The following is a 52,254-nucleotide window of genomic DNA, read 5'->3' on the forward strand; positions in this document are numbered from 1 at the left end:
TGCAGACATACTGTGTTAATTATTCTAATTGTCTTCTCACCATGAACACTGATTAAAAAATAGACTATTCACTAGAGTTTTAGATTGGAAGTCCATACTTATTTTGGGTTGTGTAGGACTCAGTTATAATTAATTGCCTTGGTCTGTGAAAAAACATGAAAATTGATTTTTCGCTGCCTCCTTAACAGCATGTGGGTTTACCCAGTGCTGAAGATGGAGTGTTCTGTTCAATCAATCTCATACCAATTTTGAAAAAAATACAGATTACTTATAAATAGATGTCAGAAAGAGACTTTGGAAAGCCATTAGTGGTGAAAGGACAATAGATTAATTTTTTTAGTTCATGCACCTCTCAACACTAATGAGTATTTATCCTGAAACTGGCGTTAAGGAGGAACATTTATTGTTATGTATGTTTCTAAGTCCTTATTTCATAGTGTTTCAAAGTTCTAAGCAGTATTTTTTAAGTTTTGTTAAAACTGATGCTGAAGAGATGGTTCTTCATGGGTCTGGAGGTTAATATTCACAAGATTTATAGGGTCAGGACGTTACACTTCCTGCTCCTTCAGTTCCTCAGAGCGGAAGGACCTGCGGAGGTCAGGAGTTTAAACTGAGGATGCCAAATTCTTTAATTCGTCTGGGAAAGGCTTGTCTAAAAGCAAATAGTGGCATGTTGTGAAACACGGCGTGAGTGTTCTTGCAGTATCTCTCAGGTACTTTGCAGTTTTCCCAGAACTGGGAAGTGCTTTTAGACCTGTCAGGGTACCCAGTGTTAGAAACATATCACTCACTCTTATAAATGCAGTGCTTAAAAGAGTATTTTGTAAATACCATTCCTTTGAGTCCGCTTATGTGAAAGGAAGCAAAATTATGCTGGTGTTGTATTCTTAATAATATTTTTAGTATTTGGAGTAGTAGCAAAGAACTTGTACGTTTGTTAACTGTATCTTCTAGGATTATCTTGTTTTGAAAACCTACTTTAAACACTCTCATATCCAGCCTGTAAAACTGGGAAATAGCTCAGAGATCTGAAGTCTATAAATACACCTATTTACTTTACCCAGAACGTCATTTTCCTGGACAGATTCCCATTTTTATTTAATCTTGTAACTTAATATAATTTATGTTTTTCCCAGCTGGGTGTTTTAAAATATCCCTGGACCATCCACAACATGTACAAGTCTATTTTCTTTATTTTCCTTTTGGGAGGAGTGAGAAGAGTAGTTCAATATTTTTAATAATTTTTAGCAATGCATCTTTGTGAAATACTAGAAAAAAAGATGAGAAGCAATTTGAAAACACAAACCATCAGTGAAGTAATATAATGAGCAGTGAGTTTGCCATTTTAATGTAAAAGAGATGCAAAGGCGATGATTCTGGTCTCACTGATACCATCTTTAGTTCTGACACATGTAATTCTGTTTAAGAGTGTTACTCTTGGAATGGAATTAAACTTGATGTGCTCCTATCAGTGAGATCAGAACCATGCGGGGTTTCTAAGTGCAGAAGTGTTATTTTGTCATTAAGATTGTTTTGACTGTTCTCTTCAATTTAATGAGCACTTTTTCCATCCTTGGTACACCAAGAATAGTTAAGCACAATGGTGGCAAAAGTCCCAACAGAAACAATACCTATCATGAAAGAGGTCCAAGAGGTGAGCTTGGAACGAGCTGCTGTTGTGGTGTGCTCAAGGTGACACACCCAGGGCTTGCGCTTAGGACTGGAGTTTTGATAGGAAGAGATCCAGTTGTGCTTTTGGGACACTAGATGATCTGTTACAGTGACACCAGAAGCCTCTAAAAAAATCACGTTGCTGTATCAGAGAGAAGCTTGTGTATCTTCAGGATACAAAGTAATTGTTCCTTGCAGTCTTGTTTCACCCCTTTTTCCTGTTTGTATCCGTTGCGTTTTCTCAATCCTTACTGCATGCAAAGTTCTCTAATGGAAGGGTTCTTTTTCTGTAAGAATTTTTTAAATTCGAGTTTTATGACTGACTACAGGGAAAGGACAGCAAGTGCTACTTCACATGAATAAAAAATAGCTGACAGCAGCAACCTTCTTGATTATGATTTACTCAAATTTCCTTTGAATGCTGCAGTCTGACTGCAAAACTACATTAAAATCCAGTTGGCGCAGAATGGGCTATATAAGTAAGACCAACCTGACACGGCATCTGGTCCAACTATGTCATCTGTAAAATCTCTAAAAATGGCAACAGAAATCCTTACTCCATCAAAATAGAGAAAATATTTCCTCTAGGTGAAATAAAAATGTGTGCAATTTGTGGTTTAAAAATCTACAGGGCAAGATCTGTTCTGATTTTAAGAATGTTTTTTTTTGTTGGAATGTTTGTCCATTTAACATTTCATCCATCTCTGTGAATTATTAACATTAGCTTTGAACATTAGTAGTGTGTTTTCAAATACTAAACTAGTTTCACAATGGGAAAGATTTTCAAAGGGGCCATTGTACACACGTAGTATCACCTGTAACGCTGTTCTGTGCTGCTAAACCAACAGCAGTTTGGGGGGGTGTTAGCATGACTGATGGAGGAAAGGCTGCTTTAAGATTTGATCCTGCTTTGATCTACTCAACAGGATTTTTTCCATTGATTTCAAGGTCAAACCTGTACGTGAAAAATGGCCTCTATATAGTTGTGTTATTTTCCATGGTGCAATGGTTAAGTTTCTTTTTTTCCAAGTAAACTTCCTCACATTAACCTGGATAATATAAACATTATGGAGGAAAACAAAGGCATTTAAGAAAAGTTTGGGCTGGAATCTTTGTTTCCCACAATTTGAATAGCTCTGTGATTACATTCAAAATTAGCCTAGGGTAAATAAAAAGGGCTGCCAGACTTTAGCAGTTAGGACAGGCATAACATAGGATGTAAGTTTTGAACCGTGACATATCTCATCCCTTGTGCTGACAACAGGAGTCAGTTTGGGCAGGAGCATTAAAATCCTGGATTTTTTTAATGTTTTGAATGTAAACTTACCGGGGAGCAAAGCATACCCTTCTTTTGTCTCTGGAAATATAAATAAGACATTAATTGTAAATTCTGTTCTGTTTGACTTAGAAGTTATTTTGAAAGAAAGGCCATATAAAAGTTAAAATTTTGCTACTGTAGTGCTGCTAATTCACCAAAGAATTAACCAGGGCTTGGGAATTTGCCAGAGCTTGTTGCTTTTGGCTCATTTCCAGTCAAGCCTTTAAGAAAGCCACCAACATGTTATTGCTGTTAATGCCTTTGTGATCAAGCACCGCAGCCTGCAGAAAACATTAGAGCTATGCTAATTTATTCCCATAGCTTTATCTGGTCAAAAACTGGGAATAAAGATTGCATCAAAACATTTCAAGGAAAATGCCACAGTTTTTCATAAAGCTATGGATTATGAAGTTTTCTATAAAATATGGTCGGCCAAATGTAAATCTGTTGCATTTAAGGATGCTGTGTTATATTGTAGTTCTAATCCCAGTTCATGAACCATCTGTCAACCAGGAGAGGGAAGCTGTTCTGGTCTTTTTAGGTTCACATACTCAGGTTCATAGCCATACCTTGTTGTTCCACACAGGCAAGTTTATTTTCATATGTGGTACTCAAAGATTATGGATTTAAAAACAGCTATATCGCACTGGAGGAATTACTGTTGGTGGACCACCAACCACCGCAGCTCCGCAAAGCTGACAAAGCAGCCTCACTTTTTGTATTAGTTATAACAGTTTTCACAACACTATCATATATTTCTTTCTATCACTCATCTTGTAGAACCAGTTCTGTAGTGTAAATGCAGGCAGGGTTGATAGATCGGGTAGGGGTCAGGTAATTATGTGAGAAAACTGCAGCCATGAGGCAACAGTGTAGGGATTGCCCATTCACCTGAATGTACGTTTCAGTTACTTTGTCCTGTTTCGTAGGCTGCTGGTGGTCGCATCATGGTCAGCCTCTCTGGTGCTGATAGCTGTGATGCTGTGCTCTCTGATACAAGTTTATTAGACAGCCCGCAATTTTGTAGACTTGCTGAAGGACAAGTGCCTCTGTAAAAACAGGAGTGTTTTCACATTGCATTTACCATTTTGTATAAGCTTGCAGCAGCATTTCCACATCACGTGTAGCCTTAAGACTGATCAGATATTTCAGAGAGAACGTCTTTTGGAAGTTCTCACTGCTGTCGGATTACTAAGGGAGGCAGAAGGGCTTCAGAAGCTGCAGACCCAGCTCACTGGAGGCAGGGGAGAGGCTTCAGCTGACTTCACTGAACCTCCTATCCTGTCTTCAGTCACTCTGCCTGGCTACACGCTGTTCTCTATGCACACCAACTTCTGTGACCCAGTGATGAAGCAGACAGGGGGATCCACCCAGCAGAAATAAGCCAGAGGAACAAGTATCTAAGTGAATTATATTTCAGCCCAACACCTAGCTAAATGATTGGGATGTACCAGCACAACAGGACATAGAGGTATGGAGAAGGAATTGTCCTGGAGAGGAAAAAAAAGTTCAGGAATATAATAATTTTTGAGCACAGGCTTTAAAAAAGCAGTTTATCTTTTGACACAAGTTTAGATCAGAGATTGTCATGGATTTGCCATATTTGTAGGACAAGTGAAGAGATTTTTGCCCACATGGTTTTTCAATTAATCCCTTGCAGGAGTAAATATTTAAGTTGACAAATTTTCTAGAGAAAAAGTCCCCAAATGACATTGCCTTTTCTTGGATCACATTTTTTTAATATATTCTTCTCTGTTTTCTTAAAATAAATATAAATAAAAGGCATGACATTTTGTTGTTGTTGTTACGGAGTACTAGCCTGCACTACAAGCACTGGGTACTTTTCCTGTGCTGCTGGAACGCCCAGCAGGACTGCTAACACTGAGGGAGAGTGAAGCCTTAAAGCAGTGAATTTCACCCCAGAAAACTATATCCAAGGAATGCAGATGTGATTGCTAATTGAAGTATTTTTTGTTTAACTTTATCAAATAAAGTTATTTTAATGGTAAATACTTCATTAAGGCTACAGAGAAGGTGGCTGCTGTGTGATCCCAAGCATCTAGAGAAAAATGGAGAAAAACAAAAGATCTAAAATAATCTAAATGGAACAGGCATTGAAATAACCAGTGGTGATTTTAAAAAGTGGTGGCTCAGAGAAACTGCAGGCATTGAAGAAAAACTTTGACAAAGTAAACTAAAGACCATTAAAATAAGAACATAGGAAGCGTGGCTTGGCACAGAGAAGGAAACAGGAAAAGTTCCAATCAATGTAACTGGAAAGAAATGTAAGAAGTTTTGAGAGAGACACCAGCATCATCAAAGTGGGTGAATTTTTAATAGAGAAAATTCTCACACGCAAAAACTATGTCTACTGGATTGTGTAAGTATGCAATATTTTTGAGGATGTTCATTGCTTTTCCAGATGTGTGTGTTATCCTTTGTGGTTTGGCTGAGATCAGAGAGACTAAAAGAAATCACAATGTCTTTCAGAGATGTGGGAAAGTTTGTTCACCCTTTGCAAACTTCCCTCCAAACTGTATCTGACTTCCAGCTACACATTATGTTATGAGAATCAAAGAATCAAGATGGTTTTCTTTTCTCATATTAATTTCAGTTCAGTTCTTAGGAAATATAAACTCTGCCTCCTTGTCCCTGACTAACCTCATACTTCAAGACAAAGATTCCCACTAACAACTCCAACTCTCCTTCTACTTAGGAAAAGAAGGAATATGTGGCGTGGGAGCTGTTTTCAGGAATCAGTGAGGCTTGATGTCCTGCAGGCTTATCTGAAGTTTTCAGAGAATGGCTGTGGAAGAGCACCAGAAATACTATTTTGGAATATGAAAATAAGAGTGTTTTAGGGGACATACCATTTCTGCTTGATTCCTTATAAATATATTTTTTCTTCAAGTAGTGAATAAATTATTGCAATTTATTATTTTAAAAAGATAATACTGTACTTTATCTTTTTGTATCTCTGAGAACACTCTTGCAGCCACTTTTGCTCTGCTTGCTAGTGTCCATTCTTTCATTCCTTTTGGGAAGTTCCCAGAGTTTTTTAAAAAAACCCCGACCATTAAGTTTATTAATGTTTTTCATGCCACTGAATAGAGAATTATGTTCTTTTTATGTAGAATTATGTAGGATGTTTAGTCTCACCTCCCTGATAGCCTTGTTGTATTACTTTGGGAAAATTTCTTAGCTTGTTTTTAGCTCATTATGCCTATTCATAGAGTGAGTATAAAAATGTGTATGTCAAGTAGCACTTACAAGAATTCATTAATTTATTTAAAAGATGTAGATACATTTTTGAAATATAAACCCAATGTAGTATAATTTTTGATCAGCAGTAAGAATGGGATGAGCAAGATTAAAGCAAGATGAAGAGGAAAAAGAAAATAATGGATTCCAGACTTCCATTGATAAGTGAACTGTTTATCAAAGATTGATGATTACTAATTGGAGGGTTAAATGACAAGTGGTATTATTTAGGTCAATAGCATACTGCTATATGAGACTGGAATCAGGCCTTGTCAGCAGTACCGTTTGCCATCTAGCAGTTTTAAGATGAACAGGAGTACTTAGTTCTCAGACCTCTCTACCCTTTGAGTAACACAGAAAATGTTTTTGGTTGTATGGCTGGATAATTCCACTACAACTGTGAGTGCTTTATTTGTTGTGCAGGCATTATTATTTTGTATTATTGCATTTTTAAAATGAATTATGCCAGCTCTAGAAAATTAGAATGTAAGTTTCAGTCAAAGACTTTTGTTTGGATTGATGGTTGATTATGTTACGATGATGGAGACAAAGATTTTGATATGAAAGAGGATGTACGATTTTACATAGTAGATTTAGAATCTACTTTTTATAGGCTTATAATTCCTCTGATGACCATTAGAGATTTAGAGCAGTTAGAAATATGGGCTCTTAAACTGTATGTTTCAGCCTTATCTCAAGGAGCATTTCTGTCCTAGTCTCGTAAAAGCCCTTCATTACCATGGTACTAGTAAACAAATTTTTATTCATGGTTCTTTTTTATTTGTATGTTAGAAAAATAATTATTCCAGTCCTGAGTTGATGAATGTCTTGATTTGCATGACATACACTTAGTTTTTTATAAAAAGCTACCTCATTGTCTGCCTTTTTGATTTTTTTTTCTAATTCTAAGGCTTTTTCTGAAGAACAACACCCTGTCCCAATTTTTGTTTTGGTGTCACGTAAGAAGGTGACATTCAGTCATTCTTTTCTAGGCTTTCCTACCTGTTTGCCTTTCTTTTGTCTTTCTGAAGCGTTCTGCAGCATAGATCTGAGTTTAGATGAAAGGGTATCTTTTCTTTTTAACGAGGTAGCAGTGACCCTCCATCTGCAAAGATACTATCCGTGCCATGGTCATGCTAGATTTGCTGAGCCAAAGTACATTCTAAGCACAATAAATGAGAGCATGAGTACCTACAAATGTCTCCTCTTCAGTCACTATTTCTGCAAAGGACATTGTCTCTATAGAGAGTCCTTGTAGGCGAGATAACAGAAGGTGAACAGCTATTATAAAAAATATACTGAGAAAAGAGGCTGTGCCCCTTTGCCAGATGAGGACTTCAACAAATAGAGCATGGCTTCATCGGAGACCACAGAGTGCCCCCTGCTTATCCCTCTCTCTCTGCTGAAGCCAGGGAACGAGGCACAAATACAGAACGTGACTTGCACTTTCAACAGGGCAGAGTCGTGGCCACGTCCACTGGCATGCTGTATGCGCAGCAGCACCAGCCACACGGGGCAGCTGACCCTTCAGGATCCTGGCATCTGCCTGACTGTGAAGATGCTCCTTGTCCTCCTCCAGAGAGCTGGGACTCAGCCACCACTGCAGCACCGGGAGCCGTGGGTTAAAACAGGGAGGAAGACGCTTGTGGGCTCCCCCTAGTAACTCGTGTCAAATGTAAGGCTTGGAAGGCACAACCGTTCATTGCCTAGGATTATCAACTTGTTTTCCTCGGGGAAAAAATATACCCTATAGGGTTGTGCTGCCTTTTGGACAAGCTGCTGACTCAATGTTCAAGCTGAAGAGAATAATAAATTATTCTGAAAAACAAAGGAGTCGTTTTGGTTTTTCATTTAGCAGTAGTAGTAAGTGTGCACGTGATATACACATGAGTCTTGTCTCAAACCTAGGGTTGAGAATTGTTACCTTCAGTGAAGAAATGTATATTTTTATCGTGCTTTAGCTAAATGGTGACACTTCATTCATGAAGAACTGATGTGCAATGTGAGAACAAGGCCTTACAAAATCCTAGCATCCTTTTTTGCATTTCTGTCTACTGGGCACGTGCAGAATTCTGCAAAAAAGGTATTTGATTAAGTACCTACATCTGGAATTTAGATATGTGCAAATGTTTGCTAAAAACATCCCATGCCTTTTGTAAATAAAGTGTAATCAAAATTGGAAGGAATGAAAACACTTACTTAAAAGGTGTTTAAAGAGCCCATCTTGGGGTAGATTATTGGATATTCCCCAGATTTAGAATGCAAATTCTTTCTTTATTAGTTCAGCAACTTCTTTGTGAGGTTCTGTACTGAAAAATCATGTTCATTTTCCCACAGCTAATTATTATTTTCAGAACACACATGGTCTGAAATATTTGTATTGTACCTTAATGATTTGGAGATGTGGAATAGATTTATTTCTAATTTTCTATCTTAAGTAACTTCTTTAAGGTAAAACCTACAAACTTATTTTATTTAAAAGACTAATACCAAACACTATATAATTGATTTATCGATATGGTGCTTCTCCCTCAAACAAAGATTTTGTTCTGTTTTCTTTTTAGGAAGGAGGCACAGCTGGATGAAGAAGGACAGTTTCTTGTCAGAATAATTTACGATGATTCCAAAACCTATGATCTGGTTGCAGCTGCAAGCAAGGTCCTTAGTAAGTAATATGGATATCTTCTTTGCTTATTCATCACATAAAAGATAACCCCTCCGAAAAAAATCCACCTAGCAGAGAGAAACGATTTAGTACAGAGGAAGTGAAAACAAGGTATTGGTCAAAGACAGAATTTGAAGAAGAAAGGGTTTTTCTTTAATTTAGCTAAGATGTTTTTATTCTTTGTATTCCTTGAAGTGATTTTTTATTACTTCCAAAGCATTCCAAGCCGTAGGTATACCTTAAACTGCAGTAATATACCTCATCCACAGAACATGGTCAGTATTACAAGCGGTCATGAAGTAACAATATACTGCCGTAGCTACCTTGCTAATACACCCAGGTTTCAACTGCTGCCACAAGAGCAGCCTGTGGCTGCTGAGTCCTCGATCTCTCTGTTGAAGAATCATGCTGAGGTACAGAAATGCTTGTTGCATGGACATATCTCATTTCATATCTGCCATTGATTTGGGTCACATTAATTTTCAATCATTGCAGCTCTTGTTTGGGATTTAAAAGGTAGAATTATGCCCATCAGCATTATTTTATCTGCAGAACCAAGTGCGGTATGAATTTTTTCTGAATCAGTAATTAGCCAAGAACCCATAATGGGGTTGACTATGATGGTTGTAGTAGTTATGTTGAATTGGAGCAGCTGGTGTGGTTTCATGCTATTGTAAACCAGAAGTAACTCCCCTGGGGCAAGCACTACTGACAACCGAGTTCCTTTATTTTCACATAGTGATTTCTTATCTCTATCAAAATCTAAAATGCTATACATGTGTGAAATGAACAACGCGGCAAAGTCATAATAATTGGTAAATCCTAATGAAATTTCTGTATTGAATACTCATTATTTGCCATGTGGACCCTGAATCTTGTTTTTCTCCTATTCTTGACCTACTGTATCTGGTTAGAGTTTAGGTACTGTCTTTCTTTCTTATCAAAACGAGATTAAAGTAGTAAGCAAAGTGTGTGAAATGCAGTGTTTGGACTGAATCATACTTTCCTGTTTTAACTAGATCTAAATGCTGGGGAAATTCTTCAGATGTTTGGGAAGATGTTTTTTGTGTTTTGTCAAGAATCTGGTTATGATACAATCCTACGTGTCTTGGGCTCAAATGTCAGAGAGTTTTTGCAGGTAAGAATTTTGTGCCAAATTATTTCAGATACCAGACAGAAGTATGGTCTAGTCAACAGATCATCAGTTGAGATTTGGAGATAAAGGTTGTACTGTATAATCTTCCAGTTATTTGTGGAGAGGTGACTGAAAACTTTTTTCCTTGGTATTTGTATTCTGTGGAGCTTTCTACAGCTTAGCAGTTTTGTCATTGTTGTTCTCTTCCCCTCTCAGTTGATATATTATTCAGTCACTTGATAGAGTAATAATTTTCCCATAGCATCTTTGACTGTTCAATTTCATAAAAAAGGAGTGAGAAGGCAGGTAAGCTGGGGTTGCAGAGGCATTCATAAATCTGAAATTTCATTTGAAATTGCAAAGAAAAGGTTTTAACAAGAGTTTTGATATGTAACAAAAGTATAGAGTACAAGAGACATGAAAAAACCCACCAATTCAAATTTTCTATGTGTGTTAATTAAAAAGACTTACGTTGTTTATACTTACAGAAAGTGTGGTCTTCAGATGTGTAGGATATTTCTTCTCCTAAGTTCTCTTTGACTAATTATAAATACTGGTTCTTTCTAATTGTACATTATGTACAGTAGGGTTCATACCCAGTTATCTCTAAGACACTATCCTTCATCCATGATCTGAGGGTTGGATAGAACAGCAGTGTCAAATTTTATGCTTTTCTAACTGCAGAACAGCATGATACTGCACTGTAAAACGAAACAAAATGAAAACAAATTTTCAAAAGCATGGAAGAAATGTAGTGAGTTCTCTAAAATGGGATTTCTAGAAAAAATGGGCTTCCTTTTTTTGTCATCTGAAAATTGTCCACTTCAAAAAACCACTTTGGATTTAAGGTTTGTGATATATATCACTCTTGTAGAAAACTGTGTTCTGTAATGAGTTTAAAAACACTGAACTGATTAAGATTTCACAGGAGATTGCCCAAAAGCTGAGTGTCAAATCTCTATTGATTTTCACTGCAAATTTAGCAGCATCTTGTCATCTGCTCCCTTAAAATCTCTCAAGCAATAATAAGTGAAAAAAGAAGAGTGCGTAGTTTGCTGGATTACTAGAATATTTACTTCTGTGTCTCACTACCTGCCCTAAAACCTGGATTATTCCAGAGCATCCTAGATGTAGTCGACCCAGACTTCTTGTACAAATCCCATAGACTGTAATTGCTGGGCAGACAGACAGGGTATGTGTGTGCTCCAACATGTGCATACCATGTGTGATCTGTATACCATTGTCTGTCTATGGGATGTGACTTCCTTTATATTTCACAGCTTCATTGAGGCTGCCCTCAAAGCAAGCCTTCGGATAAATGTAGTTTTTAAAGACTACTTCTGTACTGAAATTGAAATTAGGGTTGAGCAAGAATAGGGGAGGAGGAAGAAAAAGGTGTAGCTGGCCCATTGCTCTATCACTTTGGCCAGTCCTTCCCTATTCCTTTTCCTCATCCCCTTTTCCGTATAGTATACTTCTCCTTCCATTCCTTACCATGTGTGATGATGAAAAGACTGGGCACGTTTGTAGTATCCACCAAACCCCTATAAAAGCATGAACAGTTTATATTTGTATTCTTCTAACGACAGTATTTTAGGCTGCTTTGTTTGAATTTCAGTGTTAACAGATGACGTTGACTATTATATACTTCTGTAAATTTTAACATGGCTAATGTATTGGTAGCTGTGCCAGAAGTGTACTTTTAAGCTTTTTATTATGATGGAAAATCAATGTTATCCATGATTTATTATTTTTGCATCGCACAGCAGTCAGATTAGGTCAGGAAACTAATTTATATACCTGTTACAAAAATAGGTGCAGATTGGTTTTAATGTGCTGAACTTTTGTCAAATTCTTAAAATACGTAGTAGAGTTCCAAATGGTGCTTCTTGAAATCTGCACTGAGTCCCGCATATATGAAATAATTGAGATCTGCAGCTTTTTAAAGCATGTGAAAATAAATCTCATATTTATATCCTGTTTCCCTTGACATCTCAGAGAAAATTTAGTTTATTCATAGACAAAACACAGGTACTTCAAGCTTCATGAATGAGGAAAAAGATAGCGCAACTAAATCTAATATTTATACTTTCTGTGAAAAACACAGGCCTGGAAAAATTGCAAATCATACTGAAAGACAGTGTGCCAAAGAGAGAGTGTGAAAAGAGGTAACTCATAAGAAACCCTTTTACGTTATGGTCAGTAGCTTTCTACCAAATGAAGATCAAACACTGGAGTAGTAGTTAGTTCTCTCATTTAGGGAATCATTTACATGGCTATTCTGTTGTTCATAATTGCAGTGCAATAAATTTCAGGGGACTAATTCCTCTTTTAGAAAAGTTTGCAGATGCTCTGTACCACACGGAGCTGAACAGCATATCTTTGTATTTCAGATGCCAACTACAACTCTTTTAATTTTAGACAGGCCAGGATCTGCCTAATCATAGAATCATAGAATGGTTAGAGTTGGAAGGGACCTTAAAAATCATCTAGTTCTACCCCCCCTGCCATAGGCAGGGACACCTTCCACTAGACCAGGTTGCTCAAAGCCCCATCCAGCCTGGCCTTGATCACCTCCAGGGATGAGGCATCCACAACTTCCCTGGGCAACCTGTTCCAGTGCCTCACCACCCTCACAGTAAAGATTTTCTTCCTAATATCTCATCTAAATCTACCCTCTTTCAGTCTAAACCCGTTACCCCTCATCCTATCACCACACTCTTTGATAAGGAGTCCCTCCCCATCTTTCCTATAGGCCCCCTTTAGGTACTGGAAGGCCTCCCCTGAGCCTTCTCTTCTCCAGACTGAACAAACCCAATTCTCTCAGCCTGTCTTCATAGGAGAAGTGCTTGAGTCCTTTGATCATCTTTGGAGCCCTCTTCTGTATTTGCTCTAACAGGGCTGTGTCCTTGTGCTGACTCTGGAGCTGGATGCCGTAGTCCAGGTGGAGTCTCACGAGAGCAGAGTAGAGGGGCAGAATCCTCTCCCTTCACCTGCTGGCCATGCTTGTTTTGATGCAGCCTAGGATATGGTTGGCCTTCTGGGCTGCAAATGCACATTGCTGTCTCATGTTGAGCTTCTCATCCACCGACCCCCCCAGGTCCTTCTCCTCAGGGCTGTTCTCAATCGGTTCTCTGCCCAGCCTGTATTTCTGCTTGGGATTGCCATGACCAAGTACAGGACCTTGCAGTTGGCCTTGTTGAACTTCATGAGGCTGGCATGGGCCCACCACTCAAAGCTGTCCATGTCCCTCTGGATGGCATCCCTCCTCTCCAGCGTGTCAACCCTGCCACACAGCTTGGTGTCCTCATTTAATATCACTGCTTGTTCTTGCTTGGAGATCCCTTTGTGTTTCACCATGGAGCTGATCACTGCTGTCCAAAGCTCCAGAATTAGTGTCTCTGGTCCCAGCACAAAGTCTGGTATACCTCTGAGCAGTCTAGGAGCCAACAATTCCGGGAGAGAGCTTAACCTGCTATTATCTGTACCTGACTGCACCTCTGGCCCACAGCAGGTGAACAAACAGAAAAAGAAGACACATTTGTTTGTCCAGGAGCTGCCATATCAATTTAGAATGGATCAAACACAACAAAAAATCGGAGTGGGAGGGACAGTGACAATGTCTAAATGACAGGATCTGGGAATGATTTCAGCTCCTTCGTCTGGAAGCGCATCTCTGCTGTTGTAGCAAGGTGCTGAATACAATAAGCTCTTTTTTCACCCCATAATCTGCATGCATAGGGAGAAAAGACACATTGGGGATTGGAAAGTAGCTGCAGTACATCCTGGGCAAGTCCCCCACTCTGAAAGATTAGAAAGACTGAAGGACATATCACAGGCTTGCCACTGCTTGGATGAAGTCAGTAATGGGGTAGTAAGGTGCCAAAGTGGTCTTGTAGAATGGGGCTACTGCCATTTGTTAGCAACACTTATGTCGGACTGAAATGTTAATAATTAGACAACCATCTTGTAAAAATTCTGTTGTTGGCATTGGCCATTTCCCACAACAAACTCCTTTTGAAATTCTTCAGGTGTTGATGACTGTGTAACTGGACGATTCTTGTCTTTTCCCATATATCTCCTTAAGAGTTTTCTTCCAAAAGGTCAATATATCCCAGCTGGTTCTGAGTCATGTGTACTGAAAGAGCAATTCTGCACCCAGTTAAGGAGATTGTGGGGCACTCCCTTGGAGGCAGTCCGCTCTCTCGCTTTTGTCTTATCCATGCTCTTTCAAAGCAGTCTTTTCCAATTTCATTGTCTTGAACCCTACAAAATTCTTACAGAATTTACCTTCAGGCTTTATGCTTTTTGCAATTGAATGCCCACTAACAGCTGGAATGAATTGACTTTCAGATTGTTGCCTCTTCAAGTTTTAATTTGAAGGTGTTGATATGGCAACAAAAACATGAATTTGAAACAAACTTAAAAAAAAACAAAAGGGGAAGTTCCAGGCTGAGTGCATCCTACAGAATTAATTTCCAAGAGTCTCATTTCCTCTGGAGGCCTCCCAGGAGAAGAGACAGCTGTTTGAGCACTTCACAGCTCACATGAAACCAAGTTCAGTATGCTTCCACAAATTTGATGATCGACATGTGCTCATCAAAGGTGGAGAATGGCCTGGACGGCACACTGAAAATACTTTCACCTCAGTTCCCTTTGTGCTGGCAGAAGACAATAGGCAAAGACTGGTACTAGCAGTTACCTGGGGGTCTGAGAGAACAACATTTAAAAGATGCAGTAATTTTCTGGACTTAAGATGTAAAGGTGTTGTATGAATTTTAGAACATAGGGAAATGATTATGTGGGTTGCAACACTATCCAGCAAGGTTGCTCTTTCTGTGATAAATATATGGTAAATAGCAAACTGGAGCTTGATAATTGCTTTATAATCAAAGTTGGAAATAGTGTTGTGTTCTAAGTATGATTTTTATACCATTGTTCTCTTTAATGCCCTTATTAGATATGCCTATCAATATATCATTTAGCTTTCCTCTCCAGATAGCAGTTTGTCTCGTCAAAATTTAAATTTAAATACATAAGATGTCCAGGACATCAGGTGGAAAAATTGAAGACCTCTTTCCTTTCTTGAATAACCTTTGCTGAAACATTATTACAGGAGTTGTGTTATGTTCTATATATTCTGTGGATTTTTTCAGTTATTTTCAAAGAAAGTGTGTATTTGAGGTTGGTCTTTTAATCATTTAAATCTTTACTTTAAAATTTGAGACTTTGTCAGGCCCTGTAAAGTTGGGTTGTCTGTTATGGTGTCAGAACTAGCCTGTTTCATTGAGAATAAGCAAAAAGTTTCATGTTTATTCAGACATGCTTATTTGTATCTGACACCTAAATTCACATCTGAAGAGGAGATTATAGGGACTAGAATTTGGAGGGGGTGAAAATGGATGAAGTACAGGATTGAGAAACACACGCAAGGTCTTTAATTATCGGATTGTTTCAAAATACAGCCTAGTCAAGCATGAATTCTTACTATCTGGTGTAATTTTTAATGGTGCTAATTTTGATGCCATTCATTGTCCAAATATTACTACAGTCAATGGAAAGAACATTGCAAGCTACCTGAAAAGCCTGCTATGATGACAGCTCTACAAATAATAAGGCAAATGCACAGGGAGTGTGAGCAGTAGGAGAAAGAGGATGCTCAGATTAGACAGAATATGTACTTACTTTCTTCAGAACTGATAAGTGAATGCCTTATAATCATGTTTTAATTTCTTCTTCCAGAATCTGGATGCTTTGCATGACCACCTTGCTACTATTTACCCGGGTATGCGAGCCCCTTCCTTTAGGTGCACTGATGCGGAGAAGGGGAAGGGGCTCATTCTGCATTACTATTCGGAAAGAGAAGGTCTTCAGGATATTGTCATTGGAATAATCAAAACAGTAGCTCAACAGATCCACGGTACAGAAATAGATATGAAGGTAATGTCTGAAGGGATGTACACATTGGAAGTTTATGCTAATAGGACAGAATCAAGAAAATAAAAAGTGAAGTTATGGCAAACAATTTTCATTGTTGATGTCCTCTGTGAAGCAGTGGCATCAGTACTGACTCGAGAAGATCCATCATCATTTGTGTTGCTTTAAGGACAGGTCAGCCATGTGCTCAGAAGGCCAGCACTAATTTGCAAACAGACCCAATCAGGAACAGTTCAGAACGATATCCTCTTATTCAAAGAGGGAAGTGACATGTACAGAAATTAGGTACTGGGTTATTTGAGGTGCTTTTTTCCACTTTATTTTATATTCGGCATATATTTCTTATTGTCTGCTGTGTTCTGTGAAAACACAGACATTTTGTCTCTGTGTCCTAGATTCTTCATCTGTGTGCAAACAGCGAGGCTGATGTGCGTTGATGCGGCCTGGCTGGCAAGCAGTGTTTTCCTCCCAGCCTGCGTGCCAGGTCCTTTCCAGAACCAAGATGTGTTTGTGGGCCTTGTACTATCATTGCGTGACAGTGTGGCTGGATATACACCTACCGCCCCAGAAGTGGAAAAATGCTCCTCAGTCACAGAGTTTAGATACTGTCATGTGTGCTAAGTCACTTGTGAAATGAGAAAGAGGCTTCTACTTTGTGTCCCTACAGAGCAATAGAAAGATTAAATTGATCAGGCCTTGCATATGTAATGATACAAAATCAGAGCTTGATCCAAGGTGCAGATATACCTTGAGAAAATCAGCAAATGAAAGCTCTTTCGTGTTAGAAACATTGCAACTGATATAAAATACTTTTCATCGAGGAGAAAAGAATCTAAGCAGGTACAGCAAGCATTCTTTCTTTTCTTTTTAACTATTTCCTAGTCATATTACATTTCTGGCGCAGTTTCATTGTACGCTTACTCAGAAAATCAGTTCCAGTTTCATGAGTGTATCACAAAAACATGGTCTTGCTCAGAAAAGCGATTTACAAGCAATCCAATGGTAAAGGTATTTGTACTTCTATATTGGAGTATTTGCCTTTTAGCTTTCTTGTTAGAAGCTAGCTCAGGTTTATAGTTAAGGGCTAGTTCTGTGTAGTGATGGTGATATACTTGTCCTTGTTCAGATTCTAGTTTGTAGAAATCCATAGTTCAAACTTTTACAGCAGGTGTTAGTAATCAGATATAAAAGGATGCAACAGAATCAAAACAATCCTCTTCTTAAGTCTCTGTTTATTCAAAGCGTTGAGACAGACAAGAAGGACCGTGTTGGAAAGTTGGCTGCAAGAGTGCTGAAGCTGTTGCTTGAAAAGCATTTTGGTAGCACAAACAGCTTACACTGTCCCCCTTTTCTTACTGCTCAAGCTTGTCCTACAACAGCTTCTTCAGCTGTGTCTCTCCAGCTGTTGTCAAGCTATAAAATAAACTAGACTGAGGAAATGAACTGGGTTCAAAATAACAGGGTTTTTTTCTGGGTTATTTTTACCTACATCTGTTCCTTTATGTGGTTTGGTGTTCTGTCTGTTAGAGAGAATTCTGCCACTGTAGTCGAGGGGTCATACAGAGACAAAAGTAATCGGTGGGGCGGAGGAGAAATCTGAGTTGTGCAAAGCAGCTACCAGAACAAACTTTTGACAAACTGTGTCCTCGGTCTGAATGTTACTTTATGAAGAAGGTTGTATTGGACAGTATTGATATCCACCTAGACTTCTCACAAACAGTATATGTTCCAAAGAGGTTTAAATATTGATTCTAAATTTACTTATAATTTTCATTTGACTTTGTTAGGCTTTTCTGGAAATTTGATTGTTGTATTGTAATTAAATAGAAATTTAATAGTATTGGTCAAACTTACTGTAAGCGAGCACAAATTTTAATTTAAATCCAAACTATTCTTCTGGACTGTCTGAGCCAAAAGCACATGGGTGCCTAAAAATTAGTATTACCCCTAAACTGAAGAAGGTGTATATTGTCTGCATTTTATTTTCTGTTACCCTGTTTTTTTGCTTGTCCCTATTAGAAAGTCATGTGCCCTCAACCCTGAACTTTTTCTTCTCTCTGCTGGTTAATAAAGCCTAGCTTTTGACACCTTTAATGACATTAAATAGTGCTTTACTTCACGGGTGCTTACAAACTTCAGTAGTAGATAAGCAGAGAAAAATCAGCTACTTGTTTCTGTAAGGTGAGATTGCCAAAATTTGCAGACACAGACAGTGAAAGTCTCCCTCCATTACTCCATAGGTTAATTATTAATCATTAATGGTATGGAGGGAGGGTTTTAAAGCAGAGTAAGTCTGCCATTGTGGTACTTGACTAGTTTTACACTATTCAAAAAAATGAGAACAGGAAAAAAAAATTGACCTACTTCTTTCGTCTCGATCTCTTGCCTCACAATTTAGTAAATTAATACTTTTGAGTTTCAGGCTGTTAGTAACGCATTGTTTGAAATAGCACAGAAAAACAATGAGGTTGCTTTTCATCCTCTCAGTTTTTGTGGACCAGTCAGTGCTCCTTCTGTAAATTTTTTGGTTTGAACTTTAGTTAGAATTTTGTTTAAGGAAGAATTTTTTGGGGGGACTGATAAGAGCTTCAGTGCCTAGCCCTAAGTTTCTGATGTTGTTATGGGAGTTGACTTCTGACTTGGAAGAACAGAGCTGGGAGTCCTGAGTTGTCCTTCCGAATCTCTTTATCCAAACCATTTTCGTAACAATCCAACACAGGACTGGTTTAGTAAATTCTGAAGTTCTCTTTATACAAGCGTGAAGTTGGTATCTACCATTTGATGTTTAATACTTTATTATCTACTTTTCTTCTCTGGTTGTTTAGAAGAAATGCTTACATAAATCTGCTTGAGGGAATACGTGCTTCTAAGTCTGTATTTTCATGAAATTTTGCTTGAATTTGTCTTACATATTACCAGTTTCTGTGAAGGTGGTAGCAGATCTTCATCATTTACAATAATACTGTTCTCATTTTGTTAAGTGGTTAGATTTTGTTTCACACACAGTCATAGAATGACAGAGGTTGGAAGGGACCTCTGGAGGGCATTTTGTCCAACGCCCCTTGCTCAGGCAGAGCCACCTAGAGCCAGTTGCTCAGCTCTGTGCTCAGCTTCCAGCTGTCTCTAGGGATGGAGACTCTGCAAACTCTTTGGACAACGGGTGCTAACCCTCAGTCCCCTTCACAGTAGAAAAGTGTTCCTGATGTTCAGACAGAACCTCTTGTGTTTCAGTTTGTGCCCATTGCCTCTTGTCCTGGCACTGGGCACCGCTGAAGAGAGCCTGGCTCCGTTCTCTATGCACCCTCCCTTCAGGTGTTTGTACACATAGATGAGATCTTCCTGAGCCTTCTCTTGTCCAGGCTGAACAGTGCCAGCTATCTCAGCCTTTGCTCTTATGAGAGATGCTCCAGTGCCTCAGTCGTCTTAGAGGTCCTTCACTGGACTCTCTCCAGTAGCTCCATATCTCTCTTGTACTGAGGAGCCCACAACAGGACACAGTACTCCAGGTGTGGCCTCTCCAGCGCTGAGTAGAGGGGAAGGATCGCCACCCTCGACCTGTAGAGCAAACCTGAGGAATCTCATGATCACAAGAGGAAAAATAAATATTGAGAAAAACATATTGTTCTTGGTTTGGGTGGAGAAATAGCTAAATAGAAAAAAAAATGTTTCATTTTATCACCTTTCTGCAGTTTCACACAGAACTATTTTATATATGCATATATATACACACACATACATACGTGTTCTTCTGAAATACACTAGGGCTTCCTTTTTCCAGAATGGTGTCTTTCAGGAAATGTGCCTTTTTTTTAACACCTATATGTGTGTGCTGAAGGCAAGAAATAAAGAAGTCTCAGTTTGTCTCTGGCAAACTCTGTTAGCACTGAAAGGAAGGCAGTTTGTTCTGAACTTGGATTCACAGTTCCAGTTGAAGAGTTAGGAAAGCCTAGGTTGACAGTAACTGATTGATTAGTTCAAATCCAATTTGCCTTATCTTCCCTGATATGGTAACCCATTTTTAGCTAAATAGAGCTAAGACTATGTAATTTTTGCCACAGGTATTGTCCCAAGAATAGTTGCTGACTTTGAGAACATGCTAAGAATATTTAAGTTCTGCCAGTCTCAGTAGGAGAACTTAAAATCTTCATGGTGCTGGTGACCAGCTTTGGCATGAGATCTCTGTTAGCAGCCTTCTGGCTATGCCTTCTCTTGCTTCACTTGTCAGAGGTTGTTTGTGTATAAATGAGAGTGACCTGTGACGGTGCCATCGGGACAGGGATTCCCTCAAGGCTACAGATGGTACGGGTCAATGAAGAATGTTGTACAATCCTACAAAGCCCCAAAATCTGTTGGGAAAACAGACTTCTGCAATTCTGTTATCTGAGAGCAGACTATCAAAATCTTTCTTTTACACAGGGAAGGTGGTTTACAATATAAAATGAGAAAAGACCAGAGGAAATCCTTGACAAGATGGTAATTTCAGACTGTCTCATTACTAATAGCAATATAAAAAACAAAGCCAGAATGTGACCAGCTGGAGAGCTGACCTAAAAACTACTTAGGTACTTGTCATGGAGGACAAGCAGTACTGATCCGCACGTTAAAATGCTAGCTGTGTATGAAGATAAATCAACTGTGGAGCATAATCAACCTCTAATTCTGACACAAAGGCAGCCAGAAACTTCACTAGCTCCAGACTTGGAGGTTCGGTGCAGTGAGACAGTCTGTGTTGAAACCAGCTGCCAGGTGGAGACATCCCTGCAGTTTTAACTTCGGGTGTGCAAAGCTAAGAGGGGTACCATTTCCACAGTGAACTGCTTTGCTTCAGGATCACCCTGAAGCTGCAGTGAAATTTGTCAAGTAGCATTGCATGGTAGATTGACCTTTAAATGGCAAAAGCCTGATTTGTATTAATCTTCACAATCTGATGGACAAAGATCTCTGTCCAAGGGCATTCTGTCCCTCCCCCATGCTGAGATATGAGTGTATCTTGGAGACATGCTCATATCTAGAGAATTGGGTCTTGTCTTTTAGCTACATCAGTGAAAGTTTAACAGATAGCATGTGTTCATTATACATGCTATATCACGGTGATACTGCTTGATTTAATATCTTGTGTGAAGCGCACCAAATATATTAAACCACAAATTCCTTTTAAAATAACTGTTCTCTGAATTGTCCTCCCCTGAAATATTGGTGTGACTTCTCACTTGGCTAAGCAAAGACAAGCTTTGAAGATACATCTTCTGGAAGCCACAGGCAGGTTAGCAGATAGATGTTATATATTCTCTTTGAAACCAGGAGAGTGATTTTTCTCTTCAGTTTTTAACTGCAGTTACTATGGTGATTGAGCTTTTAGACATGGTGCACTGATGTCACTTCACCAGCTAAGACTGCAGGGGGGGAAGAATTAGACTTGATTCCTGGCTTTGTTGCTTCTGTCACTTAGCTTTCATTTGTCAAGCATTTAACAGAGGCTTCTTCAAAAATATTTAAATGATACTGAAATTCTGTGGCTTGCAAACTTCGCTTGCAGTATGGAACAATAGATAAGTTCTGTTCTAGTTAATCTTACTGCAGATTATCTAGACCAGATCTTTATGTCAGATAAGTATCTGGCCAATTAGGTTGAATCTGTAGGTACAAGGGTGAAGGGACAGAATTTAACATATTATGTCAATGGCCAGAACTGCTCATTTTAAATTTGCTGACAAGGTGGATGAAATTGTGAGAATGGAAGATTCGATAGTGCGTAAATGATGTGAGCAGGAAAGACATCATGAAATTACATATCCAATGGGAAGTTATTTAAGAATGAATCAGTAGCTTGCTTAGCCTGGAGAGGGGTATGATTGTAGCTTCTGTGCATGCATGACCAGAATCAAATTTAGTAAACCAGCTGTGTCCACAGCATATCAGGTTTACCAGGAGCATGTAGGTGGTGGTGTGGCTATCTTGTAGATGTGACACATTTCCATGTGTTTGGCCTGTTGCTCATTCGCTGCACTAATGTGATGCACTAGTGCAGCAAGCATTTCTAGATGCCCTGGATTCTGCTCAAAACTAGTGTTGCAAATGAACTTGAAGATGCCTGGGTAGTTTGCTGCTTTGCACTGTTACTGACACAGTTCTAATCCATAAAGTTTAGGAAAGTAGCACATCGTGTGAGATGACTGACTTCATCACTGTGTAAGCGTGTAGGATCTGTGGAGGGTTGAGTCTCAAACTTAGCTAGATGTCTTGAAGCATGTAGCAGTTCTATTTTTATAGGTGTTTTTTTTAACCATCACTTGAGTTTTGTTTATTGATGCATCATTCATTTCTAATAAATGGAAAAAAATGGCAGGTTATGAAAAATATGTTAGTTGCTGCATGGTACTAGAAAAAAACCTGTAAGTACAGTTGCAGGCTGGTAAGAGAATACTAGTCTGCAGTGACTAAGATGGTCATCAGGTGATAATATTAATATTTCTGGAAGGTGATGTGCTGTTAATATGAACATTTCCTTAAAAAGTGTTAGATCTTTAAAAATTAATTTTAGGACAGCTTTGCCAAATGAAGAAGCTTTTCATCCAAAGTATGCTTTTTTTTTTCCTCCACAAATTGTGTCAAGAGCAACTCTTTGAAGTAAGATCCAAGACTGGAAATTATCTGGAAGCATAGATCAATTCTAGTGATAATTCTACACAATGTGAAAAAGGTTACTGTGTGTAATCTCAGCTATCCTTGGACCAAATAATAGTAATAATAAAATAAAACCTTGTGGGAGTGATAGAAAGTAAGAACTAAGACTGTAACTGTGTTCTGTCAATCCTCAGTATGGCCGCAGTCCCTCACAATTTCAGGGATAATGATTTAAAAGAAGAGGAAGACATGGAGAAACTTTAAACCCTGAATTCAGAGGAGAACTAGGTCTCCATCTAGTATGTTCTATTTTCCTAGACAAACCCACATAACTTGTTTTCCTTAAGTGACCACCACATAGTCTTTCCAAGGTTTCTCTCTTATTAACTAGTAATTTCCCACTTCTCTTTGCCACGCACTGCCATATGGATTACCAACACAGTTTCTTGAGGAAATTCGGTTTTATCATCATTAACACGTGAAGTTGTTCATACATACAGCTTTAGGTACCTACATTAGCTGGTAAAATTAGTAGGCAGATCTTTCTCTAAGTTACTTACGTGTGCAATAGAAAGAGAAGTCTAATGCAGCACGTGGTATAAAGCACCTAAATCAGACTCCTGCTCTGAACTGTCCTCCAGAAAAGCCTCTCTTTCCTTTAAATGAATTGTGAAACAGGAGATCAAGGAACACTACCTTCTTAAATTAAGCATTATTTAGCAGTAAAATATTGTTTTGTTGTTTTGCACTCCTCCATTTTTATAGGAACAGATAAAGGAATCAGCACTCCCCAACCGATCAGCTAACATGGCTGACAGTTGTGGATGAGAAATATTTAATAAACTAAATATAGTAGGGATCAAGTGCAGTGTTTGTGCATATCTGTTTTGTTTTCATATTGTAACTGTTAATCTCTGTGGTTAGACTATGTGTAAAGGGCAGAATCAGGATGCATTAGAGATTGTAAGAATTCTTTTTTTGCTTCGGTGGCTTTAAGATCAGACTCTACATGAAAGTAGAATCAGGTGCAACATGTTCCAGAAAGTTGCTGCTAAACAATACTGTGTAAATAGAATTGTTCTGTTCCAGTCATTAAATCTAATTAGGCTTGAGAAGAGGTGAATTTGGCCTCTCAAAGTAAATTAAGTTATTCTATTAGTTTTAATTATACTGCGATACATGATTCTCACTGCAAACAAAATAATCCCTATTAATTTCATATTTGTACTAACTTTGAGTAAAATTACTGAAGTGTGAAATGCTATATTCAAAACACTTACTTGAGACTCGACTGATGTAGATGACTCTGGTTTTGTTATGATTTTGTTTAATATGGAATGCAGCTTGGAGAAGATTGTCATTGCTTTTAGTTTTCTCTGTTGGTCCTGATCTTGCAGTCATCACTGCTTGAATGTGTAAGGATTGAATATTCAAACATCTGCTCCATCCACCTTCCTTCTGGCTGACTGAAATGCCCATCCTCTGGTCAGCACTGTTTGCTGTTGTGTTATAGACCTTCCAAACAGCTTTCATCAAAATAAAGATTCAAGTGGTCTGTGTAATTCAAGACTTGCCACATGTTCATTCAAGAGGAGAGGAAAGTCCTGTTTTCTGGCACGTACCAATAAAAGCAAACATAACCTGAGCCTTGACCCCTGATTTCAGGACATGCATTTCACTCAGGCTTTATAAATTATATTTGAGTGATCTTCGATATGTTGTTCATGCAAAGAGCAACTGTGGCTAAGCAAAGCCATATTTAGTCACCTGGAATTATAAAGACTTTCTAAAATCAGAAATAATACTTATTATAATATAATACTTTTCAAGATGCAAATATAATTTCTGAATTCATCTTTCTGCTCTAAATATATTCCTTTCTTCATAGTGGCATTCCAGCTATTAATAAGTAGCAGAGTTTCCAATGTTTCTTTTTTTCCTTCATTTTTCTAGGTTATTCAACAGAGAAATGAGGAATGTGACCATATTCAGTTTTTAATCGAAGAGAAAGAGTCTAAAGAAGAGGACTACTATGAAGACCTTGACAGATTTGAAGAAAACGGTACCCAAGAGTCTCGCATCAGTCCCTATACTTTCTGCAAGGCTTTTCCTTTCCACATAATATTTGACAGAGATCTGGTGGTCACACAGTGCGGCAATGCTATATACAGAGTCCTTCCACAGGTTAGATGATTCTCATACATGAATAATCATAGAGATCCCTAATGCTAGATGCTTCACAGGTTTCTTTTAAAGATGAATAAAATAGATTTAGGATTCTCTGTTTAAAAAGCATTCTTGTGTAACTGTGTAATATGTACTACATTGTGCTCATCTTGTTTGAAAAAGGACTGTGAAAATAGCCCTAATTCTGCAACAGCTTTGTTTGTTATCATCAAGTCTGTGTGCCGTAAGAGAATAAGCTTGAGCAGAGAAAACCTGATCACCTCCATAGTCTAGGTGTTAGCTTGATACCTGATTCTTTCTTGTAACTCAGTCTGAAATATTGCTATGAAGGTGGCAGATAATTCTTTGAAGTGGATGTGAGACAGTCAGTGCAACTTGGCCTGGGATTCAGGAAATGGTCTTGCCCATACTACTGTGTAGTGTAGCAGCAGGTATATAGTCTATACATATTACTTGGCAGTAATGTCTTCAAATACTTAAGCTGTCAGATGCACAATAACTGAAATGCAGAATAACAGAAGTAGTATACTTGGCTTGCACATCAAAAGCTTCAGTATTAACTGAGATGACCCAAACTATTTTTGTGACAAATACATATGTGAGTGTGTTCTGAACTTAATGCCACTGCTGCAATTTCCTCTTGCTATTTACAGTAAAAGAGTACTCAGAGGTCCATTTAAAATTATGTATTCTGTATATGAGTAGGATACCTCAGTTCTTGCCTGAAAGAGCTGACAGTGTTTCTAAAAGTAAGCAACAGGTAAAAGCAGTAATATGAGAGAAGCAGAAGGTAGGATGATTAAAGCATCAAATGAACTTTACAATTATGTAGGCTAATGTTGCACATACCATGTTGTTTTTGAATCATTGACATACTTTTAAAATGCAATTTTATGTTACTTGCTTTTTGCTGCAATTTTGGTTTTGGTGGTTTCACTCTGAATTTTGGAGAAAGATTTGTAAGAGCTTTAGAAGTAGATCTGCCAGATTTTTCCCAAGGACATTCACTGAACAGCTATAACTACTCAGCCTACTGAGGATGTCTATCAGAATCATTATTATCAGAGTTGATGCTTTAGAGAACACAGCTTATTGAAAAGGGAATTTGAAGGAGGTCACTTAGGAGGAGAACACTGGAAAGCTATTTTACTGTAGAGTGGGAACGGTTTGACAGATAACAAATGTGGTCTAACACAATTTTGCAAAGTCATCTTACAGACTAGACTTTCACTTTGAAGTCAGTATACTTCTGATGTAAAATCCTTAATTTAAAACCCTTGTGTTTTAATGGAGAAACGCATAAAGTGTATATTCTCTCCCATTCCGTTTTGTCATCTAGGCAAATTGCATATAATTACTTCCTGTATATTTTTAGTATAGAACATAACAATCTTTTTTTTTTTTTTTTTTTAATTCTAGCTGCAGCCAGGAAATTGCAGTCTGTTGTCAGTTTTCTCTTTGGTCCGGCCTCATATTGATATTAGTTTCCATGGGATCCTCTCACATATCAATACAGTCTTTGTACTGCGGACCAAGGTAACTAGAGAATATTCACGGGGTTTTTCTCTAAGTAAGTATGCTTTGGAGAGATAAGAAGTGCTGAAACCTCAGAAGTCTTCAGAGAAAATTCTTTGCACAGTAATAAGCTCCATCCCTTTTGAGTCCTGAGCCAAGAAAAAGTCACTGCTGTGAATTCATGTGTAGCTGTTAAGTAGAATGCTTTATAGGAATGGTGAAGTACATATACTTCATGTCTGATGCTTTCTTTGTAAGGGACCAACCCATTACATGGTATTGTACCAAAGTAAATGTAGAAAGGCAATTAAATTTACTTTTACTTCATAACAGTGTGGGAGACAAATATAAAATGTGTTCTTGCTTGGGCGCACATGTTCATATAGAGTTCTGTGTCCTTTTCTCTAGAGAGGGCAGGAGAGGAGGCAGGTGATACAAATGAATGCAGCATGTAGAGTAGCATCTCCTATATCAAGGAGCCTGTTTATTTATAGAAAACCGGATCTGAGTAAAACCAACAAGATTTCTTAGGAATGCTACCGGGCACAAATAGAACTCATAGAATAGGCAATACTTTTGTCAAACTATTGTTAAGAAGTTGTACAGAAGAAAACAAGAACTTATGAAGATGAACGTAAAGAGGGATACCATGCTTTGTATCTTTGAGGTAGCAAATCACAGTATTAAAATAAAGGTAGTGTACGGTGTTCAAATGAGAAAGTAATTGGGTTGTAGTGTAATCTGTAAATCTATTCCAAACATTTTGACTTACCTTCATAGTGAAGGCACTTATGTGCGTGCCGGCCTGGTGCGTAACACATGTACTATATAACTGTGACTTTTTGTCACCAGGAGGGACTGTTGGATGTGGAAAAGCTGGAGTGTGAAGATGAACTGACTGGCACAGAAATCAGCTGCTTACGCCTGAAAGGGCAAATGATCTACTTGCCTGAAGCAGACAGCATTCTCTTTCTTTGTTCACCAAGGTACTTTAAACCTTAAGAGTTCCATAATATTGATTTTCATTTTACAATTACTAATTTTAAGAACACTGTGAGAATAGTACTACAGAGATTAATTGGCTCAAGTACTGATTTCATCAATTTTGATGTGTTTATGATAAAAGAGGGAGGAGCGCTTAAACATCAGAACTTGACTGATTATGAAATAATTCAATATAAACATTGGGATGCTCTGGTCCAGTTTGTACAAATGGGAATTCCTCATGATTACATGATTTTTGGCAAGTCTTCTTTTTTGTTTCTTACTCTGAGAATGCTAAGAAATGTTACAATGATTTTGTTTCCTATGTGGGTTCATATATTTTTGCAGTAGTTTTAACATAATAGAGCAGTGATGATTAGAAAGAAGTGGTTGGGATGGGGGATTGAGTGGAGGGTTTCGTTAGCTAAAAGCATGTTGAGCTAACACACCAGGTTACAGTTATGATACGTTAATCGCCTGTGTAAAAGGGAGACAGCAGTGAAGACAAAAAGAGAAGAGGCTACCTTAATGTAATCTCGCTTTTATTTGTATACTGAAGAACGTGCATTTAATATGTTCATGGAACTTGTCAATGAGAATTCTGTATCGAGATGCAAAAATCAAGAGCTGTGTGTTAATACGAATGAACACAAATAAGGTATTTTGTAGAAGGGACGTGTTGTACAACTCATCAGAAGTTCAAGAGCATAATCTTTCTTCTGTTATTCCACAGCCTTTGCTGTTCATTTGAGTGCTCCTTTGGCAAGTTTAATAGTACCCATATTATTATATATTTCTCCACATTGCAGTGTGATGAACTTGGATGATTTAACCAGAAGAGGTTTATATCTGAGTGATATTCCATTGCATGATGCTACCCGTGATCTGGTTCTTTTGGGAGAGCAGTTCAGAGAGGAATATAAACTGACACAAGAGCTTGAGATCCTCACTGACAGACTGCAGCATACACTGCGTGCACTGGAAGATGAAAAGAAAAAGACAGACACGTAAGAACCAAATCCTGATTTTGAGCTGAAACAGTCACAACAATATATTATTTATAGCTGCCTTTTTCAAAAAATAACAGAATCTTGGAAGCAATATAAAAGATATTCAGGGCTGATAATTTTGGAGTCAAGAAAGAGCATCATACTTTAATGCCTTATGGAGCATTTCTTTATTTAGATTGTCAAATGTCATCTGCAGTCTAGGCAATTAAATGCACAGGTATTTTGATGGCTCCTTCCCTGAAAAGGAAAGTTATGAGAAGCGAACTGACAATCCTTTTTTGCTTTGTGAATTACCGAAACCAGTAGCTTTGTAAACTCTCTTACATGCAGTCCCTGTAGCCAAGATGAATTTGATGAATGCCCAAATGCTACTATTTGACAGAGTTCTGTAAACCAGCTGTAGACCACTTTGTCTTTCTGGACCTCCATGCTCACAGGTTAATAGAACAGAAAAACATATCTTATAATTCTTAAAAACAGTCTATGTAAAGATGAACTTTGGAAACAGGTTAATGCTATGAATTTGATTTTATAGTTACCTGTAGAAATCGATTTGAGCCTATCTAGATAATACTGCTATCTAGATATAAGTACATAACAATAATAAAGTATATGCATTGGGCCCCAAATCTATTTCTGCAGGTAACTATACAATCAAATTCATAGCATTAGTCCATGGCAGCTCAGCTCAAGGACTACTGTCAAGTAAATGAAACAAAAGTCTGTGTGACAAGCAGTGTGGTTGACTTTTGTTTATAAAACATAGTTCCCAACTCCATAATAGAAGAATCTCCTGTGGATTATGCTTATTTAGTAGTAGAATTAACACTATGATCACTATTAACACTATGTTGTGCTACAAATTCTATTGACAGATTTTTTTTTCTGTAGTAGAGTAATGAAAATTATTGTAAAAAGACTTGAAAGGGATGGACGGAAGAGTCAGTGAGAAAAGAAGCCTAACATTTTTGTTTTCTATTCGTTCCTGTTGACTTGCTTTATAAAGTCATTTTATCTTCAGGAATTCTAACCTTCTTGGCAGCCACTAGAACAGACAGTGTCAGTTACTATACCATGTGCCAAAAGTATTCACTGATGATAACTCATGCAGTAGCAAACTTGCCTAAAATGCAGCTAGTGGAAGTTTGGGCAGGAGCGGTGTACAAAATGATGCTCAAGATTTGTGAAACAGTCAGAGATCTTCAGCTTGCCCACTTAGCTGTGTGAGGAGGGAAATACACCTTAAGATGGCACGTAGAAAGTAGAATGAATACACCATGAGAGTAGGGTGAAGCTCTGTGTGTGTGATTTGGGGTTTATTTGCATAATTTGTAGTAACAGCAAGTGTTAATGTGTCATGTAGACTATTAATTAAAAAAAAATAGGCAATAAACCCTAAAAGCAACATTCTCAACAGAAAGGAAGCATTTAGCAATGCATGAATTGATCAAAGGGGGAAAACTGTTTGATCTCTTCATGGCCTTTTCTGCAGTTTTTTATGGTTCTGTGAGCAAAACCAGATTATATGAGCTGAGGATATGGCAGAAATGCTTAAGCAATAAGCAAAAATGATCCAAGACACTGTTAACAGGTCATGTCAGAAGAATTAATTATTACACCTAAAATGTCTCATTTTGGTAGCAATTTAGGTGTAATAATATGTGTTTGAAATGTCATGGCTTTAGGTATGCTGATGTAGATCAGTTCCTGTTTCCCAAATAACATATTCTTCAGTAAATGTCTTTTATATCGGTCTTTGATGATGCGACTATGTTATAAACACTATATTTGAAGAGTGCTGATGTAAAGATCATTCTCAACATTCTTTCTGTTTTGCTTGTGCCTTTCTTTTCTTACACTTGTAGATTACTGTACTCTGTTCTACCACCATCAGTGGCAAATGAGCTGAGACACAAGCGTCCTGTTCCAGCTAAGCGGTATGACAATGTCACCATTCTTTTCAGTGGCATTGTTGGATTCAATGCCTTTTGTAGTAAACATGCCTCTGGAGAGGGAGCCATGAAGATTGTTAATCTTTTAAATGATCTTTACACGAGATTTGATATTCTGACTGATTCACGAAGGAATCCATTTGTTTACAAGGTAAGCAAAAGATTTTCCAAGTATTTAATCTGTGGTTTTTCGATAATTTACTATCATGTCACTCTTTTCCAACCTTTGGATTTTAGGCTTTTTTAAAAAAATGGTTAAGTTCTCAGTCTTTGAACTGTGTTACCTAGTATTACATAGCTAAAGAAGAGTATGTTGTTTATCTCTAAATGTGTGAAGGAACATAAAGGTCTTAGTTCTCAGCAGGATTTCTGCACAGTCAGCCACTAGGTGGATATATAAATCTACTTTCACAATTAGCAGATGTGAACACTTATACAAGCAGTTTGTGGTTCTGCTAACCCTGTGCTTTAAGTGTTTCAGTCATATACCTGAGTCTCCTGGTTGTAAATTATAAATTATTATTCTGTTATTCAATGTGAATTTCATTTCTTCATTAGGAATGAGGTGTAGTTGCAGACACAGGTGGTAGTAGGTAGATAGGTGTGTGTATATATATCTCTCTCCCATATATACATACGTGTGGTACACGTGTGTTTATATGTATAAGTTTCATACTTAGCTTTTACTAGAAATCAACAAATACTAGAAATCCTGTATCAAGTGAACCAAGGGTGTGAGTCAAAACAAACATAGTGCTCGGTTTCTACAGAATTCCAGAAGACTGCAAAAGAAAGCCTCCAGTTCGCACAATCAAAGTGTCATTTTAATTTGTTACATTGTTAGCGTATAATAATTTTCTTCAATAATAAGCAGAGATGATGGAAATTGGGGCAATTTGAATGAAAGTGAAGGGAAACTGTTAGAAAGAATAAGGAGTCTTGAAAGAAGCACTATGTCCATACTAGTACTCTAAAGGCCATGATAATAACGTAATTGAGAAATATATATCTTGATAGGTGGAAACAGTTGGGGACAAGTATATGACAGTGAGTGGTCTACCAGAGCCCTGCATTCATCATGCACGATCTATCTGCCACCTGGCATTGGATATGATGGAAATAGCAGGCCAAGTTCAAGTAGATGGTGAGCCTGTACAGGTTAGTAATTGTGTGGGCTTGAATGAAGAGCCCGTTCTTTGACATGATGATGATGCTTTGAAATATGACAATGCTCAAGTCCCACTCCATGCAAGCTTTGTTATTGTTAATTTTTGAGATAGATATCTACAAATAATATGAAGAGTGACATGCAGAAGTGACGTGCAGTTCCCAGACCTTGAAATCTAATTATTGTGCTTAAACTTTAAAGGACTAAATTAGGTCCACAGCATTTATGTCTGTTTTCTGATTGTTTCAATCTAATCAACAAATCCTATTCCACATCAAGTACAATTCATTGAGTCTTCTTCATCTCAACGAACAGAACAATAGTATTTCCTCACTGATATTTTTGATCATGCTTCAGATATATATGTCAGTATGAGAAAATATTGCGTTAAAAAGAAAAGCGCATTTCCATATGCAGTTATGGCAGTGATTACTGTCAACAATATATATTAGTGGAAGTTCACTAATTGTGGAATTTTATGAAGATGTTGTGGCATTAGTACAGAACTGGGGAGGCTACATTGACCTATTTTCATCAGAAGGCTGTGAGAGCAAAATAAGTAATGAATGTGATACATATTTCTATTTACGTTAGTGTTATTGGTCTAACACCTAGCTTAGATCTGTATACTTCACTGTCACTGGGCAAAGAAGTGAGAAGGTTTGATTTGGGGCTTTATAATAACTGTAATGTGCTATAGGAGCGAGCTTCTCCAAACCCATATCTCTTGAGCTTTTAAATGCAAAATACCATGATGTTTCCTCTGAGAAACGTCTTTATTTCTTGACCTACACCATCCATTTCTGCATCTTCTGACCACTCATTAAACACAGACCTGCAGAGTATGCCTCTCTTTTTGCTTTTTTAAATTTCACAGTACATAATCATAGAATCATAGAATGGTTAGAGTTGGAAGGAACCTTAAAGGTCATCTAGTTTCAAACCCCCTGCCAGGGGCAGGGACACCTTCCACTAGACCAGGTTGCTCAAGGCCCCATCCAGCCTGGCCTTGATCACCTCCAGAAATGGGACATCTACCACCTCTCTGGGCAATCTCTTCCAGTGTCTCACCACCCTTAGAGTAAAGACTTTCTTCCTAATATCTAATCTAAATCTACCCTCTTTCAGTCTAAAACTGTTCCCCCTCGTCCTATCACTACACTCCCAAATAAAGAGTCCCTCCCCATCTTTCCTGTATGTCCCCTTTAGGTACTGGAAGGCTGCTATAAGGTCTCTCTGGATCCTTCTCTTCTCCAGACTGAACAACCCCAACTCTTTCAGCCTGTTTTCATAGGAGAGGTGCTCCAGCCCTTTAAAAGCAGCATGGCATGGTGCATGCTGGAAAAATACGGAGTTTGTTCTTTCATGTGGGAGGCAAAGACATGACACTGCACTACAATAAAAAAAAGTGATACAAAACACAAAATGCGAAACACAAAAGTCTTTGGAGAAGCAGTAGCACATTAAAAAAATAAACTCTAGTAGGTAGAAATGGCACAATACCTGTATTTAGTCAGAAGCATCAGATTAGTTATGTTTATTTTGAATATTCAAACTTTATTTTTTCTCTCTAAAGATAACAATAGGAATCCATACTGGTGAGGTAGTCACAGGTGTCATAGGCCAAAGGATGCCACGTTACTGTCTCTTTGGAAATACTGTAAATCTAACAAGCAGAACAGAAACTACTGGAGAAAAGGGAAAGATCAATGTCTCTGAATATACTTACAGGTGAGTGAAGCAGTATTGCTATTGGTGTTGACATCTTAAAAGAAATCACTTTATCAGCATAACATCAAAGTTTCTTTGGAGTTGAAAGTGACAGGACTCCCACAACGCATTATTTAAGTACATGAGTTCTCATGAAACTCTATGGCAGACTGCATTATGATATACCGTTATTGGTATGCACATATAATAATGATTTAGAGATATATTCGACTCTTTTGTTAATTTGCTAACATATCTGTAGCATGTTTAATATTTTATATAGTCCATGGCGTGCGTGCATAGTACATATATTTACATGTTTTCTCTTTCCATTTCAGGTGTCTCATGACACCAGAAAATTCAGATCCTCAGTTCCACCTGGAGTACAGGGGTCCAGTTTCTATGAAGGGTAAAAAAGAACCAATGCAGGTTTGGTTTTTGTCCAGAAAGAGTACAGAGACAGAGGTATGACTAACCAGAGTGTAATTTTTTTTTTTAAACAAGGCATAAACATGACAAATTTAATCTAAACCACTGAGATCCATTTGCATTTGCAAAACTAAATGTTCCCTAGAAAAAATGAAGAGTTTTGTACAACACTATTTCATTAATGTGTTTACTATCTTGACAGCACATTAAAGTCCCTGATTATTTGTCTTTGCAGTTTGTGCAGTCCCTGAAAGAATACTTTTGTATTTTAAAAAGTCCTTGAGGGAATGCCAAGTGTTTAAATATTTGTATCTCCCTCTTCTTACGGATTTCGCCACTGAACTAGATTTTGCAATATAATGTCCGTTTCTGTTTAGCTGACGTGTCTGGTTATCAGCACTTCAAAATTCACCATTTGCTTTCTTACAGTGAGTGAATAAATGTGCCTTCAAATATTTAGGCAACAGTCCAGCAACAACTTGCAGGCAGGTTCACACCTGATGTGTATGGTGGTCTGTTAACCCCAGATGGATCTGCTTATTTGGAGACTGTTGCATGATAGAGATCTTGCTTTAGAAATATGCAGGGTGAAAACTATTTCTTCTAAATGGCATATGAGCCTAAATCCTCTTCTCAAAATGATGTAGGATAAAGCTCTTAAAGTACTGAGTGGTCTTTAAGCTTATGCCTCAATTTCAGAAGTCTGGGCACGTATTAGCCAAAATCTCATTAAAAGCCGATGAGATCTAGACTCATAAGTGCGCTGCAAACTTAGACACTTAATAAGGTTACAGTATGCCAGCTGATTTGCCATAGCTAAGCAGGTGCATACATTCCACTCATTGCCAAATGGAGAAAAAAAGGGTAAAAGTAATTTACATAGCTTGAATTTTGTCCCAAAGTAGTACAAAAAGAAAGAGTTTTAAGCTAATACATTTAATCTTAAAAGTACACTTTACTAAAATAATGAAAGTCATAAGTTACCTTGGCTGAAATAAGTCTTGTAAGTCACAGGAAATTAATTATGCATCTGAATATTCACGTGCTTCTGGAAATGAAATTTAGGCTGTTAAACTGTTTGGGCTCTTTTGGAGATCTAATCCAGATTTGTTACCACTGGTACCCAAGTATATGAATACTGACTTTTTAATGGTAACTCCCAGTATTAACCCCCAGTATTAAACTTCAGGGGAGAGCCTGTACTTTAACTCTGCTGAAGTCTGTATTTTAGTATGTATTATTTACAATAATATTCTGGGTGCCACTTTTGATAATACTTTTCTTTTTATTCTATATCAAGATTAATTATAATTTCACATGGCTACCATTCTTTCAAATCCATAGTTGTATTTAAAATACGTTTTAATTAAATACCTTTAAGTTTTTTCTGCATTATAAATTATGTCCCATCATTTGTAGCAGAGCACATTGTAATTTTAAATGTAAAATTTCAGAGGGGTACTGAATCAGGTGGATATTTTCCTTGTTTCAGCCTCACACATGTTTAATATGCATATAGGGTTCACATAGTTTAGAATTTTAAATATTGCAATTTCCTTTTAGACTTCTTGTACAACAGTTGGTTTTAATCCTTATAGCAGTCCTGAGAGGTACTTGCTGATGCTATTATCTAGTGATTGAGCTTTGTAGAGGGGCATATAGGGGCAGGAATAAACCTGACAGAAAAATACTGTCAACCTGATTTTCAGGAGCCCTTAAGACTCACAGTTTAAACCCGCTCAAAAAGTGTCTCTAATTTTTCTTAGTTTTTGTTGATTCTGAAATTCAGATGTACATGTAATTCTTATAGCTAGAAGGACTTCTCCCACCACAGGCGTGTCTTCTAAATGATAGTAAATTTGGGATAATAGGAGACTAGAAAGATACATTACTGTGGGGATTGGAACTGATAATAATTTTGTCAGAGGTGATTTTGAAAAGTGAAAGAGTATAATCCTCTGGTATTTTAATTCTTTTTCACTCCCTGCACAATTTCATCTGTCCATACACAAAACAATGCACTGAGTTTTACTCCTTTAAGATTTTCTGAACTGTTTGTGGTTTCTCTTTGTCTTGCAAAGGTACTTCATGTTATTTCTGCACTTTATAGGCTGTACGTAATAGTTGTAATCCAAAAGCAGAAATCAGATGACCAACTTTTTATGTTTGATTACCTTAGAGTAAGCGCTGTGCTGTAGGCAAGGGTGGAGCATTGGTTTTCTTTCCAGAATCTTATTCTCTCTGAACTTTCAAACACATACACATGCTAATGTATTATCATGTGCAGTGCCCTTAATTTCAGGGTGACTGTTCACAACCATAAATGTGGCATGTTAACATACATTCAGAAACGATCTGGTAAATTTCCTGAAAGGTCGCTCCAGAATATTGCAAGAAGTGGCTTATAGAAGTAAACATGAAAACATTTCTTAAATCATCCTGAAGATACTCCTGCTGATTATTCTTTTACTGTGAAGTTTTCTACCTGCAGTATCTTTAAATCTAGGCTAGATTCCCAGTAGCGATATATTCTCCTTTTCATTATATCTCTTAGAGAGTGCTTAACTCAGCATTTGCAAATCTATCAGCATAATATTTTACCCTGAAGCCCAGTAATAAATATGTGGTGAGGAAAGAGGACAAAATATTTACAGCTGGCATAGAGATGTCAAACCAAGGCTTAAAATATGCTGTCTCTCTGCTAGGCCTGTAGAGAATTAAAGGGTTGGAGCAGCTCAGCATACCTCAAACTTGGTTCCTCAGTTGGCATCTCTAATATCAGTCACCATGAGCAGTAGTTCTGAGAAAGACCTGATTTGCAAGAATCAGTGTTGGTTTGGAGTGCTGCTCCTTTACATTTTTCCACTTAAGATATCTCTTCCATGATATCATTACAGCAAAAATTAGAATTGCATCAGAAATATGCATAGAGCAAAAGCAACTGTGACCAATTATTCATTTTGCATCTGCTTGTTTGCATGTTGTAAGATTAGTTATTACTATCTTTATTATTTTAAGAGAGGTTCATCTGCATCTTCTCTCTTGAGAGACAGATTTGTTGTAAAAAATAAAGCTTGCAGAGAACCTCAAATGTCTGACTGCAATTTCCATCATTCCCCTTTCAAATACCTTTCTCTTCTGCCCTGTCCCCACATTACTGATGGGAATAAGTTAAAGTATCTCAGTCAGAGCTGGTAGCTCATCAGGGAATGTAGGAACTTCATAGTTCCTACATACGACGCATACAAAAAAAAAAAAAAACGTGCGTTACCTATGCTGTGTTTTATTATTTTTGTTATATACTGATATTGGTTGCAAGTTGTAAAATGTATTTTGTCACTGCATTGACCCACCATGTTGTTGCTTCAAAGAAAATACCTTACGTCTCAAATTCTACTTGCATGCACTCAAGGAAACAAAGCAAGATGCTTTCTGAGCTGAGGGAAGAGGAAGAGGACGCTGGATAGGGTGCAATACTGTCTCCAAATAGGGTGCCAGGCAGTAAGGTTGGGTTATGGATGTTATTTCACGTCATATCTCCCATTGCCATGTGCAGTACCACTGTCTTTTGCCCTACTCCTTAAATCATACTTACCATTTTTCTTCAGGCTCGCTTGCTTTTTTCTTTTTTTTTTTTGCTTAATGTTTGGTATTGTTTTATCGCTGCTATGAGCATGTATTTCAAGCTTCACTTTTTTTGATATCCATTTTTGCATGTCAGTCATGTGGCCCTTCCTACCACCAGATAATATTGAATAAGATTTTGTAGTATGCACGCCACAACTAACCACTTCAATCTGATGTTTCACATCTTCATCTTCATCTCTGAAGTACAGTGGTTATGTGAATCGGTGACATTTCTGGGAAGACAGTTATTTCAGTTGTTGGGCAGAACAATGAACTGAAAGAACTATTTTTAAAAATAATACCTAAAGCAGCATTATGAAAATTATTGTATGAATGTTGTTTATCAGATTTGGTTCTGCTAATTACCATGCTTCCCATGATGCAGTGTAAATTCCTGATTAGAAAAAGGTTCCTCTTTCGATATCATCCTGCATTTTCCCTTTGTAGACACTGTGTAAACATTTTCTATATTGAAGGGGGGGGCAGTTATTTGTCTGATACTGCTATTTGAAGCATGTGCCAATGTACTTCTACTGAAATGCTGTTCACTTGCGATGTATTTCTCGTTGATTTATATTAACTGAATTAAGTTGTCATGTTAATAATAGATTGCTGGACAGTTTTAGAGCACTTGTAGTGCTTTGACTCTTTTCTGATGGAGCCCCCAGAATTGAAAGGCACACTGCCGGGACATTGTTGTCATGGTTGCCTTTTGGTTTGGTCTCTCTAATTTTCAGAAATTACCTGATTTTATTCCTTGGGAGAACGTGATAATATTCTAGGCATCCTGGCATAATTAAGGGATGTCAAGCTTATAAAGGGACATAGTGTCTTTTATCAGCTGATACAGTTAATAAAAGTGGAAAAGGTTTCAGATGCATAGCCCTTCCATAACTTCAACATACAGTGCATTTTTATGTGAATAATGTCCGTCCTTATCTGACTGATAATTTCTGAATATTTGCATCATAAAATAGGATAGTGCAATTACTTTGTGTATAAAAATTGTCTATATCTAGTATACCTTATCAGCACAGAATATATATGTATAAATGTTTCATGTTAATGTGTAAAAGAAATTGCAATAAATTATTTTTTCCACTGACAGAGAAATTTTGGGGTTTTCTTTTTGCTGAAAGCTCTATTTCATTATTTGATACAAAACAAGTATGTTCTCCATTCTGTAATTCGAAGTCCAAGTTTAAATAATTTATCGAGTCATTGTTCCAGTGTTTGCAAATGTCCAAGTCTCCCACGCTGAGCTCACATCCTCAGATTAAAGTAGTGTTGAAAATGTGTAGACTAATGCTCCAAAGATAGTAGACAAGGTCACAAAAATGCATACGTTCCTTTGAAACACTTGGATAATATTTAACGATCAGAAATTATTAATTGTCCACCTTGAGCAGGATGTACATTACCAACCAACGCTTTAGGAATGGGAAATGAAGAGAGGAAGCCACATACATTCCTTCCCATCATCTCACTGTTGGACAGCAACGCATCCCAGCACTCCGTGAGAGGTTGCCTTCGCTCTGCTAGAGACACAACAGCAATCTGCACTTAAAGTTGACCCAGCTTACCAAAACTTTAATGGTGACTCCAGAAGAAGTGGGGTTTGCGACGGCTGTGGTTGTGCATTGACATAATTCATGCAAAAGGATGTGAAGTAACTGAAGTTTCTGTATTACGCTTCAAGCTGATGGAAGGTGGCATGCCAGAAAACCTGAATAATGCTCTGAGTTTGTATTTTACCCTCTGAATCATTTCAAAGGATCAAAGCTCCTGTTAAACTAGATTGTAACATAACCAATTTCTTAAAGCACTAGAATAGTATCTTATATATTGTGTTCATATAAGTGCTTTTTATCTCAAGAAAACCAGTATGATTTAGGCACTGAACCACTTTCATTGCTAAAACTGGTCTTCACTGAAATGCTGCATTCGGCTACTAAAATTATACTTTGGTTAAATATTACTCTCAGATAACAGTTAAAAACTTCTGCAGGTATTTAGTTCTTTTATGTGTGCTCTATTGCCTCTTTTATTTAACTATAGTGATTTACTTTTTCAGTAGAAGCTCTCTAGCTGAAACATGAGGCAAAGTAATTACCAAAGTCTGTTTCAAAGGCATTTACAAATGCATCTGTTTTACTTTAGTAGTTTTTGTAAAAAAGTTGAAACAAGGAGAAGAAAGGGGAAAGCAGCAATGAAATTGCAAAATGTGGAATGCTTAGCTGTTTGTAATCTTCTGGATCATTTGCTTTCCTTTGAATTCAGATATGCAAAAGAGTTTGGGCTTCTGTGGTATTATTAACTGAGGCCGTGGCCGTGCAGGGGGCTCTGCTACTCTACTGCTATCTTAAAGCCGGCACTGCGGTTGGCTTCCATAACGCAAGGCTGAGTAGTCTGACTGTTGCTCGTGTTTCTTGGATAATATACTCCCTTTTTTTCCTAATACAGGGCTTGAAAAACAGCAGGACTTGCCCTGGCTTCAGTAAATTTTGAAGTAAGCTTATTAAGCACATACTGTCAATAAAGACTTCTGCAACCAGTGAGGCCATCTGATAATATGGCCCATGTTTTTAGATTATGGTCTTTTCGTTGACCTTCCCTATGTGGAAATCTGTCAAAACTTGGGTTTTTTTTTTAAATTTATATGGGTAGACAAATATGTGTGTTTACTTTTTAGCAAAAATATTATCACTTATAACATAGTAAGAGGGAACTATTATTACTATATTTACATTTTAATCATCAATACACTCTCACAGGCTCGGTTGAAATGTTACAGGTTATGAGCCTTACACAGTCAATTTTGTTTGATGTTTGTATGCTATAAGGTAAAAACTAAATCCAGTCCTCAGTGGGAACAAACTTTGGGAACAGTTTCATGTTTGGTAATTTTTGGGGAAAAACGGGATGATAAACAATGAATGAGACACTCATTGAGATATCTATTTACAGTATTATCACAACAGTTACTCTTGTATTTTTTACTTACAAAAAGAAATTAAAATGTTCTACTGAGGCTAGGGAACTAGAGAGGCTTTATAAATAAGAATAGCTTGAAAACTATCTTGAAACTTCAATAAATGGGAAGGGCATGGGTAGAATACTGCTGGTTTTAACTCCATATACATTTCTGAAAAGTTGCACATGGGGACAGACCAAACAATAATAAGCTATGCAAGCAGAACTCCGTTTTCTTCTAGGAGAGTGTGGGCTTGCAAACTTTGCCATTCCAGCAAACACATCTACAGATGTCATAACTGCAATGCAGCTGGGAAGTGCAAACAAGTCAGCAGCTAGAGCAGAAGACTGCGATGTCAGGACTCCAGCTCTGATCTCTGATTGATATCACAAGCTCTTGCACAGCTCATAGTTCAATTTTTATCCCTCCTGTATCCAGCACCAGCTTAGCTGTAATGATCTGAGAGGTATAGCGTCTCTCCCTTGCCCCCAGATTCGATGATGTAAGAGAGTCATGCATTATTCATGAAAGTAAGGGGCCTTTATCCTTATTGCTGTGATTCCTGTTGGGACCATCCACTAAGTCCAGCTGAATGCACACTAAAATTTTGCAGGACCTGGGGACTTTTTGTTCACATTCACGACTGGTTTGAAGGAGCAGGAGACAGCAGTATGTGTCTTAGACCTCGGTATAATAATAAAAACTATCACCCAGAAGACTGTTAATTCACCCTGCTGCTATTGGGCTATATTTTGTTTGTTTTTAGAGGGCCTGCATGTTTTTATTCTTATCTCTCAAAGGCATCATTGGCAGCAGTGGTTTATCAGCACCCAGAAAAGTCAATGTAGCTCTTATATACATGTATATATTTATTTTATATGTGTATATATACACACGTATAAAGGACATCCTCCAGGAATGAGTCATAAAGACAAAAGTGCAAAACCAAATTAGGTTATGTGAGATTTTTTCATTACTTGGTTACCATGTTTACTGTCGTTAGTGGTACAAAACGTATCTGACTAGTTACAATCTCACATTTAAAAGACAATTATATGCACAAGAAGGAAATAGGAAGGGATATGCTGGCATCTGATATGCATACGAGTTGGGTGGAGCTTGAGGCTCCAGAACCTTTTCGTTGAACAAAACTCTAGTACTAAAAATCTAAAGCTAATAAACATTTGAGTGTGGTGCAGCCAAGCTGTGCACTGCAATATACTTGTATTCTGAAATGTTGATAGCCATGTCAGTAACACCTATCTCCCCGGAGCCAGAGAAAGGCGTGAGGCATCTGTATCCTGATGTGTTTTTCATCACCATGTAGACAGGTCAACACTGTGCATATATTGTCACAAACTGTAAAATGTTTATTCAATGCATTTCCAGGACCATCATGTATTAAAAAAGAAAAAACCCAGCATGTTGGATAATTACATTCTAGCAGTATGAGAACTTAAAGAGAATTTGGTCTTCCTGTTCTCCAGACAGTCATCGGGCAGTCAGCATAGCAGTCCAAATGGGAGGTTATGGGCTGCTGTAAATGGATTCCGTCAGTCACTGTGTTGGCTTATCATCTCCAAGTAAACGGATGCTACTGGATTTTTATTCCTGTTTTATTTGAGTGCCAGGGACACACAGAGGGTCCATGTTATTATTTTTCAATTAACAAGATCCTTTCTCTCCTGGGGGAGAGTCTGAAACTGTTGTCTTCACGCACCTACCTGACAATGAGCAGGGAGCCAGTAATAAGGCAGTAAACAGAGCCCTGCTAATCTACCGGTTAAAAAAAAAAAAAAAAAAAGGTGCTTCTATTGCCCAACCTATAGCTGCACATACAAGGCACTTCTTTTTTTTTTCGCTATTGTTCTTCAGACTTGTGGCTGTGCTTTGGGTGACAGTTGTGGAAAAACTGCAACAATACGTGCTGTCTCCACCAATTCACTCTTTGTTTGTTATTAGCAGGAAAAGGCTAATGTTAATTTTCATCATAATGGTCAATGGGTCTTTCTGCTAATGTGACTCCTTTGGAGATAACGACAACCGGGGAATGTAAGAAGAATTTTGTGTTTATTTGGGATGAAGCTGTGTGTTCTCTGTTATAAAGGGTTTAGTTCCTGACTATTACGCATACCTAGCAGTCAGATTGACATTGCTGTTGTTATTGGTTTTTTGCAGAGATGATTATGGGGATTTCAATATGTATAAAACACCTAGTACCATTTTTACGCTACAGTACAATTGTACTTTCAAGAGAAGCAATTTTGTGTGATGAGGGTCTGTGACCTTGCAGCAGTCAGCCAATGCTAGCACACATTTGTTTTTATCTGTTCATGTGCCGGACACCTCTGGCATGAAGCCTGTGTGATTTTTTTATATTGCAGGTTCTCAGGGTCATTCTAGCCTTCCAAAATTGAGTTTACACTTTGATAAGTGTGGTATCCTGTCTAGTGCTCAAACAACTGACTTGTGATTAAAATGACAGAACTTAGCTGAGTGCAGCCAAAAGCCTGAAAGTGTTCATAGTTCCTAGCTGGTGTTAATCATAATCCTGAACTGGAGACCGATCAAGTCAATAGTCCTTGAGCCTTTGTTTGAAAATAGAAACCAAACAAGAAAAAACCCCACAAAAACTACATGGTCATAGTTTTGAGATGAGAAATAAAACTCTGAGTTCAGTATTGCTGTCTTCAGCCCCTGTGTCAGTATGAGCATAGTGTTGTAATGATCTGTGTGAAAAATCAAACCACCGTCATAAATCTCACTGAAATATGCGATGTACTAAATGTGAAGAAATGCACATCTATTTCTCAGAAGTCCTAAACACTGTGTGTAAGGTTCCTGGAAAGAAAAGAGAGCAGGTTATGTCCTGTTATTTTCAGATATTTTGTGCAAGTCAACACAATAAATGGCAATTTTCATATGCGGTGTTCAGAAACAATCTGATTTTCAAAAAACCTGTATGAGGAGGTTGAAGAGTAAGTATCCTTTTTCCACAGAGAGAGTAGTGAGTCATTCAGAAATATAGCAGCTGTACAAGAAACCAAAAGCTTTGTTTTCTGTCACATTATAGGTGTGTTTGTGAGCAATTATGTAATGATCCAGAGGATAAGAAACTTGCCCATAAAGTGAGGATACGTGCCTTTTTACAAAGTCTTCCTTTCTCACATCATCCTACCCCTTCGGTTTCATAAATACATACGTACATATATATATATTTCTCACACTTTAACTTCTGTGTAGTCCACTGTTCTTTCCTTGCTGCTTGGGCTTGTGTCCAGGGAAAAAGATGATACGAGGCCTATAAATCAAGTGCAATAATACTGCAGTAATCCTGATGAAGGCACTGTGTGGGGTCTGGGAAATTACTCTCTAGTCCCTGTCCCTGCTGTCCTTTTCTGTTTAACATAAAATGTCTGAGCAATCTCAGGGGCACAATTATTGGCAGAGAAGGGTACAGTGAGGAACAGGAGGGGAACACCTGAGCTCCAACCAGAATGATCAAAAAATGTCTCAGATTGCAAAAAAAATTGTTTTCTCATCTGCGGCTCATACTGTGTAATTTTAAGATTAACATACATCGTTAAACTGGAGATGTCAGTATTTTCTTAACCTATAATTAGTTGTTGATGCCAAGAAAAAGTCAATATTTATTTATTAAATACTTGTCCTAGAACAAGTATTTTGCTTACTCTCATTGGGCTTTATTCATTTCCCCCTGTGGTATCTGTACATAAATGTTGACTTGTATTTTCGGTTGGAAAATACAGCACTACAGCTGGAGACAATCTCCACTGGCTCGTGCATTGCCAGGTATGTCAAATTTTAACTATGATACTTCCTTATGTTTGGACCACGTTTTTCCAGGCACAACGGCACTGCAGCAGTAGGAAACATAACTCTGACTGAGTGCCGTAGCCTGTCAAAAAGAGCCAAAGAGAACACAACACTTTAAAAAGCCACTGATTCCTTTTCTCATTAGGCTTTCTTAATTCCTGGCCTCAACAGGCTAAAAACTCTCCAATACATTGTACAGAAAGAACCTGCAAAATGAAGAGTTGCTGCAATACGGGAGATCACGCAGTAGCCAACCAATAAATCTGCCTGGGTAGGTCTTCGCTGGCACAGCTGCCACTCCTCAGATTTTATGTTTCTTCTTGTCTAATGGGAGAGCCTGTTCTGTGTCAGATGAAGTCATCTTTTCTAATTAAATGCTACAGGGTGGTAATATTTTCTCCCCCTGTTGCTACAGTAATACCAGCCAATCTATGTAGAACATTATGACAGTCCTGAAGAAAACAAAACGCTGACTGTTGTGTCAGGTTTTGAAAGCTCTGCAAGGCTGACAGATAGAGCCGTAGCGGTTGCTTTGCATATGATCCTGCCTATAGCTCTTACGCTCAAACGTGACTTTGCGTGGCACACTGAGGTAACGGCAGTGAAGTTGGCAGAGATGCTCTGTTAGAGCGCTGGCATGAGTTTGGGCTCCTCTTGTTTGTGTCCTCCAGTGTGATAGCAAAGACTTCTCCGCCTTCCATAACTAACAGGAATACTTGTTCTACATGTAACAGGATGGTGCCCTGAAAAAAAAAACAAAAAAACCCAAAAAACCACAAAAACAACAGAAGAGAGGTGCCTACATGTCCCACTGTAATACCCCCTGGGTAAAATACTCTCTGTCCAAAAGACAATTTCAATTCACTTTGTAAAATCGTAACAAAACAGGATGGAGGAAGACACTTTAGAAGAGGAAATCCTGCCTTTTCTCGCTTGAAACAACTTAAAGGGAGGCAGTGAGATGGGTTGCTGAACTTGTGTTAGTCTTGCAAAAGGTATGGTGAGGCTTTTGTCCCCAAAACCAGGACCCGCAGCTGCTCCCGGCCAGTGCCGGCTCGTCTGGATCCACGCTCAGCCTGGCAGTGGGCGCCATCTACTGAAGCACCACAACATTGTCAGAAATATTTTGATGAGGCATTTGCTCAACTAGCACGGGCTTCTCTTTTGTTGTTCCTTAATTTTTATCGGGAGGAGTCGTTTTTCTTGGGCAGCAGCTCAAAACTGGTTAAAGGGAAAGTAGCTTGCTATAAAACATAGGGAAAAAGTAACAGCAGGGCCTTGCTTTGCCCTGACCCAGCAAAAAAAGACATTAACAGTCTCAAACGGGTCATCCGAGGGGGGAAGAGCAGCTGCCCAAAAGAGAACTTTTGTTTGTTTGTTGTCTATTTTGTTTGTTTATTTGTTTTTAAATTGAAGTCTGTAGAAGGTGGCACTGTGAACTGGATAGCTTTGCCCTAACATGTTTTAATGTTTATTATCTCTTTATACAAGATTAGAAGAAAAAGCTTTAAAGATAAATTGACTGGGGCAGTGTGTTTGGTCCTGAGTTACTTTATGCTTGTTAGGCCATGACATGAACACAAACGCATTGCACAGTGTTCCTGTTGGGCGGAGGTTGTCTTTCTGCGTCCTTCTGGCTGACTGCCGTTGTCTTGGGCTGTCACCTCTGCCGAGAGCGGGGACTGCAGTCCCATTAGCCATATTGCAGCATGTGAGAGTGTGCAACTAATACCCCGGCAAAACTCTCGTTGAAAGCAGCCAGTAAATTCTGGATTAAACAAACATAGAGACCGTAGGGATAATTCGCTTCCACAGACAGATCGTGGCAGGAGATAATTCGTAAAACTGCAGATGTTTTGCAGCAATGAGGAGGAATAAAAGGCAAAATTAGTCAAAGAGGACCTGCACACAGTGTAGCTCTGGCTACCCTTCCTCCCTCACTCTTCAAATGGCCTAACCTTGATAAACCCTCGTTTGGAAAGGAGAAAGGAGGTGCAGGAGATCGCACCTACTAACGAAGCGCGCAGCTTCAATATGTTGACCTCCATGGGGTGGGTGAGGTGCACAGATGGCACACCATGTCTCGTCCTTTTCTGAATGAGGACAGTGCCGCCGGAGGTGTGGGTTCGTGAGCAGGTGGTAAGGCCCCTGGGAGATGACCTGATGATGAGTGTTTCTGTCCCAGCACTGCATAGACACCCAGAAGTCTGATCTGCAAGCACAGGGGCAGAGGGTCTGCTGCCAGATGGGGAAGGGGCAAAGAGCTCGCTGTGGCTGCAGGACTGGGCACCTCCGGGGTCTTGCCAAGCTCAACGTCCCCTGCTGTCACCATCCTGTCAAAAGGGTACAGAGTAGCAGCTGGCGGCCAGCCTGGGGGCAAGGGGCTTACCTTGGGTGCTGAAGGCTTGCTTTTGGTTGGAGGTAGCGGGATCTTGCAGGTAATTTTTAGGGAAGAAGCACAGGGTCCCCTTGCTAATTGTTGTTGAGGTTTTCCTGACTGGCAAGCAGTTAGTCCTCTACTGTGCCTGCAGTACTCCTCTTTAAAAGATGAGGAATTAAGCACTGACCAAACAGGCGCCTTTGACTGTGCGCTGATTTGTGTACTGTGCACTCTTGCACAGAATGGCATACAGACTGCAAAATCTGAAGTCAGCAACTGTTGGAAGAATTTGCTTTCCTGAGGTACTCAATTCTCCTCCTGAGGAAGACCATGGAAATAACTGCTGCTTTGCTTTGGTCACTGGAAGAAAGAAAGGTCTATTTTGTTATGCTGGAAAATATTTATTTTTGAAAGCAATTGCTTCCTTCAACACATAACGAGTTGTCAAAGTACAGGATTAGGTATATTAATTTCCCTTGGTCATTTTATAAGGCTGAAAAGAGAGGTAAAAGTGCTGGTTTAACAATCAGATCTCTTCCCCTGTGAGAATCTCGACCTGAATTTTCGCTTGAACAGTATTTCCTGGGAGAATGGTCCCCAAACCACGCTGCATACACATCCAGGGACACTGTCCATCCTTTTGGTTCATTTGCTTTGTTTTTACTAAGTGCTGACTTCTCATCTTACCCCTGCCTGCCCCCACCACCCCCAAGAAGATCACAAGCCTTTCCCTTCTTGACTTCTTCTAACCCTGCTTTGAACTTCAAATGTCAGTTTAATGTTTGTGGTTGGTTTGTCTAATACTGGCAGTATTAATGTTGTTTAAAAAACATACATCATGTGACTCATTGCATTTTACTTTTACAAACCAGATGTTTTGCCTCTAGTGGATGTGTCGATACTTTGCATTGTAACAGCTGTTGTGTGTAAAATGATGTAACATGACTTACTATTTTAAATGGACATAAAATATTCCAGTATCTACATACGAAATAGTCAAAATGCCATTGATCTATGGTAACTTTTTTGGTAAAGATTATATAACAATAGTGTTATGTAACAACCCCAAATCAAGGTAAATGGGTTAGCTTTTTCCCAACCAGCACACAGTATTCCCATAACTACCTTTATAGGAAGCTCCTACAAGAAAAGCATCCTAGAAGCAACTAAAACTTGTTACAAAGCAGATTCTATTTTAAGAGATAATGTTTGTTTTAATTGTTTCAAACTTCATTTCATATTTCATGGATAGTTTCTCACAGAAGAAATTTTTGTGTCATTTCCGCTTGCATAGTGGCTGATTTTATTGCGCCTATGAGCCTGGAGACTTGTGGGAACTGCAACATTGCGTGAAGACAATGTTACATTAGGGCTTTACCATGATGCATTTTACCTGGTCTGTTAATGGAATTAGTTGTTTGAAAGATGTCGCCAGCAGTTCAGGAGTGACTTCTGCTGTACAGCGCTCGCTTCTCTGCTAGGAGTTTCCAGTTTCTACTTACCCACGGCATCACTCCCAATGCAGCACAGTCCATTTTACACATTTGTTTCTGTGCCTTATGTTCATTTTGATCACAGCTCTCTGGTGAATATGCAGAAAAAGTTCTATTAAGACAAGTGTTACTGAAGGAGTCTCTGAGTTGGAGACAGGATTGAAAATACTTGCAAAAAAAAGAAAAATTAATAGCATATTATTTCCAGACTGTTACTAATACCCAGAGACTAACGTCTGGCCCCTAAGTCCGATGCTTGTGTTCTGTTCTACAATCTTCAAACTACGGCACAATCTTTAATTATGAGGACATGAATAAACTGGGTGGACTGATGTTAAAGAGTCTTTGCTTCTTTCCCTCATCTGTTTCTATAACAATTCCCTTTCCATTCTATTCATCTCAATAACACAGATAAGAACTTTGGGTGGCATTTATAAAATTTTTTTCATTTGCTCACTGTGCTTGAAAACAACTGTAAGTCATTAGCGTTACTAACTGCAGTAGCTGGGTCAGGTTGGAACATCTCCTGCTCCTAAACAATAAACGCATGCTGGAAAACTCCCTACCTGTGGAAAAACAAAAAGCGGCTTTCTTCTGGCCAATATGCAAGTGGGTGAATTCCATTAGTACATGGCTTGGTGCAAAAAAAAAAAAAAAATTAGGAGCAATCAGGGAATAGGGACGTGAGCAGGAAACTGGGTGATGAAAGGAACAGCCCCCACCCACCACCACACAGCTCAGTCAGGGAATAGCTTTAAGCGCTGCTGTGGCTTTTTTGTTGATGTCTGTTTCCACCCTGCAGGGGCAGGTGGAACTGATAATCAGGAGGCTGCAGGACGAAGGAGACTTGATTTTTTCTGAGCATTAGGCCTCATTTGGGCCCCTCTCATTTTCTCGGTACTTGAGTGAGCAGCAGCACATGGGATGTGCCTGCCTTGCTCTGTAGCAGAAAGAGGGTGGCTCTGGGGGTACAGGGGACCTGGGTGAGGGAAACTGGCACACGAGGTGCTGGAGGCTCTGGTCCCTGCTGAGGACTTTCTTCCCATCAGCTCTCAAAGAAACAGTACAAAGCAATGTTACTGATTTTTCACTTTTAACAAGAAAAGGAGGGATGGAAGTTGGGCACTAACTGATTCTGTAAGTATGGCCAAAGGAATTGTAGTTTTGTTTTATGAGTCTAAGAGCTGCCTGGTATCTGTTGTCTGTTCTGCTATCCTTCACTCTCCTTAGGGCAAATATTTGTCTGTTGATTCATGTGAGCTATGCATTCATTTTAATTAACAAGATCTATATATGCTGTATTTCGTTAATCTATTGTTAGTAATACATAGCCAAATGCATGCAGTCAGAACAGATGATATAAATCCATTCCTCTTGTGTCTTTCTCAGCAGGACAGCCATTCTGTTCTGATAGCTGATTTCTGAACAATCTCAAAAACTAACCCTCAACCTCTTTCAGCTGATTATTTGAAGGTAGAGAGCCTTTGGGTTTATAAATGCAGCCAGGGAGACTGAAAAAAAAATAGTAAAATTTTATCCCTGATGTAACCCTCTAGAATTTGGCTAGCTTTAACCACTGTTGCATAGGATTTTGTTGTTAATGAAATACATATTGAGAAGTGACTTCTGCGTGTTTTCCTCACAAAGCACCATAGGGCTGGTCTTGAAATCATATAAATGATTGATCCGTTTGTGGATGTGTTCAAGGGAACAATGTCAGGATTATGCAGTTGAATTCTGAAATATATTTGTTGACTTTAAACTGTGAGAGTGTGATGAAAGCTTCTGTAAGGGTTAATTAACAGAGCTTAACTCCATTGCTGAGTGCAAACTCAGTAGCAGGTTCTGCATTTAGATGGTATATTTCCTATTTGGTGTTACAAAAGACACAGAGGTTAAGAAAGAAGGCAGATGTCTAGGGTTTTCCTTAGCACAGGAACTGTTTGGATCCTCAGCCCTTCTGATTTTCCTCTGAGATATGAACCATATCTCTCATCAGAAGTGTTACAAGAAATACTCTCTTCTTCTGTTGGAAACTACCCCTTTCTCTTCCCCAAAGAGATCATTTACCCTGCTGGATTTATCTTTGGGATTGAATTTAACTACTAATTTGCTTATAGTATTCTTCATTTCCAGACAGAATTTTCTGCCAAAAGTTTCTTATCAGCTCATTGTACAGAAGACTTCTCAGGGGATATGTAGAAACTGGCAATGCCAGCTAGAGCAAATTCAGTCATGTATCAGCAGTAAAGAACGAATAGATCATGTCCAAATTTAGATATAAACCTCATAATCCAGTATTTGCTAGTGTCCCCAGCAGAGCTTATGTGGGTGAATGTTTGTTGGAGCAAACTCAAAGATATGTGTTCAAAATGACTGGGTGGCACTTCAACGTGATTCAAAACCATCACCCCACTCCTCTTCTTCACACACCAGCTGCATACCTTGTCTCCCTTCACAAGGGAGGCTCAGGAAGAGTCATGCCCATCACTATAGCAGTGAGATTGCTGTTTTCTGCTCTCTATTTAGGTCATTTTTTTTATGTTACAACATCTAAGCTTTCTTTGTGAGCAGTAGGAATGAGGGAACAGCTGACAGCCATTACCTACCTACCCCTCTTTCCTATCTGATCATTTAAAGTGGCACCCCAAAACCCTCTGGCGCTTTGAATTGAGGGACGAGACAGATGCTTTACAGTTTTCTAAGGCTGAAGGACCTTTGGAGCACGGTCCACATTTTGTGAAGTACTTCACATAGTGCAGTCCTCGTGTGCACTGGGATACTAGAAAATAAAGAGCAACTAGCAACTTACTCTTCAGGAAAAATGTAGTCTCTGAAATGTGGTGCTGTCCTGCATGATGTGACTTTGTTTCTCTGTTTACCACCTTTTTTTTTTTCTTCTTTTTTTTTTTTTTTTAATTATGTAGGGTCTGTTAGTAACAGTTTTGCCTTTTTTTTTTTTTTGTTACTTGTTACTCTTTGTAATTGTAATGTTTCAACAGTGAACAGCTTCTCACAGTTAGTCCTAAAACAGATGTTTTGTGACGTTTCTCCAGTAAAATAGTTGGGGTTTTTTTCTCATATCTGGTTTGTTTCAAGTGGGGCATTGTTTGTCATTTTTATTCATACATTGCTCAGAAGTTTGAACTAAAACAACCCCCAAAAATTCCATTTATTTAGACTGCAGGAAAAGGCCAAGATGTGATATAACACTTCTAGACTAGAGCATGCACAGTCTATAAGTGAACTGTAAGTTTACACAGGCATGGTCTGAAGTTGTTGGGTGTTTTTAGGTTGGAAAATTTCCACTGAACTCTGGGTCAAGTCTGTAGCAAATAGTGTTAGTCCTACGTACAGTGGCTAGAAATATTAAGGATTCATTCAGGGTTACAGATGTAGCAGGCCTGGTGACCAACAGGTAAATACGCCCTGGTCTCCTGGCAAGTACTATCAGCCAGGAGGCGTAGCAGGCTTTCTAAATATGCTTTCTTTGGCAGCTACTGCACGCAAAGACCTGTTGGTTATCCCAGGAAAAGCGGGTTATTGGGAGTATCAGTTATGGGAAGTGCGCTAAGAATTGAGTAATTGTTGTGGGAGGCATATAGGTTGAGTTGAACAACACCAGAAGCAAATTTTGGGGTTTAATGGGCAGTTTTTGCATGTTCAATGGCATGTGTGCAGCCCTGAAATGCCCATGTTTTTCACAGCTGGTGTTTGAAAGTCTTACTTCTTGTAACTGTTCCTATTTCTTATCTTCAGTTGATTTGCAGGTTAAAATGAAGCCCTTAAGTATGTGATGGGTACATCAGCAATGGTCAACTATATAATCATCAGTCCTGCCTTGAATGCCTATTTTCCAGGTCTTATATAGGTAGAAGTAGGTAAGGGAACCCCTTGCTGTGCTTAGATTGAGACCCACGAGGGACACAACCTGTGTTAATCTGGGTGTTCATCACTTTAACTCAAAACAACTGGCTAGGTTGAGAGTGGCTTTGAAACTGTCACAAAGTAAGCAGACATACTAACAATTATAGTGTGGACTATATAAACCTTTTCATCAAGGATCCTGAAGTGTACTGGAAGTATTACTAAATTTTCTATAGGCTCAGGGTAATTTCTTTGAACACAAACCCCACAATTAGCAAGGCAAAACTAGATATACACTTAACCAGGCTTCGTGTTGCAAGAGGACACACTTTTCTAGAGGTAGAAGAGTTCTACTATTTCAGTCTGGAAAAAACAACTACATGTGTGGATATCTCTCTCTCTCCCTTCTACAGTTTTGTAAAAGCATTCATGATCCCAACAGATTTAAAAAAAAAAAAAAAAAAAAATAAATAGAAAATCATTTTGAGGGCCTCTGTCCTGAAACAGGAG

General features: G+C 38.4%; 1 protein-coding gene across 2 annotated transcripts; it reads left to right on the plus strand.

Moving 5' to 3' along the window:
• Positions 1–8,797: 8,797 nt before the first annotated feature.
• GUCY1B3 (guanylate cyclase 1, soluble, beta 3) lies at positions 8,798–37,571 on the plus strand. 2 transcript variants are annotated; one of them, XM_009893706.1, is made up of 12 exons: positions 8,798–8,915; positions 9,935–10,053; positions 15,793–15,990; positions 24,565–24,795; positions 26,218–26,334; positions 27,166–27,299; positions 28,107–28,304; positions 30,173–30,410; positions 31,277–31,417; positions 33,004–33,158; positions 33,476–33,602; positions 36,979–37,571. In XM_009893706.1, exons 2-12 carry the CDS (start codon positions 9,961–9,963, stop codon positions 37,000–37,002), a joined length of 1,656 nt encoding a protein of 551 aa, XP_009892008.1. In that variant the 5' UTR covers positions 8,798–8,915; positions 9,935–9,960; the 3' UTR covers positions 37,003–37,571. The 2 variants fall into 2 exon arrangements, with proteins under 2 accessions (XP_009892008.1, XP_009892009.1); XM_009893707.1 differs by having other exon boundaries at positions 8,821–8,915; positions 30,272–30,410.
• The last annotated feature ends 14,683 nt before the right edge of the window (positions 37,572–52,254 follow it).

This window comes from Charadrius vociferus, unplaced genomic scaffold (genome assembly GCF_000708025.1).
Source record: "Charadrius vociferus isolate BGI_N301 unplaced genomic scaffold, ASM70802v2 scaffold59, whole genome shotgun sequence".
Taxonomy (NCBI): Eukaryota; Metazoa; Chordata; class Aves; order Charadriiformes; family Charadriidae; genus Charadrius; species Charadrius vociferus.

Excerpts from the sequence above, each read along its gene's own strand:
- GUCY1B3 (XM_009893706.1), top strand. The coding sequence starts at position 9,961 with ATGTTTGGGAAGATGTTTTTTGTGTTTTGTCAAGAATCTGGTTATGAT. Across the intron at positions 24,796-26,217 it reads TATACAGAGTCCTTCCACAG|CTGCAGCCAGGAAATTGCAG; the intron begins GTTAGATGATTC and ends TTTTAATTCTAG. Across the intron at positions 31,418-33,003 it reads TAGATGGTGAGCCTGTACAG|ATAACAATAGGAATCCATAC; the intron begins GTTAGTAATTGT and ends TTCTCTCTAAAG.